This window comes from Chlamydotis macqueenii, unplaced genomic scaffold (assembly GCF_036417535.1).
Source record: "Chlamydotis macqueenii isolate bChlMac1 unplaced genomic scaffold, bChlMac1.mat HAP1_SCAFFOLD_172, whole genome shotgun sequence".
NCBI classification, from domain to species: Eukaryota; Metazoa; Chordata; class Aves; order Otidiformes; family Otididae; genus Chlamydotis; species Chlamydotis macqueenii.
In genome coordinates, this window is record NW_028239067.1 from 36,399 (window position 1) to 104,615 (window position 68,217).

Consider the following 68,217-nt stretch of genomic DNA (forward strand, 5'->3'; position numbering starts at 1 on the left):
TAAATGTCGAAGCCCTGTTGGTCAGGGAAAGCCCGGAGCCCCGATGTCTGTGGTGCTGTAGATGCGCCTCCAATGTCCGGTGAGGAGCAGCAAGAGCTTGAGTTGCTGGCACTTTCGGTGTGGGAGCAATCGTCCGACGTTTGTGATTTTTCGTTTATTTTTTTCAGTGGGCGCCCAGGTGCAGCGGGTGGTAAACGTCGAAGCCCTGTTGGTCAGGGAAAGCCCGGAGCCCCGATGTCTGTGGTGCTGTAGATGCGTTCGGAATGGGCGGTGAGGAGCAGCAAGAGCTTGACTGGCTGGCACTTTCAGTGTGGGAGCAATAGTCCGACGTTTGTGTTTTTTGGGGGTTTTATTTCAGTGGGCGCCCAGGTTCAGCTGGTGGTAAACGTCGAAGCCCAGTTGGTCAGGGAAAGCCCGGAGCCCCGATGTCTGTGGTGTTGTAGATGCGCTGGGAATGGGAAGTGAGTAGCAGCAAGAGCTTGAGTTGCTGGCACTTTCAGTGTGGGAGCAATCGTCCGACGTTCGTGATTTTTCGGGGTTTTATTTCAGTGGGCGCCCAGGTGCAGCTGGTGGTAAACGTTGAAGCCCTGTTGGTCAGGGAAAGCTCGGAGCCCCGATGTCTGTGGTGCTGTAGATTCCCTGCCAATGGCCGGTGAGTAGCAGCAAGAGCTTGACAGGCTGGCACTTTTGGTGTGGGAGCAATCGTCCGATGTTCGTGATTTTTCGTTTATTTTTTTCAGTGGGCGCCCAGGTGCAGCTGGTGGTAAACGTCGAAGCCCAGTTGGTCAGGGAAAGCCCGGAGTCCCGATGTCTGTGGTGCTGTAGATGCGCTGCCAATGCCCGGTGAGGAGCAGCAAGAGCTTGACTGGCTGGCACTTTCAATGTGGGAACAATCGTCCGACGTTCGTGATTTTTTGGGTTTTTTTTCCAGTGGGCGCCCAGGTTCAGCTGGTGGTAAACGTCGAAGCCCTGTTGGTCAGGGAAAGCCCGGAGCCGCGATGTCTGTGGTGCTGTAGATGCGCTGGGAATGGCCGGTGAGGAGCAGCAAGAGATTGTGTTGCTGGCAATTTCGGTTTGGGTGCAATCGTCCGACGTTCGTGATTTTTCGGGGTTTTTTTCAGTGGGAGCCCAGGTGCAGCGAGTGGTAAACGTCGAAGCCCTGTTGGTCAGGGAAAGCCCGGAGCTCCGATGTCTGTGGTGCTGTAGATGAGCTGCCAGTGGCCGGTGAGGAACTGCAAGAGCTTGACTGGCTGGCACTTTCGGTGTGGGATCAATTGTCCGACGTTTTTGATTTTTCAGGGTTTTTTTTCAGTAACCAACTAGGTGCAGCTGGTGGTAAATGTCGAAGGCCTGTTGGTCAGGGAAAGCCCAGAGCCGCGATGTCTGTGGTGCTGTAGATGCACTGGGAATGGCCGGTGAGGAGCAGCAAGAGCTTGAGTTGCTGGCACTTTCAGTGTGGGACGAATCGTCTGACGTTTTTGATTTTTCAGGGTTTTTTTTCAGTGGGTAACCAGGTGCAGCTGGTGGTAAATGTCGAAGCCCTGTTGGTGAGGGAAAGCCCGGAGCCGCGATGTCTGTGGTGCTGTAGATGCGCTGGGAATGGGCGGTGAGGAGCAGCAAGAGCTTGAGTTGCTCGCAGTTTCGGTGTGGGAGCAATCGTCCGATATTCATGATTTTTCGTTTATTTTTTTCAGTGGGCGCCCACGTGCAGCTGGTGGTAAACGTCGAAGCCCTGTTGGTCAGGGAAAGCCCGGAGCCCCGATGTCTGTGGTGCTGTAGATGCGCTGCCACTCTCCGGTGAGGAGCAGCAAGAGCTTGAGTTGCTGGCACTTTCGTTGTGGGAGCAATCGTCCGACGTTTGTGATTTTTCGGGGTTTTATTTCAGTGGGCGCCCAGGTGCAGCTGGTGGTAAACGTTGAAGCCCTGTTGGTCAGGGAAAGCTCGGAGCCCCGATGTCTGTGGTGCTGTAGATTCCCTGCCAATGGCCGGTGAGTAGCAGCAAGAGCTTGACAGGCTGGCACTTTTGGTGTGGGAGCAATCGTCCGATGTTCGTGATTTTTCGTTTATTTTTTTCAGTGGGCGCCCAGGTGCAGCTGGTGGTAAACGTCGAAGCCCAGTTGGTCAGGGAAAGCCCGGAGTCCCGATGTCTGTGGTGCTGTAGATGCGCTGCCAATGCCCAGTGAGGAGCAGCAAGAGCTTGACTGGCTGGCACTTTCAATGTGGGAACAATCGTCCGACGTTCGTGATTTTTTGGGTTTTTTTTCCAGTGGGCGCCCAGGTTCAGCTGGTGGTAAACGTCGAAGCCCTGTTGGTCAGGGAAAGCTCGGAGCCCCGATACCTGTGGTGCTGTAGATGCGCTGCCAATGGGCGGTGAGTAGCAGCAAGAGCTTGGCTGGCTGGCACTTTTGGTGTGGGAGCAATCGTCCGACGTTCGTGATTTTTCAGGGTTTTTTTTCAGTGGGTAACCAGGTGCAGCTGGTGGTAAACGTCGAAGCCCTGTTCGTCAGGGAAAGTCCAGAGCCCTGATGTCTGTGGTGCTGTAGATGCGCTGGGAATGGCCGGTAAGTAGCAGCAAGAGCTTGACAGGCTGGCATTTAAGGTGTGGCAGGAATCGTCTGACATTTGTGATTTTTTGGGTTTTTTTTTCAGGGGGCACCCAGGTGCAGCTGGTGGTAAATGTCGAAGCCCTGTTGTTCAGGGAAAGCGCAGAACCCCGATGTCTGTGGTGCTGTAGATGCACTGGGAATGGCCGGTGAGTAGCAGCAAGAGCTTGAGTTGCTGGCACTTTCGGTGTGGGAGGAATCGTCCGACGTTCGTGATTTTTCGGGGTTTTATTTCAGTGGGCGCCCAGGTGCAGCTGGTGGTAAACGTTGAAGCCCTGTCGGTCAGGGAAAGCTCGGAGCCCCGATATCTGTGGTGCTGTAGATGCGCTGCCAATGGCCGGTGAGGAGCAGCAAGAGCTTGACTGGCTGGCACTTTGGGTGTGGGAGCAATCGTCGGACGTTCGTGATTTTTCGGGGTTTTACTTTCAGTGGGCGCCCAGGTGCAGCTGGTGGTAAACGTCGAAGCCCTGTTGGTCAGGGAAAGCCCGGAGCCCCGATGTCTGTGGTGCTGTAGATGCGCTGGGAATGGCCGGTGTTCAGCAGCTAGAGCTTGACTGTCTGGCACTTTTGGTGTGGGAGCAATCGTCCGACGTTCGTGATTTTTTGGGGTTCTTTTCAGTGGGAGCCCAGGTTCAGCGAGTGGTAAACGTCGAAGCCCTGTTGGTCAGGGAAAGCCCGGAGCCCCGATGTCTGTGGTGCTGTAGATGCACTGCCACTCTCCGGTGAGGAGCAGCAAGAGCTTGACTGGCTGGCACTTTTGGTGTGGGAGCAATCGTCCGACGTTCGTGATTTTTCGGGGTTTTACTTTCAGTGGGCGCACAGGTGCAGCTGGTGGTAAATGTCGAAGCCGTGTTGGTCAGGGAAAGCCCGGAGCCCCGATGTCTGTGGTGCTGTAGATGCGCTGGGAATGGCCGGTGAGGAGCAGCAAGAGCTTGACAGGCTGGCATTTAAGGTGTGGCAGGAATCGTCCGACGTTCGTGATTTTTGGGGTTTTTTTTTCAGGGGGCACCCAGGTGCAGCTGGTGGTAAATGTCGAAGCCCTGTTGGTCAGGGAAAGCCCGGAGCCCCGATGTCTGTGGTGCTGTAGATGCACTGCCAAAGTCCGGTGAGGAGCAGCAAGAGCTTGACAGGCTGGCACTTTCGGTGTGGGAGCAATCGTCCGACGTTCGTGATTTTTTGGGGTTCTTTTCAGTGGGAGCCCAGCTGCAGCGAGTGGTAAACGTCGAAGCCCTGTTGGTCAGGGAAAGCCCGGAGCCCCGATGTCTGTGGTGCTGTAGATGCGCTGGGAATGGGCGGTGAGGAGCAGCAAGAGCTTGACAGGCTGGCACTTTCGGTGTGGGAGCAATCGTCCGACGTTTTTGATTTTTCAGGGTTTTTTTTCAGTGGGAGCCCAGGTGCAGCTGGTGGTAAATGTCGAAGCCCTGTTGGTCAGGGAAAGTCCAGAGCCCTGATGTCTGTGGTGCTGTAGATGCGCTGGGAATGGCCGGTGATGAGCAGCAAGAGCTTGACTGGCTGGCATTTAAGGTGTGGCAGGAATCGTCCGACATTTGTGTTTTTTGGGGTTTTTTTTTCAGGGGGCACCCAGGTGCAGCTGGTGGTAAATGTCGAAGCCCGGTTCGTCAGGGAAAGCCCGGAGCCCCGATGTCTGTGGTGCTGTAGATGCGCTGCCAATGGGCGATGAGGAGCAGCAAGAGCTTGACTTGCTGGCACTTTCGGTGTGGGAGCAATCGTCCGACGTTCGTGATTTTTCGTTTATTTTTTTCAGTGGGCGCCCAGGTTCAACTGGTGGTAAACGTCGAAGGCCTGTTGGTCAGGGAAAGCGCAGAGCCCCGATGTCTGTGGTGTTGTAGATGCGCTGCCAATAGCCGGTGAGGAGCAGCAAGAGGCTCACATGCTGGCACTTTCGTTGTGGGTGCAATCGTCCGACGTTCGTGATTTTTGCGGTTTTTTTTTCAGTGGGCGCCCAGGTGCAGCTGGTGGTAAACGTCGAAGCCCTGTTCGTCAGGGAAATTCCAGAGCCCTGATGTCTGTGGTGCTATAGATGCGCTGGGAATGTCCGGTGAGTAGCAGCAAGAGCTTGACAGGCTGGCATTTAAGGTGTGGTAGGAATCGTCCGACATTTGTGATTTTTGGAGTTTTTTTTTCAGGCGGCACCCAGGTGCAGCTGGTGGTAAACGTCGAAGCCCTGTTGGTCAGGGAAAGCCCGGAGCCCCGATGTCTGTGGTGCTGTAGATGCACTGCCACTGTCCGGTGAGGAGCAGCAAGAGCTTGACTGGCTGGCACTTTTGGTGTGGGAGCAATCGTGCGATGTTCGTGATTTTTCGTTTATTTTTTTCAGTGGGCGCCCAGGTGCAGCTGGTGGTAAACGTTGAAGCCCTGTTGGTCAGGGAAAGCCCGGAGCCGGGATGTCTGTGGTGCTGTAGATGCACTGCCACTGTCCGGTGAGGAGCAGCAAGAGCTTGACTGGCTGGCACTTTTGGTGTGGGAGTAATCGTCCGACGTTCGAGATTTTTCGGGGTTTTATTTCAGTGGGCGCCCAGGTGCAGCTGGTGGTAAATGTCGAAGCCCTGTTGGTCAGGGAAAGCCCGGAGCCCCGATGTCTGTGGTGCTGTAGATGCGCTGGGAATGGCCGGTGATGAGCAGCAAGAGCTTGACTGGCTGGCACTTTCGGTGTGGGAGCAATCGTGCGATGTTCGTGATTTTTCGTTTATTTTTTTCAGTGGGCGCCCAGGTGCAGCTGGTGGTAAATGTCGAAGCCCTGTTGGTCAGGGAAAGCCCGGAGCCCCGATGTCTGTGGTGCTGTAGATGCGTTCGGAATGGGCGGTGAGGAGCAGCAAGAGCTTGACTGGCTGGCACTTTCAGTGTGGGAGCAATAGTCCGACGTTTGTGTTTTTTGGGGGTTTTATTTCAGTGGGCGCCCAGGTTCAGCTGGTGGTAAACGTCGAAGCCCAGTTGGTCAGGGAAAGCCCGGAGCCCCGATGTCTGTGGTGCTGTAGATGCACTGCCAAAGTCTGGTGAGTAGCAGCAAGAGCTTGAGTTGCTGGCACTTTCAGTGTGGGAGCAATCGTCCGACGTTCGTGATTTTTCGGGGTTTTATTTCAGTGGGCGCCCAGGTGCAGCTGGTGGTAAACGTTGAAGCCCTGTTGGTCAGGGAAAGCTCGGAGCCCCGATGTCTGTGGTGCTGTAGATTCCCTGCCAATGGCCGGTGAGTAGCAGCAAGAGCTTGACAGGCTGGCACTTTTGGTGTGGGAGCAATCGTCCGATGTTCGTGATTTTTCGTTTATTTTTTTCAGTGGGCGCCCAGGTGCAGCTGGTGGTAAACGTCGAAGCCCAGTTGGTCAGGGAAAGCCCGGAGTCCCGATGTCTGTGGTGCTGTAGATGCGCTGCCAATGCCCGGTGAGGAGCAGCAAGAGCTTGACTGGCTGGCACTTTCAATGTGGGAACAATCGTCCGACGTTCGTGATTTTTTGGGTTTTTTTTCCAGTGGGCGCCCAGGTTCAGCTGGTGGTAAACGTCGAAGCCCTGTTGGTCAGGGAAAGCCCGGAGCCCCGATGTCTGTGGTGCTGTAGATGCGCTGGGAATGGGCGGTGAGGAGCAGCAAGAGATTGTGTTGCTGGCAATTTCGGTTTGGGTGCAATCGTCCGACGTTCGTGATTTTTCGGGGTTTTTTTCAGTGGGAGCCCAGGTGCAGCGAGTGGTAAACGTCGATGCCCTGTTGGTCAGGGAAAGCCCGGAGCTCCGATGTCTGTGGTGCTGTAGATGAGCTGCCAGTGGCCGGTGAGGAACTGCAAGAGCTTGACTGGCTGGCACTTTCGGTGTGGGATCAATTGTCCGACGTTTTTGATTTTTCAGGGTTTTTTTTCAGTAACCAACTAGGTGCAGCTGGTGGTAAATGTCGAAGGCCTGTTGGTCAGGGAAAGCCCAGAGCCGCGATGTCTGTGGTGCTGTAGATGCGCTGGGAATGGCCGGTGAGGAGCAGCAAGAGCTTGAGTTGCTGGCACTTTCAGTGTGGGACGAATCGTCTGACGTTTTTGATTTTTCAGGGTTTTTTTTCAGTGGGTAACCAGGTGCAGCTGGTGGTAAATGTCGAAGCCCTGTTGGTGAGGGAAAGCCCGGAGCCGCGATGTCTGTGGTGCTGTAGATGCGCTGGGAATGGGCGGTGAGGAGCAGCAAGAGCTTGAGTTGCTCGCAGTTTCGGTGTGGGAGCAATCGTCCGATATTCATGATTTTTCGTTTATTTTTTTCAGTGGGCGCCCACGTGCAGCTGGTGGTAAACGTCGAAGCCCTGTTGGTCAGGGAAAGCCCGGAGCCCCGATGTCTGTGGTGCTGTAGATGCGCTGCCACTCTCCGGTGAGGAGCAGCAAGAGCTTGAGTTGCTGGCACTTTCGTTGTGGGAGCAATCGTCCGACGTTTGTGATTTTTCGGGGTTTTATTTCAGTGGGCGCCCAGGTGCAGCTGGTGGTAAATGTCGAAGCCCTGATGGTCAGGGAAAGCCCGGAGCCGCGATGTCTGTGGTGCTGTAGATGCGCTGCCAATGGCCGGTGAGGAGCAGCAAGAGCTTGACTGGCTGGCACTTTCAATGTGGGAACAATCGTCCGACGTTCGTGATTTTTCGGGTTTTTTTTCCAGTGGGCGCCCAGGTTCAGCTGGTGGTAAACGTCGAAGCCCTGTTCGTCAGGGAAAGCCCGGAGCCCCGATGTCTGTGGTGCTGTAGATGCACTGCCAAAGTCCGGTGAGCAGCAGCAAGAGCTTGACTGGCTGACACTTTGGGTGTGGTCGCAATCGTCGGACGTTCGTGATTTTTCGGGGTTTTATTTCAGTGGGCGCCCAGGTTCAGCTGGTGGTAAACTTCTAAGACCTGTTGGTCAGGGAAAGCCCGGAGCCCCGATGTCTGTGGTGATGTAGATGCGCTGGGAATGGCCGGTGTTCAGCAGCAAGAGCTTGACTGGCTGGCACTTTTGGTGTGGGAGCAATCGTCCGACGTTCGTGATTTTTCGGGGTTCTTTTCAGTGGGAGCCCAGGTTCAGCGAGTGGTAAACGTCGAAGGCCTGTTGGTCAGGGAAAGCCCGGAGCCCCAATGTCTGTGGTGCTGTAGATGCACTGCCACTGTCCGGTGAGGAGCAGCAAGAGCTTGACTGGCTGGCACTTTTGGTGTGGGAGCAATCGTCCGACGTTCGTCATTTTTCAGGGTTTTTTTTCAGTGGGCGCCCAGGTGCAGCTGGTGGTAAATGTCGAAGGCCTGTTGGTCAGGGAAAGCCCGGAGCCACGATGTCTGTGGTGCTGTAGATGCGGTGCCAATGGCCGTTGAGGAGCAGCAAGAGCTTGGCTGGCTGGCACTTTCGTTGTGGGAGCAATCGTCCAACGTTCGTGATTTTTCGGGGTTTTACTTTCAGTGGGCGCACAGGTGCAGCTGGTGGTAAACGTCGAAGCCCTGTTGGTCACGGAAAGCCCGGAGCCCCGATATCTGTGATGCTGTAGATGCGCTGGGAATGGCCGGTGAGGAGCAGCAAGAGCTTGACTGTCTGGCACTTTCGGTGTGGGAGCAATCGTCCGATGTTCGTGATTTTTAGTTTATTTTTTTCAGTGGGCGCCCAGGTTCAGCTGGTGGTAAACGTCGAAGCCCTGTTGGTCAGGGAAAGCGCAGAACCCCAATGTATGTGGTGCTGTAGATGCACTGCCAAAGTCTGGTGAGTAGCAGCAAGAGCTTGAGTTGCTGGCACTTTCGTTGTGGGAGCAATCGTCCGACGTTCGTGATTTTTCGGAGTTTTATTTCAGTGGGCGCCCAGGTGCAGCTGGTGGTAAATGTCGAAGCCCTGTTGGTCAGGGAAAGCCCGGAGCCCCGATGTCTGTGGTGCTGTAGATGCGCTGCCAATGGTCGGTGAGGAGCAGCAAGAGGCTGACATGCTGGCACTTTCGGTGTGGGAGCAATCGTCCGACGTTCGTGATTTTTCGTTTATTTTTTTCAGTGGGCGCCCAGGTGCAGCTGGTGGTAAACGTCGAAGCCCTGTTGGTCAGGGAAAGCCCGGAGCCCCGATGTCTGTGGTGCTGTAGATGCGCTGCCAAAGTCCGGTGAGGAGCAGCAAGAGCTTGAGTTGCTGGCACTTTCGGTGTGGGAGCAATCGTCTGACGTTCGTGATTTTTCGGGTTTTTTTTCCAGTGGGCGCCCAGGTGCAGCTGGTGGTAAACGTCGAAGCCCTGTTTGTCAGGGAAAGCCCGGAGCCCCGATGTCTGTGGTGCTGTAGATGCCCTGCCAATGGGCGGTGAGGAACAGCAGGAGCTTGTGTTGCTGGCACTTTCGGTGTGGGTGCAATCGTCCGACGTTCGTGATTTTTCGGGGTTCTTTTCAGTGGGAGCCCAGGTGCAGCGAGTGGTAAACGTCGAAGCCCTGTTGGTCAGGGAAAGCCCACAGCCCCGATACCTGTGGTGCTGTAGATGCGCTGCCAATGGGCGGTGAGTAGCAGCAAGAGCTTGGCTGGCTGGCACTTTTGGTGTGGGAGCAATCGTCCGACGTTCGTGATTTTTCAGGGTTTTTTTTCAGTGGGTAACCAGGTGCAGCTGGTGGTAAACGTCGAAGCCCTGTTCGTCAGGGAAAGTCCAGAGCCCTGATGTCTGTGGTGCTGTAGATGCGCTGGGAATGGCCGGTGAGGAGCAGCAAGAGCTTGACTGGCTGGCACTTTTGGTGTGGGAGCAATTGTCCGATGTTCGTGATTTTTCTTTTATTTTTTTCAGTGGGCGCCCAGGTTCAGCTGGTGGTAAACGTCGAAGCCCTGTTGGTCAGGGAACGCGCAGAACCCCGATGTCTGTGGTGCTGTAGATGCACTGCCAAAGTCCGGTGAGTAGCAGCAAGAGCTTGACTGGCTGGCACTTTCGGTGTGGGAGGAATCGTCCGACGTTCGTGATTTTTCAGGGTTTTATTTCAGTGGGCGCCCAGGTGCAGCTGGTGGTAAACATCGAAGCCCTGTTGGTCAGGGAAAGCCCGGAGCCCCGATGTCTGTGGTGCTGTAGATGCGCTGGGAATGGCCGGTGAGGAGCAGCAAGAGCTTGTGTTGCTGGCACTTTCGGTGTGGGTGCAATCGTCCGACGTTCGTGATATTTCGGGGTTCTTTTCAGTGGGAGCCTAGGTGCAGCGAGTGGTAAACGTCGAAGCCCTGTTGGTCAGGGAAAGCCCGGAGCTCCGATGTCTGTAGTGCTGTACATGAGCTACCAGTGGCCGGTGAGGAACTGCAAGAGCTTGACTGGCTGGCACTTTGGGTGTGGGATCAATTGTCCGACGTTTTCGATTTTTCAGGGTTTTTTTTCAGTGGCCAACTAGGTGCAGCTGGTGGTAAATGTCGAAGGCCTGTTGGTCAGGGAAAGCCCAGAGCCGTGATGTCTGTGGTGCTGTAGATGCGCTGCCAATGGCCGGTGAGGAGCAGCAAGAGCTTGACTGGCTGGCACTTTCAGTGTGGGAGCAATAGTCCGACGTTTGTGATTTTTCGCGGTTTTTTTCAGTGGGCACCCAGGTGCAGCTGGTGGTAAACGTCGAAGCCCTGTTGTTCAGGGAAAGCGCAGAACCCCGATGTCTGTGGTGCTGTAGATGCACTGCCAAAGTCCGGTGTGTAGCAGCAAGAGCTTGAGTTGCTGGCACTTTCAGTGTGGGAGGAATCGTCCGACGTTCGTGATTTTTCGGGGTTTTATTTCAGTTGGCGCCCAGTTGCAGCTGGTGGTAAACGTCGAAGCCCTGTTGGTCAGGGAAAGCCCGGAGCCCCGATGTCTGTGGTGCTGTAGATGCGCTGGGAATGGCCGGTGAGAAGCAGCAAGAACTTGTGTTGCTGGCACTTTCGGTGTGTGAGCAATCGACCGATGTTCGTGATTTTTTGGGGGTTCTTTTCAGTGGGCGCCCAGGTGCAGCTGGTGGTAAACGTCGAAGCCCTGTTCGTCAAGGAAAGTCCAGAGCCCCGATGTCAGTGGTGCTGTAGATGCGCTGGCAATGGCTGGTGAGGAGTAGCTACAGCTTGACAGGCTGGCACTTTCGGTGTTGGAGCAATCGTCCGACGTTCGTGATTTTTCGGGGTTTTTTTTCAGTGGGCGCCCAGGTTCAGCTGGTGGTAAACGTCGAAGCCCTGTTGGTCAGGGAAAGCCCGGAGCCCCGATGTCTGTGGTGCTGTAGATGCGCTGCCAAAGTCCGGTGTGTAGCAGCAAGAGCTTGAGTTGCTGGCACTTTCAGTGTGGGAGGAATCGTCCGACGTTCGTGATTTTTCGGGGTTTTATTTCAGTTGGCGCCCAGTTGCAGCTGGTGGTAAACGTCGAAGCCCTGTTGGTCAGGGAAAGCCCGGAGCCCCGATGTCTGTGGTGCTGTAGATGCGCTGGGAATGGCCGGTGAGAAGCAGCAAGAACTTGTGTTGCTGGCACTTTCGGTGTGTGAGCAATCGACCGATGTTCGTGATTTTTTGGGGGTTCTTTTCAGTGGGCGCCCAGGTGCAGCTGGTGGTAAACGTCGAAGCCCTGTTCGTCAAGGAAAGTCCAGAGCCCCGATGTCAGTGGTGCTGTAGATGCGCTGGGAATGGCTGGTGAGGAGTAGCTACAGCTTGACAGGCTGGCACTTTCGGTGTTGGAGCAATCGTCCGACGTTCGTGATTTTTCGGGGTTTTTTTTCAGTGGGCGCCCAGGTTCAGCTGGTGGTAAACGTCGAAGCCCTGTTGGTCAGGGAAAGCCCGGAGCCCCGATGTCTGTGGTGCTGTAGATGCGCTGCCAATGGCCGGTGAGGAGCAGCAAGAGGCTGACATGCTGGCACTTTCGGTGTGGGAGGAATCGTCCGACGTTCGTGAGTTTTCGGGGTTTTTTTCAGTGGGCGCCCAGGTGCAGCTGGTGGTAAACGTCGAAGCCCTGTTGGTCAGGGAAAGCCCGGAGCCCCGATGTCTGTGGTGCTGTAGATGCGCTGCCAATGGGCGGTGAGTAGCAGCAAGAGCTTGAGTTCCTGGCACTTTCGTTGTGGGAGCAATCGTCCGACGTTCGTGATTTTTCGGGGTTTTATTTCAGTGTGCGCCCAGGTGCAGCTGGTGGTAAATGTCGAAGCCCTGTTGGTCAGGGAAAGCCCGGAGCCCCGATGTCTGTGGTGCTGTAGATGCGCTGGGAATGGGCGGTGAGGAGCAGCAAGAGCTTGACTGGCTGGCACTTTCGTTGTGGGATCAATCGTCTGATCTTCGTGATTTTTCGTTTATTTTTTTCAGTGGGCGCCCAGGTTCAGCTGGTGGTAAACGTCGAATCCCTGTTGGTCAGGGAAAGCCCGGAGCCCCGATGTCTGTGGTGCTGTAGATGTGCTGGGAACGGCCGGTGAGGAGCAGCAAGAGCTTGTGTTGCTGGCACTTTCGGTGTGGGAGCAATCGTCCGATGTTCGTGATTTTTCGGGGGTTCTTTTCAGTGGGAGCCCAGGTGCAGCTGGTGGTAAATGTCGAAGCCTGGTTCGTCATGGAAAGCCCGGAGCTCCGATGTCTGTGGTGCTGTAGATGCGCTGCCAATGGGCGGTGAGGAGCAGCAAGAGCTTGACTGGCTGGCACTTTCGGTGTGCGAGCAATCGTCCGACGTTTGTGATTTTTCGGTGTTCTTTTCAGTGGGAGCCCAGGTGCAGCGGGTGGTAAACGTCGAAGCCCTGTTGGTCAGGGAAAGCCCGGAGCCCCGATGTCTGTGGTGCTGTAGATGCGCTGCCAATGGCCGGTGAATAGCAGCAAGAGCTTGACTGGCTGGCACTTTCAATGTGGGAACAATCGTCCGACGTTCGTGATTTTTCGGGTTTTTTTTCCAGTGCGCGCCCAGGTTCAGCTGGTGGTAAACGTCGAAGCCCTGTTCGTCAGGGAAAGTCCAGAACCCCGATGTCAGTGGTGCTGTAGATGCGCTGGCAATGGCTGGTGAGGAGTAGCTACAGCTTGACAGGCTGGCACTTTCGGTGTTGGAGCAATCGTCCGACGTTCGTGATTTTTCGGGGTTTTTTTTCAGTGGGCGCCCAGGTTCAGCTGGTGGTAAACGTCGAAGCCCTGTTGGTCAGGGAAAGCCCGGAGCCCCGATGTCTGTGGTGCTGTAGATGCGCTGCCAATGGCCGGTGAGGAGCAGCAAGAGGCTGACATGCTGGCACTTTCGGTGTGGGAGGAATCGTCCGACGTTCGTGAGTTTTCGGGGTTTTTTTCAGTGGGCGCCCAGGTGCAGCTGGTGGTAAACGTCGAAGCCCTGTTGGTCAGGGAAAGCCCGGAGCCCCGATGTCTGTGGTGCTGTAGATGCGCTGCCAATGGGCGGTGAGTAGCAGCAAGAGCTTGAGTTCCTGGCACTTTCGTTGTGGGAGCAATCGTCCGACGTTCGTGATTTTTCGGGGTTTTATTTCAGTGTGCGCCCAGGTGCAGCTGGTGGTAAATGTCGAAGCCCTGTTGGTCAGGGAAAGCCCGGAGCCCCGATGTCTGTGGTGCTGTAGATGCGCTGGGAATGGGCGGTGAGTAGCAGCAAGAGCTTGACTGGCTGGCACTTTCGTTGTGGGATCAATCGTCTGATCTTCGTGATTTTTCGTTTATTTTTTTCAGTGGGCGCCCAGGTTCAGCTGGTGGTAAACGTCGAAGCCCTGTTGGTCAGGGAAAGCCCGGAGCCCCGATGTCTGTGGTGCTGTAGATGTGCTGGGAACGGCCGGTGAGGAGCAGCAAGAGCTTGTGTTGCTGGCACTTTCGGTGTGGGAGCAATCGTCCGATGTTCGTGATTTTTCGGGGGTTCTTTTCAGTGGGAGCCCAGGTGCAGCTGGTGGTAAATGTCGAAGCCTGGTTCGTCATGGAAAGCCCGGAGCTCCGATGTCTGTGGTGCTGTAGATGCGCTGCCAATGGGCGGTGAGGAGCAGCAAGAGCTTGACTGGCTGGCACTTTCGGTGTGCGAGCAATCGTCCGACGTTTGTGATTTTTCGGTGTTCTTTTCAGTGGGAGCCCAGGTGCAGCGGGTGGTAAACGTCGAAGCCCTGTTGGTCAGGGAAAGCCCGGAGCCCCGATGTCTGTGGTGCTGTAGATGCGCTGCCAATGGCCGGTGAATAGCAGCAAGAGCTTGACTGGCTGGCACTTTCAATGTGGGAACAATCGTCCGACGTTCGTGATTTTTCGGGTTTTTTTTCCAGTGCGCGCCCAGGTTCAGCTGGTGGTAAACGTCGAAGCCCTGTTCGTCAGGGAAAGCCCGGAGCCCCGATGTCTGTGGTGCTGTAGATGCGCTGGGAATGGGAGGTGAGTAGCAGCAAGAGCTTGAGTTGCTGGCACTTTCGGTGTGGGAGCAATCGTGCGATGTTCGTGATTTTTCGTTTATTTTTTTCAGTGGGCGCCCAGGTGCAGCTGGTGGTAAACGTTGAAGCCCTGTTGGTCAGGGAAAGCCCGGAGCCCCGATGTCTGTGGTGCTGTAGATGCGCCTCCAATGGCGGGTGAGGAGCAGCAAGAGCTTGACAGGCTGGCATTTAAGGTGTGACAGGAATCGTCCGACATTTGTGATTTTTGGGGTTTTTTTTTCAGGGGGCACCCAGGTGCAGCTGGTGGTAAATGTCGAAGCCCTGTTGGTCAGGGAAAGCCCGGAGCCACGATGTCTGTGGTGCTGTAGATGCGCTGCCCATGGCCCGTGAGTAGCAGCAAGAGCTTGACTGACTGGGACTTTTGGTGTGGGAGCAATCGTCCGACGTTCGTGATTTTTCGTGGTTTTAATTTCAGTGGGCGCCCAGGTGCAGCTGGTGGTAAATGTCGAAGCCCTGTTGGTCTGGGAAAGCCCGGAGCCCCGATGTCTGTGGTGCTGTAGATGCGCTGCCAATGTCCGGTGAGGAGCAGCAAGAGCTTGACAGGCTGGCATTTAAGGTGTGGCAGAAATCGTCCGATATTTGTGATTTTTGGGGTTTTTTTTTTCAGGGGGCACCCAGGTGCAGCTGGTGGTAAATGTCGAAGCCCGGTTGGTCAGGGAAAGCCCGGAGCCCCGATGTCTGTGGTGCTGTAGATGCACTGCCCATGGCCGGTGAGGAGCAGCAAGAGCTTGACTGGCTGGCACTTTCGGTGTGGGAGCAATCGTGCGATGTTCGTGATTTTTCGTTTACTTTTTTCAGTGGGCGCCCAGGTGCAGCTGGTGGTAAACGTTGAAGCCCTGTTGGTCAGGGAAAGCGCAGGACCCCGATGTCTGTGGTGCTGTAGATGCACTGCCAAAGTCCGGTGAGTAGCAGCAAGAGCTTGAGTTGCTTGCACTTTCGGTGTGGGAGGAATCGTCCGACGTTTGTGATTTTTCGGGGTTTTTTTCAGCGGGCTCCGAGGTGCAGCTGGTGGTAAACGTCGAAGCCCTGTTGGTCAGGGAAAGCCCGGAGCCCCGATGTCTGTGGTGCTGTAGATGCGCTGCCAATGGCCGGTGAGGAGCAGCAAGAGCTTGACTGGCTGGCACTTCAGGTGTGGGAGCAATCGTCCGACGTTTGTGATTTTTCCTTTATTTATTTCAGTGGGCGCCCAGGTGCAGCTGGTGGTAAATGTCGAAGCCCTGTTCGTCAGGGAAAGCCCGGAGCCGGGATGTCTGTGGTGCTGTAGATTCACTGCCCATGGCCGGTGAGGAGCAGCAAGAGCTTGACTGGCTGGCACTTTTGGTGTGGGAGCAATCGTCCGACGTTTTTGATTTTTCAGGGTTTTTTTTCAGTGGGTAACCAGGTGCAGCTGGTGGTAAATGTCGAAGGCCTGTTGGTCAGGGAAAGCCCGGAGCCGTGATGTCTGTGGTGCTGTAGATGCGGTGCCAATGGCCGGTGAGGAGCAGCAAGAGCTTGACTGGCTGGCACTTTCGGTGTGGGAGCAATCGTCCGACGTTTGTGATATTTGGGGATTTTTTTTCCAGTGGGCGCCCAAGTTCAGCTGGTAGTAAACTTCTAAGCCCTGTTGGTCAGGGAAAGCCCGGAGCCCCGATGTCTGTGGTGCTGTAGATGCGCTGCCAATGGGCGGTGAGGAGCAGCAAGAGCTTGTGTTGCTGGCACTTTTGGTGTGGGAGCAATCGTCGGACGTTTGTGATTTTTGGGGATTTTTATTCACTGGGCGCCCAGGTTCAGCTGGTGGTAAACGTCGAAGCCCTGTTGGTCAGGGAAAGCCCGGAGCCCCGATGTCTGTGGTGCTGTAGATGCGCTGGGAACGGCCGGTGAGGAGCAGCAAGAGCTTGTGTTGCTGGCACTTTCGGTGTGGGAGCAATCGACCGATGTTCGTGATTTTTCGGGGGTTCTTTTCAGTGGGAGCCCAGGTTCAGCTGGTGGTAAACGTCGAAGCCCTGTTGGTCAGGGAAAGCCCGGAGCCCCGATGTCTGTGGTGCTGTAGATGCGCTGGGAATGGGCGGTGAGGGGCAGCCAGAGCTTGACAGGCTGGCATTTAAGGTGTGGCAGGAATCGTCCGACATTTGTGATTTTTGGGTTTTCTTTTTCAGTCGGCGCCCAGGTGCAGCTGGTGGTAAACGTCGAAGCCCTGTTGGTCAGGGAATGCCAGGAGGCCAAATGTCTGTGGTGCTGTAGATGCGCTGCCAAAGTCCGGTGAGGAGCAGCAAGAGCTTGAGTTGCTGGCACTTTCGGTGTGGGAGCAATCGTCCGACGTTTGTGATTTTTCGTTTATTTTTTTCAGTGGGCGCCCAGGTGCAGCTGGTGGTAAACGTCGAAGGCCTGTTGGTCAGGGAAAGCCCAGAGCCCCGATGTCTGTGGTGCTGTAGATGCGCTGGGAATGGCCGGTGAGGAGCAGCAAGAGCTTGAGTTGCTGGCACTTTTGGTGTGGGAGCATTCGTCCGACGTTTTTGATTTTTCAGGGTTTTTTTTCAGTGGGTAACCAGGTGCAGCTGGTGGTAAATGTCGAAGCCCTGTTGGTCAGGGAAAGCCCGGAGCCGCGATGTCTGTGGTGCTGTAGATGCGCTGGGAATGGCCGGTGAGGAGCAGCAAGAGCTTGACTGGCTGGCACTTGCGGTGTGGGAGCAATCGTCCGACGTTCGTGATTTTTTAGGGTCTTACTTTCAGTGGGCGCCCAGGTTAAGCTGGTGGTAAACGTCGAAGCCCTGTTGGTCACGGAAAGCCCGCAGCCCCGATATCTGTGATGCTGTAGATGCGCTGCCAATGGCCGGTGAGGAGCAGCAAGAGCTTGACTGTCTGGCACTTTCGGTGTGGGAGCAATCGTCCGACGTTCGTGATTTTTCGGGGTTTTTTTTCAGTGGGCGCCCAGGTTCAGCTGGTGGTAAACGTCGAAGCCCTGTTGTTCAGGGAAAGCGCAGAACCCCAATGTCTGTGGTGCTGTAGATGCACTGCCAAAGTCTGGTGAGGAGCAGCAAGAGCTTGACTGTCTGGCACTTTCGGTGTGGGAGCAATCGTCCGACGTTCGTGATTTTTCGGGGTTTTATTTCAGTGGGCGCCCAGGTTAAGCTGGTGGTAAACGTCGAAGCCCTGTTGTTCAGGGAAAGCGCAGAACCCCAATCTCTGTGGTGCTGTAGATGCACTGCCAAAGTCTGGTGAGGAGCAGCAAGAGCTTGACTGGCTGGCACTTTCGGTGTGGGAGCAATCGTCCGACGTTTGTGATTTTTCATTTATTTTTTTCAGTGGGCGCCCAGGTTCAGCGGGTGGTAAACGTCGAAGCCCTGTTGGTCAGGGAAAGCCCGGAGCCGCGATGTCTGTGGTGCTGTAGATGTGCTGGGAATGGGCGGTGAGGCGCAGCAAGAGCTTGACAGGCTGGCATTTAAGGTGTGGCAGGAATCGTCCGACATTTGTGATTTTTCGGGATTTTTTTTCAGTGGGCGCCCAGGTGCAGCTGGTGGTAAATGTCGAAGCCCTGTTGGTCAGGGAAAGCCCGGAGCCCCGATGTCTGTGGTGCTGTAGATGCGCTGGGAATGGCCGGTGAGGAGCAGCAAGAGCTTGACTGGCTGGCACTTTCGGTGTGGGAGCAATCGTCCGACGTTTTTGATTTTTCAGGGTTTTTTTTCAGTGCGTAACCAGGTGCAGCTGGTGGTAAATGTCGAAGCCCTGTTGGTCAGGGAAATCCCGGAGCCCCGATGTCTGTGGTGCTGTAGATGCACTGCCAATAGCCGGTGAGGAGCAGCAAGAGGCTGACATGCTGGCACTTTCGATGTGGGAGCAATCGTCTGACGTTCGTGATTTTTCGGGTTTTTTTTTCACTGGGCGCCCAGGTGCAGCTGGTGGTAAATGTCGAAGCCCTGTTGGTCAGGGAAAGCCCGGAGCCCCGATGTCTGTGGTGCTGTAGATGCGCTGGGAATGGCCGGTGAGGAGCAGCAAGAGCTTGACTGGCTGGCACTTTCAGTGTGGGAGCAATAGTCCGACGTTTGTGATTTTTGGGGGTTTTATTTCAGTGGGCGCCCAGGTTCAGCTGGTGGTAAACGTCGAAGCCCAGTTGGTCAGGGAAAGCCCGGAGCCCCGATGTCTGTGGTGCTGTAGATGCGCTGGGAATGGGAGGTGAGTAGCAGCAAGAGCTTGAGTTGCTGGCACTTTCACTGTGGGAGCAATCGTCCGACGTTCGTGATTTTTCAGGGTTTTATTTCAGTGGGCGCCCAGGTGCAGCTGGTGGTAAACGTCGAAGCCCTGTTGGTCAGGGAAAGCCCGGAGCCCCGATGTCTGTGGTGCTGTAGATGCCCTGCCAATGGGCGGTGAGGAGCAGCAAGAGCTTGAGTTGCTGGCACTTTCAGTGTGGGAATAATCGTCCGATGTTCGTGATTTTTAGTTTATTTTTTTCAGTGGGCGCCCAGGTTCAGCTGGTGGTAAATGTCGAAGCCCTGTTGGTCAGGGAAAGCGCAGAAACCCAATGTCTGTGGTGCTGTAGATGCACTGCCAAAGTCTGGTGAGTAGCAGCAAGAGCTTGAGTTGCTGGCACTTTCGTTGTGGGAGCAATCGTCTGACGTTCGTGATTTTTCGGAGTTTTATTTCAGTGGGCGCCCAGGTGCAGCTGGTGGTAAACGTTGAAGCCCTGTTGGTCAGGGAAAGCTCGGAGCCCTGATGTCTGTGGTGCTGTAGATGCACTGCCAAAGTCCGGTGAGTAGCAGCAAGAGCTTGAGTTGCTGGCACTTTCGTTGTGGGAGCAATCGTCTGACGTTCGTGATTTTTCGGAGATTTATTTCAGTGGGCGCCCAGGTGCAGCTTGTGGTAAACGTTGAAGCCCTGTTGGTCAGGGAAAGCCCGGAGCCGCGATGTCTGTGGTGCTGTAGATGCCGTGCCAATGGGCGGTGAGTAGCAGCAAGAGCTTGAGTTGCTGGCAGTTTCGGTGTGGGAGCAATCGTCCGATATTCATGATTTTTCGTTTATTTTTTTCAGTGGGCGCCCAGGTGCAGCTGGTGGTAAACGTCGAAGCCCTGTTGGTCAGGGAAAGCCCGGAGCCGCGATGTCTGTGGTGCTGTAGATGCACTGCCAAAGTCCGGTGAGTAGCAGCAAGAGCTTGAGTTGCTGGCACTTTCGTTGTGGGAGCAATCGTCCGACGTTCGTGATTTTTCGGGGTTCTTTTCAGTGGGAGCCCAGGTGCAGCTGGTGGTAAACGTCGAAGGCCTGTTGGTCAGGGAAAGCCCGGAGCTCCGATGTCTGTGGTGCTGTAGATGAGCTGCCAGTGGCCGGTGAGGAACTGCAAGAGCTTGACTGGCTGGCACTTTCGGTGTGGGATCAATTGTCCGACGTTTTTGATTTTTCAGGGTTTTTTTTCAGTGGCCAACTAGGTGCAGCTGGTGGTTAATGTCGAAGGCCTGTTGGTCAGGGAAAGCCCAGAGCCGCGATGTCTGTGGTGCTGTAGATGCGCTGCCAATGGCCGGTGAGGAGCAGCAAGAGCTTGAGTTGCTGGCACTTTCAGTGTGGGAGCAATCGTCTGACGTTTTTGATTTTTCAGGGTTTTTTTTCAGTGGGTAACCAGGTGCAGCTGGTGGTAAATGTCGAAGCCCTGTTGGTGAGGGAAAGCCCGGAGCCGCGATGTCTGTGGTGCTGTAGATGCGCTGGGAATGGCCGGTGAGGAGCAGCAAGAGCTTGAGTGGCTGGGACTTTCGGTGTGGGAGCAATCGTCCGACGTTTGTGATTTTTCGGGGTTTTTTTGCAGTGGGCGCCCAGGTTCAGCTGGTAGTAAACGTCGAAGCCCTGTTGGTCAGGGAAAGCCCGGAGCCCCGATGTCTGTGGTGCTGTAGATGCGCTGGGAATGGGCGGTGAGGAGCAGCAAGAGCTTGTGTTGCTGGCACTTTCGGTGTGGGAGCAATCGTCCGATGTTCGTGATTTTTAGTTTATTTTTTTCAGTGGGCGCCCAGGTTCAGCTGGTGGTAAACGTCGAAGCCCTGTTGGTCAGGGAAAGCCCGGAGCCCCGATGTCTGTGGTGCTGTAGATGCACTGCCAAAGTCTGGTGAGTAGCAGCAAGAGCTTGAGTTGCTGGCACTTTCGTTGTGGGAGCAATCGTCTGACGTTCGTGATTTTTCGGAGTTTTATTTCAGTGGGCGCCCAGGTTCAGCTGGTGGTAATCGTCGAAGCCCAGTTGGTCAGGGAAAGCCCGGAGCCCCGATGTCTGTGGTGCTGTAGATGCGCTGGGAATGGCCGGTGTTCAGCAGCTAGAGCTTGACTGGCTGGCACTTTTGGTGTGGGAGCAATCGTCCGACGTTCGTGATTTTTCGGGGTTCTTTTCAGTGGGAGCCCAGGTGCAGCTGGTGGTAAACGTCGAAGGCCTGTTGGTCAGGGAAAGCCCAGAGCCCCGATGTCTGTGGTGCTGTAGATGCGCTGGGAATGGCCGGTGAGGAGCAGCAAGAGCTTGAGTTGCTGGCACTTTCGGTGTGGGAGGAATCGTCCGATGTTCGTGATTTTTCGGGGTTTTATTTCACTGGGCTCCCAGGTTCAGCTGGTGGTAAACGTCGAAGCCCTGTTGGTCAGGGAAAGCCCGGAGCCCCGATGTCTGTGGTGCTGTAGATGCGCTGCCAATGGCCGGTGAGGAGCAGCAAGAGGTTGACTGGCTGGCACTTTTGGTGTGGGAGCAATCGTCCGACGTTCGTGATTTTTCGGGGTTCTTTTCAGTGGGAGCCGAGGTGCAGCTGGTGGTAAATGTCGAAGCCCTGATGGTCAGGGAAAGCCCGGAGCCCCGATGTCTGTGGTGCTGTAGATGCGCTGGGAATGGCCGGTGTTCAGCAGCTAGAGCTTGACTGGCTGGCACTTTCGGTGTGGGAGCAATCGTCCGACGTTCGTGATTTTTCAGGGTTTTACTTTCAGTGGGCGCACAGGTGCAGCTGGTGGTAAACGTCGAAGCCCTGTTGGTCAGGGAAAGCCCACAGCCCCGATGTCTGTGGTGCTGTAGATGCGCTGGGAATGGGCGGTGAGGAGCAGCAAGAGCTTGAGTTGCTGGCACTTTCAGTGTAGGAGCAATCGTCCGACGTTCGTGATTTTTGGGGATTTTTATTCACTGGGCGCCCAGGTTCAGCTGGTGGTAAACGTCGAAGCCCTGTTCGTCAGGGAAAGCCCGGAGCCCCGATGTCTGTGGTGCTGTAGATGCGCTGGGAATGGCCGGGGAGGAGCAGCAAGAGCTTGACTGGCTGGCACTTTCAGTGTGGGAGCAATTGTCTGATGTTCGTGATTTTTCAGGGTTTTACTTTCAGTGGGCGCACAGGTGCAGCTGGTGGTAAACGTCGAAGCCCTGTTGGTCAGGGAAAGCCCGGAGCCGCGATGTCTGTGGTGCTGTAGATGCGCTGCCAATAGCCGGTGAGGAGCAGCAAGAGCTTGAGTTGCCCGCACTTTCAGTGTGGGAGCAATCGTCCGACGTTTTTGATTTTTCAGGGTTTTTTTTCAGTGGGTAACCAGGTGCAGCTGGTGGTAAATGTCGAAGCCCTGTTGGTCAGGGAAAGCTCGGAGCCCCGATGTCTGTGGTGCTGTAGATGCCCTGCCAATGGGCGGTGAGTAGCAGCAAGAGCTTGAGTTGCTGGCACTTTCGGTGTGGGAGCAATCGTCCGATGTTCATGATTTTTCGTTTATTTTTTTCAGTGGGCGCCCAGGTGCAGCTGGTGGTAAATGTCGAAGCCCTGTTGGTCAGGGAAAGCCCGGAGCCCCGATGTCTGTGGTGCTGTAGATGCGCTGGGAATGGGCGGTGAGGAGCAGCAAGAGCTTGTGTTGCTGGCACTTTCGGTGTGGGAGCAATCGTCCGATGTTCGTGATTTTTCGGGGTTCTTTTCAGTGGGAGCCCAGGTGCAGCGAGTGGTAAACGTCGAAGCCCTGTTGGTCAGGGAAAGCCCGGAGCTCCGATGTCTGTGGTGCTGTAGATGCGCTGCCAATGGCCGGTGAGGAGCAGCAAGACCTTGACAGGCTGGCACTTTCGTTGTGGGAGCAATCGTCCGACGTTCGTGATTTTTCGGGGTTTTATTTCAGTGGGCTCCCAGGTGCAGCTGGTGGTAAATGTCGAAGCCCTGTTGGTCAGGGAAAGCCCGGAGCCGCGATGTCTGTGGTGCTGTAGATGAGCTGGGAATGGCCGGTGAGTAGCAGCAAGAGCTTGACAGGCTGGCATTTAAGGTGTGGCAGGAATCGTCCGACATTTGTGATTTTTCAGGGTTTTTTTTCAGTGGGTAACCAGGTGCAGCTGGTGGTAAATGTCCAAGCCCCGTTCGTCAGGGAAAGCCCAGAGCCGCGATGTCTGTGGTGCTGTAGATGCGCTGGGAATGGCCGGTGAGGAGCAGCAAGAGCTTGACTGGCTGGCACTTTCGGTGTGGGAGCAATCGTCCGATGTTCGTGATTTTTCGGGGTTTTTTTTCAGTGGGCGCCCAGGTGCAGCTGGTGGTAAACGTCGAAGCCCTGTTGGTCAGGGAAAGCCCGGAGCCCCGATGTCTGTGGTGCTGTAGATGCGCTGCCAAAGTCCGGTGAGGAGCAGCAAGAGCTTGACTGGCTGGCACTTTTGGTGTGGGAGCAATCGTCCGACGTTCGTGATTTTTGGGGGTTTTATTTCAGTGGGCGCCCAGGTTCAGCTGGTTGTAAACGTCGAAGCCCAGTTGGTCAGGGAAAGCCCGGAGCCCCGATGTCTGTGGTGCTGTAGATGCACTGGGAATGGCCGGTGAGTAGCAGCAAGAGCTTGAGTTGCTGGCACTTTCAGTGTGGGAGCAATCGTCCGACGTTCGTGATTTTTCGGGGTTTTATTTCAGTGGGCGCCCAGGTGCAGCTGGTGGTAAATGTCGAAGGCCTGTTGGTCAGGGAAATCCCGGAGCCCCGATGTCTGTGGTGCTGTAGATGCGCTGCCAGTGGCCGGTGAGGAGCAGCAAGAGCTTGAGTTGCTGGCACTTTCGGTGTGGGAGCAATCGTCCGACGTTTTTGATTTTTCAGGGTTTTTTTTCAGTGGGTAACCAGGTGCAGCTGGTGGTAAATGTCGAAGGCCTGTTGGTCAGGGAAAGCCCGGAGCCCCGATGTCTGTGGTGCTGTAGATGCGCTGGGAATGGCCGGTGAGGAGCAGCAAGAGCTTGTGTTGCTGGCACTTTCGGTGTGGGAACAATCGTCCGACGTTCGTGATTTTTCGGGGTTTTTTTTCAGTGGGCGCCCAGGTGCAGCTGGTGGTAAACGTCGAAGCCCTGTTGGTCAGGGAAAGCCCAGAGCCCCGATGTCTGTGGTGCTGTAGATGCGCTGCCAAAGTCCGGTGAGTAGGAGCAAGAGCTTGAGTTGCTGGCACTTTCGTTGTGGGAGCAATCGTCCGACGTTCGTGATTTTTCGGGGTTTTATTTCAGTGGGCGCCCAGGTGCAGCTGGTGGTAAATGTCGAAGCCCTGTTGGTCAGGGAAAGCCCGGAGCCCCGATGTCTGTGGTGCTGTAGATGCACTGCCAAAGTCCGGTGAGGAGCAGCAAGAGCTTGACTGGCTGGCACTTTCGGTGTGGGAGCAATCGTCCGACGTTCGTGATTTTTGGGGGTTTTATTTCAGTGGGAGCCCAGGTTCAGCTGGTGGTAAACGTCGAAGCCCTGTTGGTCAGGGAAAGCGCAGAACCCCGATGTCTGTGGTGCTGTAGATGCGCTGGGAATGGCCGGTGAGGAGCAGCAAGAGCTTGAGTTGCTGGCACTTTCGGTGTGGGAGCAATCGTCCGACGTTTTTGCTTTTTCAGGGTTTTTTTTCAGTGGGTAACCAGGTTCAGCTGGTGGTAAATGTCGAAGCCCTGTTGGTCAGGGAAAGCCCACAGCCCCGATGTCTGTGGTGTTGTAGATGCGCTGGGAATGGCCGGTGAGGAGCAGCAAGAGCTTGACTGGCTGGCACTTTCGGTGTGGGAGCAATCGTCCGATGTTCGTGATTTTTCTTTTATTTTTTTCAGCGGGCGCCCAGGTTCAGCTGGTGGTAAACGTCGAAGCCCTGTTGGTCAGGGAAAGCGCAGAACCCCGATATCTGTGGTGCTGTAGATGCGCTGGGAATGGCCGGTGAGGAGCAGCAAGAGCTTGACTGGCTGGCACTTTCGGTGTGGGAGCAATCGTCCGACGTTCGTGATTTTTCAGGGTTTTTTTTCAGTGGGTAACCAGGTGCAGCTGGTGGTAAACGTCGAAGCCCTGTTGGTCAGGGAAAGCCCAGAGCCCCGATGTCTGTGGTGCTGTAGATGCGCTGGGAATGGGCGGTGAGGAGCAGCAAGAGCTTGAGTTGCTGGCACTTTCGGTGTGGGAGCAATCGTCCGACGTTCGTGATTTTTCGGGGTTTTACTTTCAGTGGGCGCCCAGGTTCAGCTGGTGGTAAACGTCGAAGCCCTGTTGGTCAGGGAAAGCCCGGAGCCCCGATGTCTGTGGTGCTGTAGATGAGCTGCCAATGGCCGGTGAGGAGCAGCAAGAGCTTGACTGTGTGGCACTTTCGGTGTGGGAGCAATCGTCCGATGTTCGTGATTTTTCTTTTATTTTTTTCAGCGGGCGCCCAGGTGCAGCTGGTGGTAAACGTCGAAGCCCTGTTGGTCAGGGAAAGCGCAGAACCCCGATATCTGTGGTGCTGTAGATGCGCTGGGAATGGCCGGTGAGTAGCAGCAGGAGCTTGACTGGCTGGCACTTTGGGTGTTGGAGCAATCGTCCGACGTTCGTGATTTTTCGGGTTTTTTTTCCAGTGGGCGCCCAGGTTCAGCTGGTGGTAAACGTCGAAGCCCTGTTGGTCAGGGAAAGCCCGGAGCCCCGATGTCTGTGGTGCTGTAGATGCGCTGGGAATGGCCGGTGAGGAGCAGAAAGAGCTTGTGTTGCTGGCACTTTCGGTGTGGGAGCAATCGTCCGACGTTCGCGATTTTTCGGGGTTCTTTTCAGTGGGAGCCCAGGTGCAGCGAGTGGTAAACGTCGAAGCCCTGTTGGTCAGGGAAAGCCCGGAGCTCCGATGTCTGTGGTGCTGTAGATGCACTGCCAATGGCCGGTGAGGAGCAGCAAGGGCTTGACTGGCTGGCACTTCTGGTGTGGGAGCAATCGTCCGACGTTCGTGATTTTTCGGGGTTTTATTTCAGTGGGCTCCCAGGTGCAGCTGGTGGTAAATGTCGAAGCCCTGTTGGTCAGGGAAAGCCCGGAGCCGCGATGTCTGTGGTGCTGTAGATGAGCTGGGAATGGCCGGTGAGTAGCAGCAAGAGCTTGACAGGCTGGCATTTAAGGTGTGGCAGGAATCGTCCGACATTTGTGATTTTTCAGGGTTTTTTTTCAGTGGGTAACCAGGTGCAGCTGGTGGTAAATGTCCAAGCCCCGTTCGTCAGGGAAAGCCCAGAGCCGCGATGTCTGTGGTGCTGTAGATGCGCTGGGAATGGGCGGTGAGGAGCAGCAAGAGCTTGAGTTGCTTGCACTTTTGGTGTGGGAGCAATCGTCCGACGTTTTTGATTTTTCAGGGTTTTTTTTCAGTGGGTAACCAGGTGCAGCTGGTGGTAAATGTCGAAGCCCACTTGGTCAGGGAAAGCCCAGAGACCCGATGTCTGTGGTGCTGTAGATGCGCTGGGAATGGCCGGTGAGGAGCAGCAAGAGCTTGACTGGCTGGCACTTTCGGTGTGGGAGCATTCGTCCGACGTTCGTGATTTTTCGGGGTTTTTTTTCAGTGGGCGCCCAGGTTCAGCTGGTGGTAAACGTCGAAGCCCTGTTGGTCAGGGAAAGCCCGGAGCCCCGATGTCTGTGGTGCTGTAGATGCGCTGCCAATGGCCGGTGAGGAGCAGCAAGAGGTTGACTGTCTGGCACTTTTGGTGTGGGAGCAATAGTCCGATGTTTGTGATTATTCGGGGTGTTTTTTCAGTGGGAGCCCAGGTGCAGCTGGTGGTAAACGTCGAAGCCCTGTTGGTCAGGGAAAGCCCGGAGCCCCGATGTCTGTGGTGCTGTAGATGCGCTGCCAAAGTCCGGTGAGGAGCAGCAAGAGCTTGACTGGCTGGCACTTTTGGTGTGGGAGCAATCGTCCGACGTTCGTGATTTTTGGGGGTTTTATTTCAGTGGGCGCCCAGGTTCAGCTGGTTGTAAACGTCGAAGCCCAGTTGGTCAGGGAAAGCCCGGAGCCCCGATGTCTGTGGTGCTGTAGATGCGCTGGGAATGGGCGGTGAGGAGCAGCAAGAGCTTGAGTTGCTGGCACTTTCAGTGTAGGAGCAATCGTCCGACGTTCGTGATTTTTGGGGATTTTTATTCACTGGGCGCCCAGGTTCAGCTGGTGGTAAACGTCGAAGCCCTGTTGGTCAGGGAAAGCCCGGAGCCGCGATGTCTGTGGTGCTGTAGATGCGCTGCCAATAGCCGGTGAGGAGCAGCAAGAGCTTGAGTTGCCCGCACTTTCAGTGTGGGAGCAATCGTCCGACGTTTTTGATTTTTCAGGGTTTTTTTTCAGTGGGTAACCAGGTGCAGCTGGTGGTAAATGTCGAAGCCCTGTTGGTCAGGGAAAGCTCGGAGCCCCGATGTCTGTGGTGCTGTAGATGCCCTGCCAATGGGCGGTGAGTAGCAGCAAGAGCTTGAGTTGCTGGCACTTTCGGTGTGGGAGCAATCGTCCGATGTTCATGATTTTTCGTTTATTTTTTTCAGTGGGCGCCCAGGTGCAGCTGGTGGTAAATGTCGAAGCCCTGTTGGTCAGGGAAAGCCCGGAGCCCCGATGTCTGTGGTGCTGTAGATGCGCTGGGAATGGGCGGTGAGGAGCAGCAAGAGCTTGTGTTGCTGGCACTTTCGGTGTGGGAGCAATCGTCCGATGTTCGTGATTTTTCGGGGTTCTTTTCAGTGGGAGCCCAGGTGCAGCGAGTGGTAAACGTCGAAGCCCTGTTGGTCAGGGAAAGCCCGGAGCTCCGATGTCTGTGGTGCTGTAGATGCGCTGCCAATGGCCGGTGAGGAGCAGCAAGACCTTGACAGGCTGGCACTTTCGTTGTGGGAGCAATCGTCCGACGTTCGTGATTTTTCGGGGTTTTATTTCAGTGGGCTCCCAGGTGCAGCTGGTGGTAAATGTCGAAGCCCTGTTGGTCAGGGAAAGCCCGGAGCCGCGATGTCTGTGGTGCTGTAGATGAGCTGGGAATGGCCGGTGAGTAGCAGCAAGAGCTTGACAGGCTGGCATTTAAGGTGTGGCAGGAGTCGTCCGACATTTGTGATTTTTCAGGGTTTTTTTTCAGTGGGTAACCAGGTGCAGCTGGTGGTAAATGTCCAAGCCCCGTTCGTCAGGGAAAGCCCAGAGCCGCGATGTCTGTGGTGCTGTAGATGCGCTGGGAATGGCCGGTGAGGAGCAGCAAGAGCTTGACTGGCTGGCACTTTCGGTGTGGGAGCAATCGTCCGATGTTCGTGATTTTTCGGGGTTTTTTTTCAGTGGGCGCCCAGGTTCAGCTGGTGGTAAACGTCGAAGCCCTGTTGGTCAGGGAAAGCCCGGAGCCCCGATGTCTGTGGTGCTGTAGATGCGCTGCCAATGGCCGGTGAGGAGCAGCAAGAGGTTGACTGTCTGGCACTTTTGGTGTGGGAGCAATAGTCCGATGTTTGTGATTATTCGGGGTGTTTTTTCAGTGGGAGCCCAGGTGCAGCTGGTGGTAAACGTCGAAGCCCTGTTGGTCAGGGAAAGCCCGGAGCCCCGATGTCTGTGGTGCTGTAGATGCGCTGCCAAAGTCCGGTGAGGAGCAGCAAGAGCTTGACTGGCTGGCACTTTTGGTGTGGGAGCAATCGTCCGACGTTCGTGATTTTTGGGGGTTTTATTTCAGTGGGCGCCCAGGTTCAGCTGGTTGTAAACGTCGAAGCCCAGTTGGTCAGGGAAAGCCCGGAGCCCCGATGTCTGTGGTGCTGTAGATGCGCTGGGAATGGCCGGTGAGTAGCAGCAAGAGCTTGAGTTGCTGGCACTTTCAGTGTGGGAGCAATCGTCCGACGTTCGTGATTTTTCGGGGTTTTATTTCAGTGGGCGCCCAGGTGCAGCTGGTGGTAAATGTCGAAGGCCTGTTGGTCAGGGAAATCCCGGAGCCCCGATGTCTGTGGTGCTGTAGATGCGCTGCCAGTGGCCGGTGAGGAGCAGCAAGAGCTTGAGTTGCTGGCACTTTCGGTGTGGGAGCAATCGTCCGACGTTTTTGATTTTTCAGGGTTTTTTTTCAGTGGGTAACCAGGTGCAGCTGGTGGTAAATGTCGAAGGCCTGTTGGTCAGGGAAAGCCCGGAGCCCCGATGTCTGTGGTGCTGTAGATGCGCTGGGAATGGCCGGTGAGGAGCAGCAAGAGCTTGTGTTGCTGGCACTTTCGGTGTGGGAACAATCGTCCGACGTTCGTGATTTTTCGGGGTTTTTTTTCAGTGGGCGCCCAGGTGCAGCTGGTGGTAAACGTCGAAGCCCTGTTGGTCAGGGAAAGCCCAGAGCCCCGATGTCTGTGGTGCTGTAGATGCGCTGCCAAAGTCCGGTGAGTAGGAGCAAGAGCTTGAGTTGCTGGCACTTTCGTTGTGGGAGCAATCGTCCGACGTTCGTGATTTTTCGGGGTTTTATTTCAGTGGGCGCCCAGGTGCAGCTGGTGGTAAATGTCGAAGCCCTGTTGGTCAGGGAAAGCCCGGAGCCCCGATGTCTGTGGTGCTGTAGATGCACTGCCAAAGTCCGGTGAGGAGCAGCAAGAGCTTGACTGGCTGGCACTTTCGGTGTGGGAGCAATCGTCCGACGTTCGTGATTTTTGGGGGTTTTATTTCAGTGGGAGCCCAGGTTCAGCTGGTGGTAAATGTCGAAGCCCTGTTGGTCAGGGAAAGCCCGGAGCCCCGATGTCTGTGGTGCTGTAGATGCGCTGGGAATGGCCGGTGAGGAGCAGCAAGAGCTTGACTGGCTGGCACTTTCAGTGTGGGAGCAATCGTCCGACGTTCGTGATTTTTCGGGGTTTTATTTCAGTGGGCGCCCAGGTGCAGCTGGTGGTAAACGTCGAAGCCCTGTTGGTCAGGGAAAGCCCGGAGCCCCGATGTCTGTGGTGCTGTAGATGCGCTGCCAAAGTCCGGTGAGGAGCAGCAAGAGCTTGAGTTGCTGGCACTTTTGGTGTGGGAGCAATCGTCCGATGTTCGTGATTTTTCGGGGTATTTTTTTCAGTGGGCGCCCAGGTGCAGCTGGTGGTAAACGTCGAAGCCCTGTTGGTCAGGGAAAGCGCAGAACCCCGATGTCTGTGGTGCTGTAGATGCGCTGGGAATGGCCGGTGAGGAGCAGCAAGAGCTTGAGTTGCTGGCACTTTCGGTGTGGGAGCAATCGTCCGACGTTTTTGCTTTTTCAGGGTTTTTTTTCAGTGGGTAACCAGGTTCAGCTGGTGGTAAATGTCGAAGCCCTGTTGGTCAGGGAAAGCCCACAGCCCCGATGTCTGTGGTGTTGTAGATGCGCTGGGAATGGCCGGTGAGGAGCAGCAAGAGCTTGACTGGCTGGCACTTTCGGTGTGGGAGCAATCGTCCGATGTTCGTGATTTTTCTTTTATTTTTTTCAGCGGGCGCCCAGGTGCAGCTGGTGGTAAACGTCGAAGCCCTGTTGGTCAGGGAAAGCGCAGAACCCCGATATCTGTGGTGCTGTAGATGCGCTGGGAATGGCCGGTGAGTAGCAGCAGGAGCTTGACTGGCTGGCACTTTGGGTGTTGGAGCAATCGTCCGACGTTCGTGATTTTTCGGGTTTTTTTTCCAGTGGGCGCCCAGGTTCAGCTGGTGGTAAACGTCGAAGCCCTGTTGGTCAGGGAAAGCCCGGAGCCCCGATGTCTGTGGTGCTGTAGATGCGCTGGGAATGGCCGGTGAGGAGCAGAAAGAGCTTGTGTTGCTGGCACTTTCGGTGTGGGAGCAATCGTCCGACGTTCGCGATTTTTCGGGGTTCTTTTCAGTGGGAGCCCAGGTGCAGCGAGTGGTAAACGTCGAAGCCCTGTTGGTCAGGGAAAGCCCGGAGCTCCGATGTCTGTGGTGCTGTAGATGCACTGCCAATGGCCGGTGAGGAGCAGCAAGAGCTTGACTGGCTGGCACTTCTGGTGTGGGAGCAATCGTCCGACGTTCGTGATTTTTCGGGGTTTTATTTCAGTGGGCGCCCAGGTGCAGCTGGTGGTAAATGTCGAAGCCCTGTTGGTCAGGGAAAGCCCGGAGCCGCGATGTCTGTGGTGCTGTAGATGAGCTGGGAATGGCCGGTGAGTAGCAGCAAGAGCTTGACAGGCTGGCATTTAAGGTGTGGCAGGAATCGTCCGACATTTGTGATTTTTCAGGGTTTTTTTTCAGTGGGTAACCAGGTGCAGCTGGTGGTAAATGTCCAAGCCCCGTTCGTCAGGGAAAGCCCAGAGCCGCGATGTCTGTGGTGCTGTAGATGCGCTGGGAATGGGCGGTGAGGAGCAGCAAGAGCTTGAGTTGCTGGCACTTTTGGTGTGGGAGCAATCGTCCGACGTTTTTGATTTTTCAGGGTTTTTTTTCAGTGGGTAACCAGGTGCAGCTGGTGGTAAATGTCGAAGCCCACTTGGTCAGGGAAAGCCCAGAGACCCGATGTCTGTGGTGCTGTAGATGCGCTGGGAATGGCCGGTGAGGAGCAGCAAGAGCTTGACTGGCTGGCACTTTCGGTGTGGGAGCAATCGTCCGATGTTCGTGATTTTTCGGGGTTTTTTTTCAGTGGGCGCCCAGGTTCAGCTGGTGGTAAACGTCGAAGGCCTGTTGGTCAGGGAAAGCCCGGAGCCCCGATGTCTGTGGTGCTGTAGATGCGCTGCCAATGGCCGGTGAGGAGCAGCAAGAGGTTGACTGTCTGGCACTTTTGGTGTGGGAGCAATAGTCCGATGTTTGTGATTATTCGGGGTGTTTTTTCAGTGGGAGCCCAGGTGCAGCGGGTGGTAAACGTCGAAGCCCTGTTGGTCAGGGAAAGCCCGGAGCCCCGATGTCTGTGGTGCTGTAGATGCGCTGCCAAAGTCCGGTGAGGAGCAGCAAGAGCTTGACTGGCTGGCACTTTTGGTGTGGGAGCAATCGTCCGACGTTCGTGATTTTTGGGGGTTTTATTTCAGTGGGCGCCCAGGTTCAGCTGGTTGTAAACGTCGAAGCCCAGTTGGTCAGGGAAAGCCCGGAGCCCCGATGTCTGTGGTGCTGTAGATGCACTGGGAATGGCCGGTGAGTAGCAGCAAGAGCTTGAGTTGCTGGCACTTTCAGTGTGGGAGCAATCGTCCGACGTTCGTGATTTTTCGGGGTTTTATTTCAGTGGGCGCCCAGGTGCAGCTGGTGGTAAATGTCGAAGGCCTGTTGGTCAGGGAAATCCCGGAGCCCCGATGTCTGTGGTGCTGTAGATGCGCTGCCAGTGGCCGGTGAGGAGCAGCAAGAGCTTGAGTTGCTGGCACTTTCGGTGTGGGAGCAATCGTCCGACGTTTTTGATTTTTCAGGGTTTTTTTTCAGTGGGTAACCAGGTGCAGCTGGTGGTAAATGTCGAAGCCCTGTTGGTCAGGGAAAGCCCGGAGCCCCGATGTCTGTGGTGCTGTAGATGCGCTGGGAATGGCCGGTGAGGAGCAGCAAGAGCTTGTGTTGCTGGCACTTTCGGTGTGGGAACAATCGTCCGACGTTCGTGATTTTTCGGGGTTTTTTTTCAGTGGGCGCCCAGGTGCAGCTGGTGGTAAACGTCGAAGCCCTGTTGGTCAGGGAAAGCCCAGAGCCCCGATGTCTGTGGTGCTGTAGATGCGCTGCCAAAGTCCGGTGAGTAGGAGCAAGAGCTTGAGTTGCTGGCACTTTCGTTGTGGGAGCAATCGTCCGACGTTCGTGATTTTTCGGGGTTTTATTTCAGTGGGCGCCCAGGTGCAGCTGGTGGTAAATGTCGAAGCCCTGTTGGTCAGGGAAAGCCCGGAGCCCCGATGTCTGTGGTGCTGTAGATGCACTGCCAAAGTCCGGTGAGGAGCAGCAAGAGCTTGACTGGCTGGCACTTTCGGTGTGGGAGCAATCGTCCGACGTTCGTGATTTTTGGGGGTTTTATTTCAGTGGGAGCCCAGGTTCAGCTGGTGGTAAATGTCGAAGCCCTGTTGGTCAGGGAAAGCCCGGAGCGCCGATGTCTGTGGTGCTGTAGATGCGCTGGGAATGGCCGGTGAGGAGCAGCAAGAGCTTGACTGGCTGGCACTTTCAGTGTGGGAGCAATCGTCCGACGTTCGTGATTTTTCGGGGTTTTATTTCAGTGGGCGCCCAGGTGCAGCTGGTGGTAAACGTCGAAGCCCTGTTGGTCAGGGAAAGCCCGGAGCCCCGATGTCTGTGGTGCTGTAGATGCGCTGCCAAAGTCCGGTGAGGAGCAGCAAGAGCTTGAGTTGCTGGCACTTTTGGTGTGGGAGCAATCGTCCGATGTTCGTGATTTTTCGGGGTATTTTTTTCAGTGGGCGCCCAGGTGCAGCTGGTGGTAAACGTCGAAGCCCTGTTGGTCAGGGAAAGCGCAGAACCCCGATGTCTGTGGTGCTGTAGATGCGCTGGGAATGGGCGGTGAGGAGCAGCAAGAGATTGAGTTGCTGGCACTTTCGGTGTGGGAGCAATCGTCCGACGTTTTTGCTTTTTCAGGGTTTTTTTTTTTGGGTAACCAGGTTCAGCTGGTGGTAAATGTCGAAGCCCTGTTGGTCAGGGAAAGCCCACAGCCCCGATGTCTGTGGTGTTGTAGATGCGCTGGGAATGGCCGGTGAGGAGCAGCAAGAGCTTGACTGGCTGGCACTTTCGGTGTGGGAGCAATCGTCCGATGTTCGTGATTTTTCTTTTATTTTTTTCAGCGGGCGCCCAGGTTCACCTGGTGGTAAACGTCGAAGCCCTGTTGGTCAGGGAAAGCGCAGAACCCCGATATCTGTGGTGCTGTAGATGCGCTGGGAATGGCCGGTGAGGAGCAGCAAGAGCTTGACTGGCTGGCACTTTCGGTGTGGGAGCAATCGTCCGACGTTCGTGATTTTTCAGGGTTTTTTTTCAGTGGGTAACCAGGTGCAGCTGGTGGTAAACGTCGAAGCCCTGTTGGTCAGGGAAAGCCCAGAGCCCCGATGTCTGTGGTGCTGTAGATGCGCTGGGAATGGGCGGTGAGGAGCAGCAAGATCTTGAGTTGCTGGCACTTTCGGTGTGGGAGCAATCGTCCGACGTTCGTGATTTTTCGGGGTTTTACTTTCAGTGGGCGCCCAGGTTCAGCTGGTGGTAAACGTCGAAGCCCTGTTGGTCAGGGAAAGCCCGGAGCCCCGATGTCTGTGGTGCTGTAGATGAGCTGCCAATGGCCGGTGAGGAGCAGCAAGAGCTTGACTGTCTGGCACTTTCGGTGTGGGAGCAATCGTCCGATGTTCGTGATTTTTCTTTTATTTTTTTCAGCGGGCGCCCAGGTGCAGCTGGTGGTAAACGTCGAAGCCCTGTTGGTCAGGGAAAGCGCAGAACTCCGATATCTGTGGTGCTGTAGATGCGCTGGGAATGGCCGGTGAGTAGCAGCAGGAGCTTGACTGGCTGGCACTTTGGGTGTTGGAGCAATCGTCCGACGTTCGTGATTTTTCGGGTTTTTTTTCCAGTGGGCGCCCAGGTTCAGCTGGTGGTAAACGTCGAAGCCCTGTTGGTCAGGGAAAGCCCGGAGCCCCGATGTCTGTGGTGCTGTAGATGCGCTGGGAATGGCCGGTGAGGAGCAGAAAGAGCTTGTGTTGCTGGCACTTTCGGTGTGGGAGCAATCGTCCGACGTTCGCGATTTTTCGGGGTTCTTTTCAGTGGGAGCCCAGGTGCAGCGAGTGGTAAACGTCGAAGCCCTGTTGGTCAGGGAAAGCCCGGAGCTCCGATGTCTGTGGTGCTGTAGATGCACTGCCAATGGCCGGTGAGGAGCAGCAAGAGCTTGACTGGCTGGCACTTCTGGTGTGGGAGCAATTGTCCGACGTTCGTGATTTTTCGGGGTTTTTTTCAGTGGGCACCCAGGTGCAGCTGGTGGTAAACGTCGAAGCCCTGTTGGTCAGGGAACGCCCGGAGCCCCGATGTCTGTGGTGCTGTAGATGCGCTGCCAATGGCCGGTGAGGAGCAGCAAGAGGTTGACTGTCTGGCACTTTTGGTGTGGGAGCAATTGTCCGACGTTCGTGATTTTTCGGGGTTTTTTTCAGTGGGCACCCAGGTGCAGCTGGTGGTAAACGTCGAAGCCCTGTTGGTCAGGGAAAGCGCAGAACCCCGATATCTGTGGTGCTGTAGATGCGCTGGGAATGGCTGGTGAGGAGCAGCTAGAGCTTGACAGGCTGGCACTTTCGGTGTTGGAGCAATCGTCCGTCGTTTTTGATTTTTCAGGGTTTTTTTTCAGTGGGGGCCCAGGTTCAGCTGGTGGTAAACTTCTGAGCCCTGTTGGTCAGGGAAAGCCCGGAGCCCCGATGTCTGTGGTGCTGTAGATGCACTGCCAAAGTCCGGTGAGGAGCAGCAAGAGCTTGACTGGCTGGCACTTTCGGTGTGGGAGGAATCGTCCGACGTTCGTGATTTTTGGGGGTTTTATTTCAGTGGGCGCCCAGGTGCAGCTGGTGGTAAATGTCGAAGCCCTGTTGGTCAGGGAAAGCCCGGAGCCCCGATGTCTGTGGTGCTGTAGATGCGCTGGGAATGGCCGGTGTTCAGCAGCTAGAGCTTGACTGTCTGGCACTTTTGGTGTGGGAGCAATCGTCCGACGTTCGTCATTTTTCAGGGTTTTTTTTCAGTGGGCGCCCAGGTTCAGCTGGTGGTAAACGTCGAAGGCCTGTTGGTCAGGGAAAGCCCGGAGCCCCGATGTCTGTGGTGCTGTAGATGTGCTGCCAATGGCCGGTGAGGAGCAGCAACAGCTTGAGTTGCTGGCACTTTCGGTGTGGGAGCAATCGTCCGACGTTCGTGATTTTTCGGGGTTTTATTTCAGTGGGCGCCCAGGTGCCGCTGGTGGTAAACGTTGAAGCCCTGTTGGTCAGGGAAAGCTCGGAGCCCCGATGTCTGTGGTGCTGTAGATGCCCTGCCAATGGGCGGTGAGTAGCAGCAAGAGCTTGACTGTCTGGCACTTTCGGTGTGGGAGCAATCGTCCGATGTTCGTGATTTTTGGGGGTTTTATTTCAGTGGGCGCCCAGGTTCAGCTGGTGGTAAACGTCGAAGCCCTGTTGGTCAGGGAAAGCCCGGAGCCCCGATGTCTGTGGTCCTGTAGATGCGCTGGGAATGGCCGGTGAGGAGCAGCAAGAGCTTGACTGGCTGGCACTTTCGGTGTGGGAGCAATCGTCCGATGTTCATGATTTTTCGTTTATTTTTTTCAGTGGGCGCCCAGGTGCAGCTGATGGTAAATGTCGAAGCCCTCTTGGTCAGGGAAAGCGTAGAACCCCGATGTCTGTGGTGCTGTAGATGCACTCCCAAAGTCCGGTGAGTAGCAGCAAGATCTTGAGTTGCTGGCACTTTCGGTGTAGGAGCAATCGTCCGACGTTCGTGATTTTTCGGGGTTTTATTTCAGTGGGCGCCCAGCTGCAGCTGGTGGTAAATGTCGAAGCCCTGTTGGTCAGGGAAAGCCCGGAGCCCCGATGTCTGTGGTGCTGTAGATGCACTGCCAAAGTCCGGTGAGTAGCAGCAAGAGCTTGAGTTGCTGGCACTTTGGGTGTGGGAGGAATCGTCGGACGTTCGTGATTTTTCGGGGTTTTATTTCAGTGGGCGCCCAGGTGCAGCGGGTGGTAAACGTTGAAGCCCTGTTGGTCAGGGAAAGCGCAGAACCCCGATGTCTGTGGTGCTGTAGATGCACTGCCAAAGTCCGGTGAGTAGCAGCAAGAGCTTGAGTTGCTGGCACTTTCGGTGTGGGAGGAATCGTCCGACGTTCGTGATTTTTCGGGGTTTTTTTTCCGTGGGCGCCCAGGTGCAGCGGGTGGTAAACGTCGAAGCCCTGTTGGTCAGGGAAAGCCCGGAGCCCCGATGTCTGTGGTGCTGTAGATGCACTGCCAAAGTCCGGTGAGGAGCAGCAAGAGCTTGACTGGCTGGCACTTTGGGTGTGGGAGCAATCGTCCGACGTTCGTGATTTTTGGGGGTTTTATTTCAGTGGGTGACCAGGTGCAGCTGGTGGTAAACGTCGAAGACCTGTTGGTCAGGGAAAGCCCGGAGCCCCGATGTCTGTGGTGCTGTAGATGCGCCTCCAATGGCCGGTGAGGAGCAGCAAGAGCTTGACTGGCTGGCACTTTCGCTGTGGGAGCAATCGTCCGACTTTTGTTATTTTTCGTTTATTTTTTTCAGTGGGCGCCCAGGTGCACCTGGTGGTAAATGTCGAAGCCCTGTTGGTCAGGGAAAGCCCAGAGCCGCGATGTCTGTGGTGCTGTAGATGCGCTGCCAATGGCCGGTGAGGAGCACAAAGAGGTTGAGTTGCTGGCACTTTCGGTGTGGGAGGAATCGTCCGACGTTTGTTATTTTTCGGGGTTTTATTTCAGTGGGCGCCCAGGTGCAGCTGGTGGTAAACGTCGAAGCCCTGTTGGTCAGGGAAAGCCCGGAGCCCCGGTATCTGTGGTGCTGTAGATGCGCTGGGAATGGCCGGTGAGGAGCAGCAAGAGCTTGACTGGCTGGCACTTTTGGTGTGGGAGCAATCGTCCGACGTTCGTGATTTTTCATTTATTTTTTTCAGTGGGCGCCCAGGTTCAGCTGGTGGTAAACGTCGAAGCCCTGTTGGTCAGGGAAAGCGGAGAACGCCGATGTCTGTGGTGCTGTAGATGCGCTGCCAATGGCCGGTGAGGAGCAGCAAGAGCTTGACTGGCTGGCACTTTTGGTGTGGGAACAATCGTCCGACGTTTGTGATTATTCGGGGTTTTTTTTCAGTGGGAGCCAGGTGCAGCTGGTGGTAACAGTCAAAGCCCTGTTGGTCAGGGAAAGCCCGGAGCCCTGATGTCTGTGGTGCTGTAGATGCGCTGCCAATGGCCGGTGAGGAGCAGCAAGAGCTTGACAGGCTGGCATTTAAGGTGTGGCAGGAATCGTCCAACATTTGTGATTTTTCGGGGTTTTTTTTCAGTGGGCGCCCATGTGCAGCTGGTGGTAAACGTCGAACCCCTGTTTGTCAGCGAAAGCCCGGAGCCCCGATGTCTGTGGTGCTGTAGATGCGCTGCCAATGGCCGGTGAGGAGCAGCAAGAGCTTGACAGGCTGGCCTTTAAGGTGTGGCAGGAATCGTCCGACATTTGTGATTTTTCGGGGTTTTTTTTCAGTGGGCGCCCAGGTGCCGCTGGTGGTAAACGTCGAAGCCCTGTTGGTCAGGGAAAGCCCGGAGCCCTGATATCTGTGGTGCTGTAGATGCACTGCCAATGCCCGGTGAGGAGCAGGAAGAGCTTGACTGGGTGGCACTTTTGGTGTGGGAGCAATCGTCCGACGTTTTTGATGTTTCAGGGTTTTTTTTCAGTGTGCGCCCAGCTGCAGCTGGTGGTAAACGTCGAAGCCCTGTTGGTCAGCGAAAGCCCGGAGCCCCGATGTCTGTGGTGCTGTAGATGCGCTGGGAATGGCTGGTGAGGAGCAGCAAGAGCTTGACAGGCTGGCACTTTCGGTGTGGGAGCAATCGTCCGACGTTTTTGATGTTTCAGGGTTTTATTTCAGCGGGCGCCCAGGTGCAGCTGGTGGTAAACGTCGAAGCCCTGTTGGTCAGCGAAAGCCCGGAGCCCCGATGTCTGTGGTGCTGTAGATGCGCTGGGAATGGCTGGTGAGGAGCAGCAAGAGCTTGACAGGCTGGCACTTTCGGTGTGGGAGCAATCGTCCGACGTTTTTGATGTTTCAGGGTTTTTTTTCAGTGTGCGCCCAGCTGCAGCTGGTGGTAAACGTCGAAGCCCTGTTGGTCAGCGAAAGCCCGGAGCCCCGATGTCTGTGGTGCTGTAGATGCGCTGGGAATGGCTGGTGAGGAGCAGCAAGAGCTTGACAGGCTGGCACTTTCGGTGTGGGAGCAATCGTCCGACGTTTTTAATGTTTCAGGGTTTTTTTTCAGTGTGCGCCCAGCTGCAGCTGGTGGTAAACGTCGAAGCCCTGTTGGTCAGGGAAAGCCCGGAGCCCCGATGTCTGTGGTGCTGTAGATGCGCTGGGAATGGCCGGTGAGTAGGAGCAAGAGCTTGAGTTGCTGGCACTTTCGGTGTGGGAGTAATCGTCCGATGTTCGTGATTTTTCGGGGTTCTTTTCAGTGGGAGCCCAGGTGCAGCGGGTGGTAAGCGTCGAATCCCTGTTGGTCAGGGAAAGCCCGGAGCCCCGGTATCTGTGGTGCTGTAGATGCGCTGGGAATGGCCGGTGAGGAGCAGCAAGAGCTTGATTTGCTGTCACTTTCGGTGTGGGAGCAATCGTGCGATGTTCGTGATTTTTCGTTTATTTTTTTCAGTGGGCGCCCAGGTGCAGCTGGTGGTAAACGTTGAAGCCCTGTTGGTCAGGGAAAGCCCGGAGCCCCGGTATCTCTGGTGCTGTAGATGCGCTGGGAATGGCCGGTGAGGAGCAGCAAGAGCTTGACTGGCTGGCACTTTTGGTGTGGGAGCAATCGTCCGACGTTCGTGATTTTTCTTTTTTTTTTTTCAGTGGGCGCCCAGGTTCAGCTGGTGGTAAACGTTGAAGCCCTGTTGTTCAGGGAAAGCCCGGAGCCCCGATGTCTGTGGTGCTGTAGATGCGCTGCCAATGGCCGGTGAGGAGCAGCAAGAGCTTGACTGGCTGGCACTTTTGGTGTGGGAGCAATCGTCCGACGTTCGTGATTTTTCATTTATTTTTTTCAGTGGGCGCCCAGGTTCAGCTGGTGGTAAACGTTGAAGCCCTGTTGTTCAGGGAAAGCCCGGAGCCCCGATGTCTGTGGTGCTGTAGATGCACTGCCAAAGTCCGGTGAGTACCAGCAAGAGCTTGAGTTGCTGGCACTTTCGGTGTGGGAGCAATCGTCCGACGTTCGTGATTTTTCGGGGTTTTACTTTCAGTGGGCGCCCAGGTGCAGCTGATGGTAAACGTCGAAGCCCTGTTGGTCAGGGAAAGCCCGGAGCCCCGATGTCTGTGGTGCTGTAGATGGGCTGGCAATGGCCGGTAAGGAGCAGCAAGAGCTTGACTGGCTGGCACTTTTGGTGTGGGAGCAATCGTCCGACGTTCGTGATTCTTCGGGGTTTTACTTTCAGTGGGCGCCCAGGTGCAGCTGGTGGTAAATGTCGAAGCCCTGTTGGTCAGGGAAAGCCCGGAGCCCCGATGTCTGTGGTGCTGTAGATGCGCTGCCAATGGCCGGTGAGGAGCAGCAAGAGCTTGACTGGCTGGCACTTTCGTTGTGGGAGCAATCGTCCGACGTTCGTGATTTTTCGGGGTTTTATTTCAGTGGGCGCCCAGGTGCAGCTGGTGGTAAATGTCGAAGCCCTGTTGGTCAGGGAAAGCCCGGAGCCCCGATGTCTGTGGTGCTGTAGATGCACTGGGAATGGCCGGTGAGGAGCAGCAGGAGCTTGAGTTGCTGGCACTTTCGGTGTGGGAGCAATCGTCCGACGTTCGTGATTCTTTGGGGTTTTACTTTCAGTGGGCGCCCAGGTGCAGCTGGTGGTAAACGTCCCTGTTGGTCAGGGAAAGCCCGGAGCCCCGATGTCTGTGGTGCTGTAGATGCGCCTCCAATGGCCGGTGAGGAGCAGCAAGAGCTTGACTGGCTGGCACTTTCAGTGTGGGATCAATCGTCCGACGCTTTTGATTTTTCAGGGTTTTTTTTTCAGTGGCCAACTAGGTGCAGCTGGTGGTAAACGTCGAAGCCCTGTTGGTCAGGGAAAGCCCGGAGCCCCGATGTCTGTGGTGCTGTAGATGCGCTGGGAATGGCTGGTGAGGAGCAGCAAGAGCTTGACTGGCTGGCACTTTCAGTGTGGGATCAGTAGTCCGACGTTTGTGATTTTTCGGAGTTTTTTTCAGTGGGCGCCCAGGTGCAGCTGGTGGTAAACGTCGAAGCCCTGTTGGTCAGGGAAAGCCCGGAGCCCCGATGTCTGTGGTGCTGTAGATGCACTGCCACTGTCCGGTGAGGAGCAGCAAGAGCTTGACAGGCTGGCACTTTTGGTGTGGGAGCAATAGTCCGACGTTAGTCATTTTTCAGGGTTTTTTTTCAGTGGGCAACTAGGTGCAGCTGGTGGTAAATGTCGAAGCCCTGTTGGTCAGGGAAAGCCCGGAGCCCCGGTGTCTGTGGTGCTGTAGATGCGCTGGGAATGGCCGGTGAGTAGCAGCAAGAGCTTGACAGGCTGGCATTTAAGGTGTGGCAGGAATCGTCCGACATTTGTGATTTCTGGGTTTTTTTTTTCAGGGGGCACCCAGGTGCAGCTGGTGGTAAATGTCGAAGCCCGGTTCGTCAGGGAAAGCTCGGAGCCCCGATACCTGTGGTGCTGTAGATGCGCTGGGAATGGACGGTGAGGAGCAGCAAGAGCTTGACAGGCTGGCATTTAAGGTGTGGCAGGAATCGTCTGACATTTGTGATTTTTGGGGTTTTTTTTTCAGGGGGCACCCAGGTGCAGCTGGTGGTAAACGTCGAAGCCCTGTTGTTCAGGGAAAGCGCAGAACCCCGATGTCTGTGGTGCTGTAGATGCGCTGCCAATGGCCGGTGAGGAGCAGCAAGAGCTTGAGTTGCTGGCACTTTCGGTGTGGGAGGAATCGTCCGACGTTCGTGATTTTTCGGGGTTTTATTTCAGTGGGCGCCCAGGTGCAGCTGGTGGTAAACGTCGAAGCCCTGTTGGTCAGGGAAAGCCCGGAGCCCCGATGTCTGTGGTGCTGTAGATGCGCTGGGAATGGGCGGTGAGGAGCAGCAAGAGCTTGACAGGCTGGCACTTTCGGTGTGGGAGCAATCGTCCGACGTTCGTGATTTTTGCGGTTTTTTTTTCAGTGGGCGCCAAGGTGCAGCTGGTGGTAAACGTCGAAGCCCTGTTCGTCAGGGAAATTCCAGAGCCCTGATGTCTGTGGTGCTATTGATGCGCTGGGAATGTCCGGTGAGTAGCAGCAAGAGCTTGACTGGCTGGCATTTAAGGTGTGGCAGGAATCGTCCGACATTTGTGATTGTTGGAGTTTTTTTTTCAGGCGGCACCCAGGTTCAGCTGGTGGTAAACGTCGAAGCCCTGTTGGTCAGGGAAATCCCGGAGCCCCGATGTCTGTGGTGCTGTAGATGCACTGCCAAAGTCCGGTGAGTAGCAGCAAGAGCTTGAGTTGCTGGCACTTTCGGTGTGGCAGCAATCGTCCGACGTTTTTGATTTTTCAGGGTTTTTTTTCAGTGGGTAACCAGGTGCAGCTGGTGGTAAATGTCGAAGCCCTGTTGGTCAGGGAAAGCCCGGAGCCCCGATGTCTGTGGTGCTGTAGATGCACTGCCACTGTCCGGTGAGGAGCAGCAAGAGCTTGACTGGCTGGCACTTTTGGTGTGGGAGCAATCGTCCGACGTTCGTGATTTTTCGGGGTTTTATTTCAGTGGGCGCCCAGGTGCAGCTGGTGGTAAATGTCGAAGGCCTGTTGGTCAGGGAAAGCCCGGAGCCCCGATGTCTGTGGTGCTGTAGATGCACTGCCAATGGCCGGTGAGGAGCAGCAAGAGCTTGACTGGCTGGCACTTTCGGTGTGGGAGCAATCGTGCGATGTTCGTGATTTTTCGTTTATTTTTTTCAGTGGGCGCCCAGTTGCAGCTGGTGGTAAACGTTGAAGCTCTGTTGGTCAGGGAAAGCCCGGAGCCCCGATGTCTGTGGTGCTGTAGATGCACTGCCACTGTCCGGTGAGGAGCAGCAAGAGCTTGACTGGCTGGCACTTTTGGTGTGGGAGCAATCGTCCGACGTTCGTGATTTTTCGGGGTTTTATTTCAGTGGGCGCCCAGGTGCAGCTGGTGGTAAACGTCGAAGCCCTGTTGGTCAGGGAAAGCCCGGAGCCCCGATGTCTGTGGTGCTGTAGATGCGCTGGGAATGGGCGGTGAGGAGCAGCAAGAGGTTGACAGGCTGGCATTTAAGGTGTGGCAGGAATCGTCCGACATTTGTGATTGTTGGGGTTTTTTTTTCAGGGTGCAACCATGTGCAGCTGGTGGTAAATGTCGAAAGCCTGTTGGTCAGGGAAAGCCCGGAGCCCCGATGTCTGTGGTGCTGTAGATGCGCTGCCAATGGCCGGTGAGGAGCAGCAAGAGCTTGACTGGCTGGCACTTTCGGTGTGGGAGCAATCGTCCGACGTTTGTGATTTTCGTTTATTTTTTTCAGTGGGCGCCCAGGTGCAGCGGGTGGTAAACGTCGAAGCCCTGTTGGTCAGGGAAAGCCCGGAGCCCCGATGTCTGTGGTGCTGTAGATGCGCTGGGAATGGCCGGTGAGGAGCAGCAAGAGCTTGACTGGCTGGCACTTTCAGTGTGGGAGCAATCGTCCGACGTTCGTGATTTTTTGGGGTTTTATTTCAGTGGGCGCCCAGGTGCAGCTGGTGGTAAACGTTGAAGCCCTGTTGGTCAGGGAAAGCTCGGAGCCCCGATGTCTGTGGTGCTGTAGATGCCCTGCCAATGGGCGGTGAGTAGCAGCAAGAGCTTGAGTTGCTGGCACTTTCAGTGTGGGAGCAATCGTCCGACGTTCGTGATTTTTCGGGGTTTTATTTCAGTGGGCGCCCAAGTGCAGCTGGTGGTAAATGTCGAAGCCCTGTTGGTCAGGGAAAGCCCGGAGCCCCGATGTCTGTGGTGCTGTAGATGCGCTGGGAATGGCCGGTGAGGAGCAGCAAGAGCTTGACTGGCTGGCACTTTCAATGTGGGAACAATCGTCCGACGTTCGTGATTTTTTGGGTTTTTTTTCCAGTGGGCGCCCAGGTTCAGCTGGTGGTAAACGTCGAAGCCCTCTTCGTCAGGGAATGCCCGGAGCCCCGATGTCTGTGGTGCTGTAGATGCGCTGGGAATGGCCGGTGAGGAGCAGCAAGAGATTGTGTTGCTGGCAATTTCGGTTTGGGTGCAATCGTCCGACGTTCGTGATTTTTCGGGGTTTTTTTCAGTGGGAGCCCAGGTGCAGCGAGTGGTAAACGTCGAAGCCCTGATGGTCAGGGAAAGCCCGGAGCCCCAATGTCTGTGGTGCTGTAGATGAGCTGCCAGTGGCCGGTGAGGAACTGCAAGAGCTTGACTGGCTGGCACTTTCGGTGTGGGATCAATTGTCCGACGTTTTTGATTTTTCAGGGTTTTTTTTCAGTGGCCAACTAGGTGCAGCTGGTGGTAAATGTCGAAGTCCTGTTGGTCAGGGAAAGCCCAGAGCCGCGATGTCTGTGGTGCTGTAGATGCGCTGCCAATGGCCGGTGAGGAGCAGCAAGAGCTTCAGTTGCTGGCACTTTCAGTGTGGGAGCAATCGTCTGACGTTTTTGATTTTTCAGGGTTTTTTTTCAGGGGGTAACCAGGTGCAGCTGGTGGTAAATGTCGAAGCCCTGTTGGTGAGGGAAAGCCCGGAGCCGCGATGTCTGTGGTGCTGTAGATGCGCTGGGAATGGGCGGTGAGGAGCAGCAAGAGCTTGAGTTGCTGGCACTTTCGGTGTGGGAGCAATCGTCCGATGTTCGTGATTTTTCGGGGTTTTACTTTCAGTGGGCGCCCAGGTTCAGCTGGTGGTAAACGTCGAAGCCCTGTTGGTCACGGAAAGCCCGGAGCCCCGATATCTGTGATGCTGTAGATGAGCTGCCAATGGCCGGTGAGGAGCAGCAAGAGCTTGACTGTCTGGCACTTTCGGTGTGGGAGGAATCGTCCGATGTTCGTGATTTTTAGTTTATTTTTTTCAGTGTGCGCCCAGGTTCAGCTGGTGGTAAACGTCGAAGCCCTGTTGGTCAGGGAAAGCCCAGAGCCCCGATGTCTGTGGTGCTGTAGATGCCCTGCCAATGGGCGGTGAGTAGCAGCAAGAGCTTGACTGGCTGGCACTTTCGGTGTGGGAGCAATCGTCCGATATTCATGATTTTTCGTTTATTTTTTTCAGTGGGCGCCCAGGTGCAGCTGGTGGTAAACGTCGAAGCCCTGTTCGTCAGGGAAAGCCCGGAGCCCCGATGTCTGTGGTGCTGTAGATGCACTGCCAAAGTCCGGTGAGGAGCAGCAAGAGCTTGAGTTGCTGGCACTTTCGTTGTGGGAGCAATCGTCCGACGTTCGTGATTTTTCGGGGTTTTATTTCAGTGGGAGCCCAGGTGCAGCTGGTGGTAAATGTCGAAGCCCTGATGGTCAGGGAAAGCCCGGAGCCCCGATGTCTGTGGTGCTGTAGATGCGCTGCCAAAGTCCGGTGAGGAGCAGCAAGAGCTTGAGTTGCTGGCACTTTCGTTGTGGGAGCAATCGTCCGACGTTCGTGATTTTTGCGGTTTTTTTTTCAGTGGGCGCCCAGGTGCAGCTGGTGGTAAACGTCGAAGCCCTGTTCGTCAGGGAAATTCCAGAGCCCTGATGTCTGTGGTGCTATAGATGCGCTGGGAATGTCCGGTGAGTAGCAGCAAGAGCTTGACAGGCTGGCATTTAAGGTGTGGCAGGAATCGTCCGACATTTGTGATTGTTGGAGTTTTTTTTTCAGGCGGCACCCAGGTGCAGCTGGTGGTAAACGTCGAAGCCCTGTTGGTCAGGGAAAGCCCGGAGCCCCGATGTCTGTGGTGCTGTAGATGCGCTGGGAATGGCCGGTGAGGAGCAGCAAGAGATTGTGTTGCTGGCAATTTCGGTTTGGGTGCAATCGTCCGACGTTCGTGATTTTTCGGGGTTTTATTTCAGTGGGCGCCCAGGTGCAGCGGGTGGTAAATGTCGAAGCCCTGTTGGTCAGGGAAAGCCCGGAGCCCCGATGTCTGTGGTGCTGTAGATGCGCTGCCAATGGGCGGTGAGTAGCAGCAAGAGCTTGACTGGCTGGCACTTTCGCTGTGGGACCAATCGTCCGACGTTTGTTATTTTTCGTTTATTTTTTTCAGTGGGCGCCCAGGTTCAGCTGGTGGTAAACGTCGAAGCCCAGTTGGTCAGGGAAAGCCCGGAGCCCCGATGTCTGTGGTGCTGTAGATGCACTGCCAAAGTCCGGTGAGTAGCAGCAGGAACTTGAGTTGCTGGCACTTTCGCTGTGGGAATAATCGTCCGACGTTCGTGATTCTTCGGGGTTTTACTTTCAGTGGGCGCCCAGGTTCTGCTGGTGGTAAACTTCTAAGCCCTGTTGGTCAGGGAAAGCCCGGAGCCCCGATGTCTGTGGGGCTGTAGATGCGCTGGCAATGGCCCATGAGGAGTATCAGTAGCGTGACCCGATGACAATTAAGGTGTGGGAGCAATCGTCCGACATTTGTGATTTTTGGGGATTTTTTTTAGGTGGGCGCCCAGGTGCAGCTGGTGGTAAACGTCGAAGCCCTGTTGGTCAGGGAAAGCCCGGAGCCCCGGTGTCGGTGGTGCTGTAGATGCGCTGGGAATGGCCGGTGAGGAGCAGCAAGAGCTTGACTGGCTGGCACTTTTGGTGTGGGAGCAATCGTCCGACGTTCGTGATTTTTCATTTATTTTTTTCAGTGGGCGCCCAGGTGCAGCTGGTGGTAAACGTCGAAGCCCTGTTGTTCAGGGAAAGCGGAGAACCCCGATGTCTGTGGTGCTGTAGATGCACTGCCAAAGTCCGGTGAGAAGCAGCATGAGCTTGAGTTGCTGGCACTTTCGTTGTGGGAGTAATCGTCCGACGTTCGTGATTTTTCGGGGTTTTTTTTCAGTGGGAGCGCAGGTGCACCTGGTGGTAAACGTCGAAGCCCTGTTGGTCAGGGAAAGCCCGGAGCCGCGATGTCTGTGGTGCTGTAGATGCACTGCCAAAGTCCGGTGAGAAGCAGCATGAGCTTGAGTTGCTGGCACTTTCGGTGTGGGAGCAATCGTCTGATGTTCGTGATATTTCGTTATTTTTTTCAGTGGGCGCCCAGGTGCAGCTGATGGTAAATGTCGAAGGCCTGTTGGTCAGGGAAAGCCCGGAGCCCCGATGTCTGTGGTGCTGTACATGCGCTGCCAATGGCCTGTGAGCAGCAGCAAGAGCTTGACTGGCTGGCACTTTCGGTGTGGGAGCAATCGTCCGTCGTTTTTAATTTTTCAGGGTTTTTTTTCAGTGGGCGCCCAGGTTCAGCTGGTGGTAAACTTCTGAGCCCTGTTGGTCAGGGAAAGCCCGGAGCCCCGATGTCTGTCGTGCTGTAGATGCGCGGCCAATGGCCGGTGAGGAGCAGCAAGAGCTTGACAGGCTGGCACTTTCGGTGTGGGAGCAATCGTCCGACGTTCGTGATTTTTCGGGGTTTTACTTTCAGTGGGTGCCCAGGTTCAGCGAGTGGTAAACGTCGAAGCCCTGTTGGTCAGGGAAAGCTCGGAGCCCCGATGTCTGTGGTGCTGTAGATGTGCTACCAATGGCCGGTGAGGAGCAGCAAGAGCTTGACTGGCTGGCACTTTTGGTGTGGGAGCAATCGTCCGATGTTTGTGATTATTCGGGGTTTTTTTTTAGTGGGAGCCCAGGTGCAGCTGGTGGTAAACGTCGAAGCCCTGTTGGTCAGGGAAAGCTCGGAGCCCCGATGTCTGTGGTGCTGTAGATGCGCTGCCAATGGCCGGTGAGGAGCAGCAAGAGCTTGACTGGCTGGCACTTTCGGTGTGGGAGCAATCGTCCGACGTTTGTTATTTTTCGGGGTTTTATTTCAGTGGGCGCCCAGGTGCAGCTGGTGGTAAATGTCGAAGCCCTGTTGGTCAGGGAAAGCCCGGAGCCCCGATGTCTGTGGTGCTGTAGATGCACTGCCAAAGTCCGGTGAGGAGCAGCAAGAGCTTGACTGGCTGGCACTTTCGGTGTGGGAGCAATTGTCCGACGTTTGTGATTTTTCGTTTATTTTTTTCAGTCGGCGCCCAGGTGCAGTGGGTGGTAAACGTCGAAGCCCTGTTCATCAGGGAAAGCCCGGAGCCCCGATGTCTGTGGGGCTGTAGATGGGCTGGCAATGGCCGGTGAGGAGCAGCAAGAGCTTGACTGGCTGGCACTTTCGGTGTGCGATCAATCGTCCGACGTTCATGATTTTTGGGGGTTTTATTTCAGTGGGGGCCCAGGTTCAGCTGGTGGTAAACGTCGAAGCCCAGTTGGTCAGGGAAAGCCCGGAGCCCCGATGTCTGTGGTGCTGTAGATGCGCTGGGAATGGGAGGTGAGTAGCAGCAAGAGCTTGAGTTGCTGGAACTTTCAGTGTGGGAGCAATCGTCCGACGTTCGTGATTTTTCAGGGTTTTTTTTCAGTGGGCGCCCAGGTGCAGCTGGTGGTAAATGTCGAAGCCCTGTTGGTCAGGGAAAGCCCGGAGCCCCGATGTCTGTGGTGCTGTAGATGCGCTGCCAATGGACGGTGAGGAACAGCAAGAGCTTGACTGTCTGGCACTTTCGGTGTGGGAGCAATCTTAGGACGTTTGTGATTTTTGGGGATTTTTATTCACTGGGCGCCCAGGTTCAGCTGGTGGTAAACGTTGAAGCCCTGTTGGTCAGGGAAAGCCCGGAGCCCCGATGTCTGTGCTGCTGTAGATGTGCTGCCTATGGCCGGTGAGGAGCAGCAAGAGCTTGACTGGCTGGCACTTTCGGTGTGGGAGCAATCGTCCGACGTTTTTGATGTTTCAGGGTTTTTTTTCAGTGTGCGCCCAGCTGCAGCTGGTGGTAAACGTCGAAGCCCTGTTGGTCAGCGAAAGCCCGGAGCCCCGATGTCTGTGGTGCTGTAGATGCGCTGGGAATGGCTGGTGAGGAGCAGCAAGAGCTTGACAGGCTGGCACTTTCGGTGTGGGAGCAATCGTACGACGTTTTTGATGTTTCAGGGTTTTTTTTCAGTGTGCGCCCAGCTGCAGCTGGTGGTAAACGTCGAAGCCCTGTTGGTCAGGGAAAGCCCGGAGCCCCGATGTCTGTAGTGCTGTAGATGCGCTGGGAATGGCCGGTGAGGAGCAGCAAGAGCTTGACTGGCTGGCACTTTCGGTGTGGGAGCAATCGTCCGATGTTCGTGATTTTTCGGGGTTCTTTTCAGTGGGAGCCCAGGTGCAGCGGGTGGTAAACGTCGAATCCCTGTTAGTCAGGGAAAGCCCGGAGCCCCGGTGTCTGTGGTGCTGTAGATGCACTGCCAATGCCCGGTGAGGAGCAGGAAGAGCTTGACTGGCTGGCACTTTTGGTGTGGGAGCAATCGTCCAACGTTTGTGATTTTTCGGGGTTCTTTTCAGTGGGAGCCCAGGTGCAGCGGGTGATAAACGTCGAAGACCTGTTGGTCAGGGAAAGCCCGGAGCCCCGATGTCTGTGGTGCTGTAGATGCGCTGGGAATGGGCGGTGAGGAGCAGCAAGAGCTTGACTGGCTGGCACTTTCGCTGTGGGAGCAATCGTCCGACTTTTGTTATTTTTCGTTTATTTTTTTCAGTGGGCGCCCAGGTGCACCTGGTGGTAAATGTCGAAGCCCTGTTGGTCAGGGAAAGCCCAGAGCCGCGATGTCTGTGGTGCTGTAGATGCGCTGGGAATGGCCGGTGAGGAGCAGCAAGAGCTTGAGTTGCTGGCACTTTCGGTGTGGGAGCAATCGTCCGACGTTTCTGATTTTTCGGGGTTTTATTTCAGTGGGCGCCCAGGTGCAGCTGGTGGTAAACGTCGAAGCCCTGTTGGTCAGGGAAAGCCCGGAGCCCCGGTATCTGTGGTGCTGTAGATGCGCTGGGAATGGCCGGTGAGGAGCAGCAAGAGCTTGACTGGCTGGCACTTTTGGTGTCGGAGCAATCGTCCGACGTTTCTGATTTTTCGGGGTTCTTTTCAGTGGGCGCCCAGGTGCAGCTGGTGGTAAACGTCGAAGCCCTGTTGGTCAGGGAAAGCCCGGAGCCCCGATGTCTGTGATGCTGTAGATGCGCTGGGAATGGCCGGTGAGGAGCAGCAAGAGCTTGACAGGCTGGCACATTCTGTGTGGGAGCAATCGTCCGACGTTCGTGATTTTTCGGGGTATTTTTTCAGTGGGCGACCAGGTACACCTGGTGGTAAACGTCGAAGCCCTTTTGGTCAGGGAAAGCCCAGAGCCCCGATGTCTGTGGTGCTGTAGATGCGCTGCCAATGGCCGGTGAGGAGCAGCAAGAGCTTGACTGGCTGGCACTTTCGGTGTGGGAGCAATCGTCCGATGTTCGTGATTTTTCGGGGTTTTACTTTCAGTGGGCGCCCAGGTTCAGCTGGTGGTAAACGTCGAAGCCCTGTTGGTCACGGAAAGCCCGGAGCCCCGATATCTGTGATGCTGTAGATGAGCTGCCAATGGCCGGTGAGGAGCAGCAAGAGCTTGACTGTCTGGCACTTTCGGTGTGGGAGGAATCGTCCGATGTTCGTGATTTTTAGTTTATTTTTTTCAGTGTGCGCCCAGGTTCAGCTGGTGGTAAACGTCGAAGCCCTGTTGGTCAGGGAAAGCCCAGAGCCCCGATGTCTGTGGTGCTGTAGATGCCCTGCCAATGGGCGGTGAGTAGCAGCAAGAGCTTGACTGGCTGGCACTTTCGGTGTGGGAGCAATCGTCCGATATTCATGATTTTTCGTTTATTTTTTTCAGTGGGCGCCCAGGTGCAGCTGGTGGTAAACGTCGAAGCCCTGTTCGTCAGGGAAAGCCCGGAGCCCCGATGTCTGTGGTGCTGTAGATGCACTGCCAAAGTCCGGTGAGGAGCAGCAAGAGCTTGAGTTGCTGGCACTTTCGTTGTGGGAGCAATCGTCCGACGTTCGTGATTTTTCGGGGTTTTATTTCAGTGGGAGCCCAGGTGCAGCTGGTGGTAAATGTCGAAGCCCTGATGGTCAGGGAAAGCCCGGAGCCCCGATGTCTGTGGTGCTGTAGATGCGCTGCCAAAGTCCGGTGAGGAGCAGCAAGAGCTTGAGTTGCTGGCACTTTCGTTGTGGGAGCAATCGTCCGACGTTCGTGATTTTTGCGGTTTTTTTTTCAGTGGGCGCCCAGGTGCAGCTGGTGGTAAACGTCGAAGCCCTGTTCGTCAGGGAAATTCCAGAGCCCTGATGTCTGTGGTGCTATAGATGCGCTGGGAATGTCCGGTGAGTAGCAGCAAGAGCTTGACAGGCTGGCATTTAAGGTGTGGCAGGAATCGTCCGACATTTGTGATTGTTGGAGTTTTTTTTTCAGGCGGCACCCAGGTGCAGCTGGTGGTAAACGTCGAAGCCCTGTTGGTCAGGGAAAGCCCGGAGCCCCGATGTCTGTGGTGCTGTAGATGCGCTGGGAATGGCCGGTGAGGAGCAGCAAGAGATTGTGTTGCTGGCAATTTCGGTTTGGGTGCAATCGTCCGACGTTCGTGATTTTTCGGGGTTTTATTTCAGTGGGCGCCCAGGTGCAGCGGGTGGTAAATGTCGAAGCCCTGTTGGTCAGGGAAAGCCCGGAGCCCCGATGTCTGTGGTGCTGTAGATGCGCTGCCAATGGGCGGTGAGTAGCAGCAAGAGCTTGACTGGCTGGCACTTTCGCTGTGGGACCAATCGTCCGACGTTTGTTATTTTTCGTTTATTTTTTTCAGTGGGCGCCCAGGTTCAGCTGGTGGTAAACGTCGAAGCCCAGTTGGTCAGGGAAAGCCCGGAGCCCCGATGTCTGTGGTGCTGTAGATGCACTGCCAAAGTCCGGTGAGTAGCAGCAGGAACTTGAGTTGCTGGCACTTTCGCTGTGGGAATAATCGTCCGACGTTCGTGATTCTTCGGGGTTTTACTTTCAGTGGGCGCCCAGGTTCTGCTGGTGGTAAACTTCTAAGCCCTGTTGGTCAGGGAAAGCCCGGAGCCCCGATGTCTGTGGGGCTGTAGATGCGCTGGCAATGGCCCATGAGGAGTATCAGTAGCGTGACCCGATGACAATTAAGGTGTGGGAGCAATCGTCCGACATTTGTGATTTTTGGGGATTTTTTTTAGGTGGGCGCCCAGGTGCAGCTGGTGGTAAACGTCGAAGCCCTGTTGGTCAGGGAAAGCCCGGAGCCCCGGTGTCGGTGGTGCTGTAGATGCGCTGGGAATGGCCGGTGAGGAGCAGCAAGAGCTTGACTGGCTGGCACTTTTGGTGTGGGAGCAATCGTCCGACGTTCGTGATTTTTCATTTATTTTTTTCAGTGGGCGCCCAGGTGCAGCTGGTGGTAAACGTCGAAGCCCTGTTGTTCAGGGAAAGCGGAGAACCCCGATGTCTGTGGTGCTGTAGATGCACTGCCGAAGTCCGGTGAGAAGCAGCATGAGCTTGAGTTGCTGGCACTTTCGTTGTGGGAGTAATCGTCCGACGTTCGTGATTTTTCGGGGTTTTTTTTCAGTGGGAGCGCAGGTGCACCTGGTGGTAAACGTCGAAGCCCTGTTGGTCAGGGAAAGCCCGGAGCCGCGATGTCTGTGGTGCTGTAGATGCACTGCCAAAGTCCGGTGAGAAGCAGCATGAGCTTGAGTTGCTGGCACTTTCGGTGTGGGAGCAATCGTCTGATGTTCGTGATATTTCGTTATTTTTTTCAGTGGGCGCCCAGGTGCAGCTGATGGTAAATGTCGAAGGCCTGTTGGTCAGGGAAAGCCCGGAGCCCCGATGTCTGTGGTGCTGTACATGCGCTGCCAATGGCCTGTGAGCAGCAGCAAGAGCTTGACTGGCTGGCACTTTCGGTGTGGGAGCAATCGTCCGTCGTTTTTAATTTTTCAGGGTTTTTTTTCAGTGGGCGCCCAGGTTCAGCTGGTGGTAAACTTCTGAGCCCTGTTGGTCAGGGAAAGCCCGGAGCCCCGATGTCTGTCGTGCTGTAGATGCGCGGCCAATGGCCGGTGAGGAGCAGCAAGAGCTTGACAGGCTGGCACTTTCGGTGTGGGAGCAATCGTCCGACGTTCGTGATTTTTCGGGGTTTTACTTTCAGTGGGTGCCCAGGTTCAGCGAGTGGTAAACGTCGAAGCCCTGTTGGTCAGGGAAAGCTCGGAGCCCCGATGTCTGTGGTGCTGTAGATGTGCTACCAATGGCCGGTGAGGAGCAGCAAGAGCTTGACTGGCTGGCACTTTTGGTGTGGGAGCAATCGTCCGATGTTTGTGATTATTCGGGGTTTTTTTTTAGTGGGAGCCCAGGTGCAGCTGGTGGTAAACGTCGAAGCCCTGTTGGTCAGGGAAAGCTCGGAGCCCCGATGTCTGTGGTGCTGTAGATGCGCTGCCAATGGCCGGTGAGGAGCAGCAAGAGCTTGACTGGCTGGCACTTTCGGTGTGGGAGCAATCGTCCGACGTTTGTTATTTTTCGGGGTTTTATTTCAGTGGGCGCCCAGGTGCAGCTGGTGGTAAATGTCGAAGCCCTGTTGGTCAGGGAAAGCCCGGAGCCCCGATGTCTGTGGTGCTGTAGATGCACTGCCAAAGTCCGGTGAGGAGCAGCAAGAGCTTGACTGGCTGGCACTTTCGGTGTGGGAGCAATTGTCCGACGTTTGTGATTTTTCGTTTATTTTTTTCAGTCGGCGCCCAGGTGCAGTGGGTGGTAAACGTCGAAGCCCTGTTCATCAGGGAAAGCCCGGAGCCCCGATGTCTGTGGGGCTGTAGATGGGCTGGCAATGGCCGGTGAGGAGCAGCAAGAGCTTGACTGGCTGGCACTTTCGGTGTGCGATCAATCGTCCGACGTTCATGATTTTTGGGGGTTTTATTTCAGTGGGGGCCCAGGTTCAGCTGGTGGTAAACGTCGAAGCCCAGTTGGTCAGGGAAAGCCCGGAGCCCCGATGTCTGTGGTGCTGTAGATGCGCTGGGAATGGGAGGTGAGGAGCAGCAAGAGCTTGAGTTGCTGGAACTTTCAGTGTGGGAGCAATCGTCCGACGTTCGTGATTTTTCAGGGTTTTTTTTCAGTGGGCGCCCAGGTGCAGCTGGTGGTAAATGTCGAAGCCCTGTTGGTCAGGGAAAGCCCGGAGCCCCGATGTCTGTGGTGCTGTAGATGCGCTGCCAATGGACGGTGAGGAACAGCAAGAGCTTGACTGTCTGGCACTTTCGGTGTGGGAGCAATCTTAGGACGTTTGTGATTTTTGGGGATTTTTATTCACTGGGCGCCCAGGTTCAGCTGGTGGTAAACGTTGAAGCCCTGTTGGTCAGGGAAAGCCCGGAGCCCCGATGTCTGTGCTGCTGTAGATGTGCTGCCTATGGCCGGTGAGGAGCAGCAAGAGCTTGACTGGCTGGCACTTTCGGTGTGGGAGCAATCGTCCGACGTTTTTGATGTTTCAGGGTTTTTTTTCAGTGTGCGCCCAGATGCAGCTGGTGGTAAACGTCGAAGCCCTGTTGGTCAGCGAAAGCCCGGAGCCCCGATGTCTGTGGTGCTGTAGATGCGCTGGGAATGGCTGGTGAGGAGCAGCAAGAGCTTGACAGGCTGGCACTTTCGGTGTGGGAGCAATCGTACGACGTTTTTGATGTTTCAGGGTTTTTTTTCAGTGTGCGCCCAGCTGCAGCTGGTGGTAAACGTCGAAGCCCTGTTGGTCAGGGAAAGCCCGGAGCCCCGATGTCTGTAGTGCTGTAGATGCGCTGGGAATGGCCGGTGAGGAGCAGCAAGAGCTTGACTGGCTGGCACTTTCGGTGTGGGAGCAATCGTCCGATGTTCGTGATTTTTCGGGGTTCTTTTCAGTGGGAGCCCAGGTGCAGCGGGTGGTAAACGTCGAATCCCTGTTAGTCAGGGAAAGCCCGGAGCCCCGGTGTCTGTGGTGCTGTAGATGCACTGCCAATGCCCGGTGAGGAGCAGGAAGAGCTTGACTGGCTGGCACTTTTGGTGTGGGAGCAATCGTCCAACGTTTGTGATTTTTCGGGGTTCTTTTCAGTGGGAGCCCAGGTGCAGCGGGTGATAAACGTCGAAGACCTGTTGGTCAGGGAAAGCCCGGAGCCCCGATGTCTGTGGTGCTGTAGATGCGCTGGGAATGGGCGGTGAGGAGCAGCAAGAGCTTGACTGGCTGGCACTTTCGCTGTGGGAGCAATCGTCCGACTTTTGTTATTTTTCGTTTATTTTTTTCAGTGGGCGCCCAGGTGCACCTGGTGGTAAATGTCGAAGCCCTGTTGGTCAGGGAAAGCCCAGAGCCGCGATGTCTGTGGTGCTGTAGATGCGCTGGGAATGGCCGGTGAGGAGCAGCAAGAGCTTGAGTTGCTGGCACTTTCGGTGTGGGAGCAATCGTCCGACGTTTCTGATTTTTCGGGGTTTTATTTCAGTGGGCGCCCAGGTGCAGCTGGTGGTAAACGTCGAAGCCCTGTTGGTCAGGGAAAGCCCGGAGCCCCGGTATCTGTGGTGCTGTAGATGCGCTGGGAATGGCCGGTGAGGAGCAGCAAGAGCTTGACTGGCTGGCACTTTTGGTGTCGGAGCAATCGTCCGACGTTTCTGATTTTTCGGGGTTCTTTTCAGTGGGCGCCCAGGTGCAGCTGGTGGTAAACGTCGAAGCCCTGTTGGTCAGGGAAAGCCCGGAGCCCCGATGTCTGTGATGCTGTAGATGCGCTGGGAATGGCCGGTGAGGAGCAGCAAGAGCTTGACAGGCTGGCACATTCTGTGTGGGAGCAATCGTCCGACGTTCGTGATTTTTCGGGGTATTTTTTCAGTGGGCGACCAGGTACACCTGGTGGTAAACGTCGAAGCCCTTTTGGTCAGGGAAAGCCCAGAGCCCCGATGTCTGTGGTGCTGTAGATGCGCTGCCAATGGCCGGTGAGGAGCAGCAAGAGCTTGACTGGCTGGCACTTTTGGTGTGGGAGCAATCGTCCGACGTTCGTGATTTTTCGGGGTTTTTTTTCAGTGGGAGCCGAAGTGCAGCTGGTGGTAAACGTCGAAGCCCTGTTGGTCAGGGAAAGCCCGGAGCCCCGATGTCTGTGGTGCTGTAGATGCGCTGGGAATGGGCGGTGAGGAGCAGCAAGAGCTTGACTGTCTGGCACTTTGGGTGCGCGAGCAATCGTCGGACGTTTGTGATTTTTGGGGATTTTTATTCACTGGGCGCCCAGGTTCAGCTGGTGGTAAACGTCGAAGCCCTGTTGGTCAGGGAAAGCCCAGAGCCCCGATGTCTGTGGTGCTGTAGATGCGCTGCCAGTGGCCGGTGAGGAGCAGCAAGAGCTTGAGTTTCTGGCATTTTCGGTGTGGGAGCAATCGTCCGACGTTCGTGATTTTTCGGGGTTCTTTTTAGTGGGCGCCCTGGTGCAGCTAGTTGTAAACGTCGAAGGCCTGTTGGTCAGGGAAAGCCCAGAGCCCCGATGTCTGTGGTGCTGTAGATGCGCTGCCAATGGCCGGTGAGGAGCACAAAGAGGTTGAGTTGCTGGCACTTTCGGTGTGGGAGGAATCGTCCGACGTTTGTTATTTTTCGGGGTTTTATTTCAGTGGGCGCCAGGTGCAGCTGGTGGTAAACGTCGAAGCCCTGTTGGTCAGGGAAAGCCCGGAGCCCCGGTATCTGTGGTGCTGTAGATGCGCTGGGAATGGCCGGTGAGGAGCAGAAAGAGCTTGACAGGCTGGCCTTTAAGGTGTGGCAGGAATCGTCCGACATTTGTGATTTTTCGGGGTTTATTTTCAGTGGGCGCCCAGGTGCCGCTGGTGGTAAACGTCGAAGCCCTGTTGGTCAGGGAAAGCCCGGAGCCCCGATGTCTGTGGTGCTGTAGATGCGCTGCCAATGGCCGGTGAGGAGCAGCAAGAGCTTGACTGGCTGGCACTTTTCGTGTGGGAGCAATCGTCCGACGTTTGTGATTTTTCGGGGTTCTTTTCAGTGGGAGCCCAGGTGCAGCTGGTGGTAAATGTCGAAGCCCTCTTTGTCTGGGAAAGCCCAGAGCCCCGATGTCTGTGGTGCTGTAGATGCGCTGGGAATGGGAGGTGAGGAGCAGCAAGAGCTTGAGTTGCTGGCACTTTCGGTGTGGCAGGAATCGTCCGACATTTGTGATTTTTCGGGGTTTTATTTCAGTGGGCGCCCAGGTTCAGCTGGTGGTAAATGTCGAAGCCCTGTTGGTCAGGGAAAGCCCGGAGCCCCGATGTCTGTGGTGCTGTTAATGCGCTGCCAATGGCCGGTGAGGAGCAGCAAGAGCTTGACTGTCTGGCACTTTGGGTGTGGGAGCAATCGTCGGACGTTTGTGATTTTTGGGGATTTTTATTCACTGGGCGCCCAGGTTCAGCTGGTGGTAAACGTCGAAGCCCTGTTGGTCAGGGAAAGCCCGGAGCCCCGATGTCTGTGGTGCTGTAGATGCACTGGGAATGGCCGGGGAGGAGCAGCAAGAGCTTGACTGGCTGGCACTTTTGCTACGGGAGCAATCGTCCGATGTTCGTGATTTTTCTTTTATTTTTCTCAGCGGGTGCCCAGGTTCAGCTGGTGGTAAACGTCGAAGCCCTGTTGGTCAGGGAAAGCTCGGAGCCCCGATATCTGTGGTGCTGTAGATGCGCTGCCAATCGCCGGTGAGGAGCAGCAAGAGCTTGAGTTGCTGGCACTTTCGGTGTGGGAGCAATCGTCTGACGTTCGTGATTTTTCGGGGTTTTATTTCAGTGGGCGCCCAGGTGCAGCTGGTGGTAAACTTCGAAGCCCTGTTGGTCAGGGGAAGCCCGAAGCCCTGTTGGTCAGGGAAAGCTTGGAGCCCCGATATCTGTGATGCTGTACATGCGCTGCCAATGGCCGGGAAGGAGCAGCAAGAGCTTGACAGGCTGGCACTTTCGGTGTGGGAGTAAATGTCCGACGTTCGTGATTTTTCAGGATTTTTTTTTAGTGGGAGCCCAGGTTTAGCTAGTTGTAAACGTCGAAGCCCTGTTGGTCAGGGAAAGCCCGGAGCCGTGATGTCTGTGGTGCTGTAGATGCGCTGGGAATGGCCGGTGAGGAGCAGCAAGAGCTTGACTGTCTGGCACTTTTGGTGTGGGAGCAATCGTCCGACGTTCGTGATTTTTCGGGGTTCTTTTCAGTGGGAGCCCAGGTTCAGCGAGTGGTAAACGTCGAAGCCCTGTTGGTCAGGGAAAGCCCGGAGCCGCGATGTCTGTGGTGCTGTAGATGCGCTGGGAATGGGCGGTGAGGAGCAGCAAGAGCTTGACAGGCTGGCACTTTCGGTGTGGGAGCAATCGTCCGATGTTCGTGATTTTTCGTTTAGTTTTTTCAGTGGGCGCCCAGGTGCAGCTGGTGGTAAACGGCGAAGCCCTGTTGGTCAGGGAAAGCCCGGAGCCCCGATGTCTGTGGTGCTGTAGATGCGCCGCCAATGACCGGTGAGGAGCACAAAGAGCTTGACTGGCTGGCACTTTCGGTGTCGGAGCAATCGTCTGATGTTTGTGATTTTGGGGTTTTTTTTTTTTCAGTGGGTGCCCAGGTGCAACTGGTGGTAAACGTCGAAGCCCTGTTGGTCAGGGAAAGCCCGGAGCCCCGATGTCTGTGGTGCTGTAGATGCGCTGGGAATGGCCGGTGAGGGGTAGCAAGAGCTTGAGTTGCTGGCACTTTTGGTGTGGGAGCAATCGTCCGACGTTCGTGATTTTTCGGGGTTTTATTTCAGTGGGAGCCCAGGTGCAGCTGGTGGTAAACGTCGAAGCCCAGTTGGTCAGGGAAAGCCCGGAGCCGTGATGTCTGTGGTGCTGTAGATGCGCTGCCAATGGCCGGTGAGGAGCAGCAAGAGCTTGACTGGCTGGCACTTTCGGTGTGGGAGCAATCGTCCGACGTTCGTGATTATTCGGGGTTTTACTTTCAGTGGGCGCACAGGTGCAGCTGGTGGTAAACGTCGAAGCCCTGTTGGTCACGGAAAGCCCGGATCCCCGATGTCTGTGGTGCTGTAGATGCGCTGGGAATGGGCGGTGAGGAGCAGCAAGAGCTTGAGTTGCTGGCACTTTCAGTGTGGGAGCAATCGTCGGACGTTTGTGATTTTTGGGGATTTTTATTCACTGGGCACCCAGGTTCAGCTGGTGGTAAACGTCGAAGCCCTGTTGGTCAGGGAAAGCCCGGAGCCCCGATGTCTGTGGTGCTGTAGATGCGCTGGGAATGTGCGGTGAGGAGCAGCAAGAGCTTGACAGGCTGGCATTTAAGGTGTGGCAGGAATCGTCCGACATTTGTGATTTTTGGGGTTTTTTTTTCAGGGGGCGCCCAGGTTCAGCTCGTGTTAAAAGTCGAAGCCCTGTTGGTCAGGGAAAGCCCGGAGCCCCGATGTCTGTGGTGCTGTAGATACGCTGCCAATGGCCGGTGAGTAGCAGCAAGAGCTTGAGTTGCTGGCACTTTCGGTGTGAGATCAATCATCCGACGTTTTTGATTTTTCAGGGTTTTTTTTCAGTGGGCAATCAGGTGCAGCTGGTGGTAAACGTCGAAGCCCTGTTGGTCAGGGAAAGCCCGGAGCCCCGATGTCTGTGGTGCTGTAGATGGGCTGGGAATGGCCGGTGAGGAGCAGCAAGAGCTTGACTGGCTGGCACTTTTGCTATGGGAACAATCGTCCGATATTCGTGATTTTTCTTTTATTTTTCTCAGCGGGTGCCCAGGTTCAGCTGGTGGTAAACGTCGAAGCCCTGTTGGTCAAAGAAAGCGCAGAACCCCGATGTCTGTGGTGCTGTAGATGCACTGCCAAAGTCCGGTGGGTAGCAGCAAGAGCTTGAGTTGCTGGCACTTTCGGTGTGGGAGCACTCGTCCGACGTTCGTGATTTTTCGGGATTTTTTTTCAGTGGGCGCCCAGGTGCAGCTGGTGGTAAACGTCGAAGCCCTGTTGGTCAGGGAAAGCCCGGAGCCCCGATGTCTGTCGTGCTGTAGATGGGCTGGCAATGGCCGGTGAGCAGCAGCAAGAGCTTGACTGTCTGGCACTTTTGGTGTGAGAGCAATCGTCCGACGTTCGTGATTTTTCGGTGTTCTTTTCAGTGGGAGCCCAGGTGCAGCGAGTGGTAAACGTCGAAGCCCTGTTCGTCAGGGAATGCCCGGAGCCCCGATGTCTGTGGTGTTGTAGATGCACTGCCACTGTCCGGTGAGGAGCAGCATGAGCTTGACTGGCTGGCACTTTTGGTGTGGGAGCAATCGTCCGACGTTCGTCATTTTTCAGGGTTTATTTTCACTGGGCAACCAGGTGCAGCTGGTGGTAAATATCAAAGGCCTGTTGGTCAGGGAAAGCCCGGAGCCACGATGTCTGTGGTGCTGTAGATGCACTGCCAAAGTCCGGTGAGGAACAGCAAGAGCTTGAGTTGCTGGCACTTTCTGTGGGGGAGGAATCGTCCGACGTTTGTTATTTTTCGGGGTTTTATTTCAGTGGGCGCCCAGGTGCAGCTGGTGGTAAACGTCGAAGCCCTGTTGGTCAGGGAAAGCCCGGAGCCCCGATGTCTGTGGTGCTGTAGATGCGCTGCCAATGGCCGGGGAGGAGCAGCAAGAGCTTGACTGGCTGGCACTTTTGCTGTGGGAGCAATCGTCCGACGTTCGTGATTTTTCTTTTATTTTTTTCAGCGGGCGCCCAGGTTCAGCTGGTGGTAAACGTCGAAGCCCTGTTGGTCAGGGAAAGCGCAGAACCCCGATGTCTGTGGTGCTGTAGATGCACTGCCAAAGTCCGGTGAGGAGCAGCATGAGCTTGACTGGCTGGCACTTTCTGTGTGGGTGCAATCGTCCGACGTTCGTGATTTTTCGGGGTTTTATTTCAATGGGTGCCCAGGTGCAGCTGGTGGTAAATGTTGAAGCCCTGTTGGTCAGGGAAAGCCCGGAGCCCCGATGTCTGTGGTGCTGTAGATGCGCTGGGAATGGCTGGTGAGGAGCAGCAAGAGCTTGACTGTCTGGCACGTTGGGTGTGGGAGCAATCGTCGGACGTTTGTGATTTTTGGGGATTTTTATTCACTGGGCGCCCAGGTTCAGCTGGTGGTAAACGTCGAAGCCCTCTTGGTCAGGGAAAGCTCGGAGCCCCGATATCTGTGGTGCTGTAGATGCGCTGCCAATGGCCGGGGAGGAGCAGCAAGAGCTTGACTGGCTGGCACTTTTGGTGTGGGAGCAATCGTCCGATGTTCGTGATTTTTCGGGGGTTCTTTTCAGTGGGAGCCCAGGTGCAGCGGGTGGTAAACGTCGAAGCCCTGTTCGTCAGGGAAAGTCCAGAGCCCTGATGTCTGTGGTGCTGTAGATGCACTGGGAATGGCCGGTGAGGAGCAGCAAGAGCTTGACTGGCTGGCACTTTTGGTGTGGGAGCAATTGTCCGACGTTTTTGATTTTTTAGGGTTTTTTTTTCAGTGGATAACCAGGTGCAGCTGGTGGTCAATGTCGAAGCCCTGTTGGTCAGGGAAAGCCCGGAGCCCCGATGTCTGTGGTGCTGTAGATGCGCTGGGAATGCCCGGTGAGGAGCAGCTAGAGGTTGACTGTCTGGCACTTTCGGTGTGGGAGCAATTGTCCGACGTTCGTGATTTTTCGGGGTTTTATTTCAGTTGGCGCCCAGGTGCAGCTGGTGGTAAACTTCGAAGCCCTGTTGGTCAGGGAAAGCCCGGAGCCCCGATGTCTGTGGTGCTGTAGATGCGCTGGGAATGGCTGGTGAGAAGCAGCATGAGCTTGACTTGCTGGCATTTAAGGTGTGGCAGGAATACTCTGATGTTCGTGATATTTCGTTTATTTTTTTTAGTGGGCGCCCATGTGCAGCTGGTGGTAAACGTCGAAGCCCTGTTGGTCAGGGAAAGCCCGGAGCCCCGATGTCTGTGGTGCTGTAGATGGGCTGCCAAATTCCGGTGAGGAGCAGCAAGAGCTTGACTGGCTGGCACTTTTGGTGTGGGAGCAATCGTCCGACGTTCGTGATTTTTCGGGGTTTTTTTTTCCAGTGGGCACCCAGGTGCAGCTGGTGGTAAATGTCGAAGCCCGGTTCGTCTGGGAAAGCCCGGAGCCCCGATGTCTGTGGTGCTGTAGATGCACTGGGAGTGGCCGGGGAGGAGCAGCAAGAGCTTGACTGGCTGGCACTTTTGGTGTGGGAGCAATCGTCCGACGTTCGTGATTTTTCGGGGTTTTTTTTTCAGTGGGCACCCAGGTGCAGCTGGTGGTAAATGTCGAAGCCCGGTTCGTCAGGGAAAGCCCGGAGCCGCGATGTCTGTGGTGCTGTAGATGCGCTGGGAATGGCCGGTGAGGAGCAGCAAGAGCTTGACTGGCTGGCACTTGCGGTGTGGGAGCAATCGTCCGACGTTCGTGATTTTTTAGGGTCTTACTTTCAGTGGGCGCCCAGGTTAAGCTGGTGGTAAACGTCGAAGCCCTGTTGGTCACGGAAAGCCCGCAGCCCCGATATCTGTGATGCTGTAGATGCGCTGCCAATGGCCGGTGAGGAACAGCAAGAGCTTGACTGGCTGGCACTTTCGGTGTGGGATCAATCGTCCGACGTTTTTGATTTTTCAGGGTTTTTTTTTCAGTGGGCAACCAGGTGCAGCTGGTGGTAAACGTCGAAGCCCTGTTGGTCAGGGAAAGCCCGGAGCCGCGATGTCTGTGGCGCTGTAGATGCGCTGGGAATGGCTGGTGAGGAGCAGCAAGAGCTTGACTGGCTGGCACTTTTGCTGTGGGAGCAATCGTCCGACGTTCGTGATTTTTCTTTTATTTTTTTCAGCGGGCGCCCAGGTTCAGCTGGTGGTAAACGTCGAAGCCCTGTTGGTCAGGGAAAGCGCAGAACCCCGATGTCTGTGGTGCTGTAGATGCACTGCCAAAGTCCGGTGAGTAGCAGCAAGAGTTTAAGTTGCTGGCACTTTTGGTGTGGGAGCAATCGTCCGATCTTCGTGATTTTTCGGGGTTTTATTTCAGTGGGCGCCCAGGTGCAGCTGGTGGTAAATGTCGAAGCCCTGTTTGTCAGGGAAAGCCCAGAGCCCCGATGTCTGTGGTGCTGTAGATGCGCTGGGAATGGGAGGTGAGGAGCAGCAAGAGCTTGAGTTGCTGGCACTTTTGGTGTGGGAGCAATCGTCCGACGTTCGTGATTTTTCGGGGTTTTATTTCAGTGGGCGCCCAGGTGCAGCTGGTGGTAAACGTCGAAGCCCTGTTGGTCAGGGAAAGCCCGGAGCCCCGATGTCTGTGGTGCTGTAGATGCGCTTCCAATGGCCGGTGAGGAGCAGCAAGAGCTTGACTGGCTGGCACTTTCGGTGTGGGAGCAATCGTCCGACGTTTGTGTTTTTTTCGGGTTTTTTTTTTAATGGGCACCCATGTTCAGCTGGTGGTAAACGTCGAATTGCTGTTAGTCAGGGAAAGTCCGGAGCCCAAATGTCTGTGGTGCTGTAGATGCGCTGGGAATGGGCGGTGATTAGCAGCAAGAGCCTGACTGGCTGGCACTTTCGGTGTGGGAGAAATCGTCCGATCTTCGTGATTTTTCAAGGTTTTTTTTCAGTGGGTGCCCAGGTGCAGCTGCTGGTAAACGTCTAAGCCCTGTTGGTCATGGAAAGCCCGGAGCCCCGATGTCTGTGGTGCTGTAGATGCGCTGGGTATGGGCAGTGAGCAGCAGCAAGAGCTTGTGTTGCTGGCACTTTTGGTGTGGGAGCAGTCGTCCGACGTTCGTGATTTTTCGGGGTTTTATTTCAGTGGGCGCCCAGGTGCAGCTGGTGGTAAACGTCGAAGCCCTGTTGGTCAGGGAAAGCCCGGAGCCCCGATGTCTGTGGTGCTGTAGATGCGCTGCCAATGGCCGGTGAGGAGCAGCAAGAGCTTGACTGGCTGGCACTTTCGGTGTGGGAGCAATCGTCCGACGTTCGTGATTTTTCATTTATTTTTTTCAGTGGGCGCCCAGGTGCGGCTGGTGGTAAACGTCGAAGCCCTGTTGGTCAGGGAAAGCGCAGAACACCGATATCTGTGGTGCTGTAGATGCACTGCCAAAGTCCGGTGAGTAGCAGCAAGAGCTTGACTGTCTGGCACTTTTGGTGTGGGAGGAATCGTCCGACGTTTGTTATTTTTCGGGGTTTTATTTCAGTGGGCGCCCATTTGCAGCTGGTGGTAAACGTCGAAGCCCTGTTGGTCAGGGAAAGCCCGGAGCCGCGATGTCTTTAGTGCTGTAGATGTGCTGCCAATGGCCGGGGACAAGCAGCAAGAGCTTGATAGGCTGGCACTTTCGGTGTGGCAGGAATCGTCGGACGTTTTTGATTTTTCGGGATTTTTTTTTAGTGGGAGCCCAGGTTTAGCTAGTGGTAAACGTCGAAGCCCTGTTGGTCAGGGAAAGCCCGGAGCCGTGATGTCTGTGGTGCTGTACATGCGCTGCCAATGGGAGGTGAGGAGCAGCAAGAGCTTGACTGTCTGGCACTTTTGGTGTGGGAGCAATCGTCCGACGTTTTTGATTTTTCAGGGTTTTTTTTCAGTGGGCAACCAGGTGCAGCTGGTGCTAAATGTCAAAGGCCTGTTGGTCAGGGAAAGCCCGGAGCCGCGATGTCTGTGGTGCTGTAGATGCGCTGGGAATGGGCGGTCAGGAGCAGGAAGAGCTTGTGTTGCTGGCACTTTCGGTGTGGGAGCAATCGTCCGATGTTCATGATTTTTCGTTTATTTTTTTCAGTGGGTGCCGAGGTGCAGCGGGTGGTATAACGTCAAAGCCCTGTTGGTCAGGGAAAGCCCGGAGCCCCGATGTCTGTGGTGCTGTAGATGCGCCGCCAATGGCCGGTGAGGAGCACAAAGAGCTTGACTGGCTGGCACTTTCGGTGTGGGAGCAATCGTCTGATGTTTGTGATTTTGGGGGTTTTTTTTTTCAGTGGGTGCCCAGGTGCAACTGGTGGTAAACGTCGAAGCCCTGTTGGTCAGGGAAAGCCCGGAGCCCCGATGTCTGTGGTGCTGTAGATGCGCTGGGAATGGCCGGTGAGGGGTAGCAAGAGCTTGAGTTGCTGGCACTTTTGGTGTGGGAGCAATCGTCCGACGTTCGTGATTTTTCGGGGTTTTATTTCAGTGGGAGCCCAGGTGCAGCTGGTGGTAAACGTCGAAGCCCTGTTCGTCAGGGAAAGCCCGGAGCCCCGATGTCTGTGGTGCTGTAGATGCGCTGGGAATGGCCGGTGAGGGGTAGCAAGAGCTTGAGTGGCTGGCACTTTTGGTGTGAGAGCAATCGTCCGACGTTCGTGATATTTGGGGATTTTTTTTCCAGTGGGCGCCTAGGTTCAGCTGCTAATAAACTTCTAAGCCGTGTTGGTCAGGGAACGCCCGGAGCCCCGATGTCTGTGGTGCTGTAGATGCGCTGGGAATGGAAGGTGAGGGGCACCTACAGCTTGACTGGCTGGCAATTTCGGTGTGGGAGCAATCGTCCGACGTTCGTGATTTTTCGGGGTTCTTTTCAGTGGGCGCCCAGGTTCAGCTGGTGGTAAATGTCGAAGGCCTGTTGGTCAGGGAAAGCCCGGAGCCCCGATGTCTGTGGTGCTGTAGATGCACTGCCAAAGTCTGGTGAGTAGCAGCAAGAGCTTGTGTTGCTGGCACTTTTGGTGTGGGAGCAATTGTCCGACGTTCGTGATTTTTCGGGGTTTTATTTCAGTGGGCGCCCAGGTGCAGCTGGTGGTAAACGTCGAAGCCCTGTTGGTCAGGGAAAGCCCGGAGCCCCGATGTCTGTGGTGCTGTAGATGCGCTGGGAATGGCTGGTGAGAAGCAGCATGAGCTTGACTGGCTGGCATTTAAGGTGTGGCAGGAATCGTCTGATGTTCGTGATATTTCGTTTATTTTTTTTAGTGGGCGCCCATGTGCAGCGGGTGGTAAACGTCGAAGCCCTGTTGGTCAGGGAAAGCCCGGAGCCCCGATGTCTGTGGTGCTGTAGATGCGCTGGGAATGGCCGGTGAGGAGCAGCAAGAGCTTGACTGGCTGGCACTTTCGTTGTGGGAGCAATCGTCCGACGTTCGTGATTTTTCGGGCTTTTATTTCAGTGGGCGCCCAGGTGCAGCTGGTGGTAAACGTCGAAGCCCTGTTGGTCAGGGAAAGCCCGGAGCCCCGATGTCTGTGGCGCTGTAGATGCGCTGGGAATGGCTGGTTAGAAGCAGCATGAGCTTGACTGGCTGGCACTTTTGGTGTGGGAGCAATCGTCCGACGTTCGTGATTTTTCGGGGTTATTTTCAGTGGGAGCCCAGGTTCAGCGAGTGGTAAACGTCGAAGCCCTGTTGGTCAGGGAAAGCCCGGAGCCCCGATGTCTGTGGTGTTGTAGATGCACTGCCACTGTCCGGTGAGGAGCAGCAAGAGCTTGACTGGCTGGCACTTTCGGTGTGGGAGCAGTCGTCCGACGTTCGTGATTTTTCGGGGTTTTATTTCAGTGGGCGCCCAGGTGCAGCTGGTGGTAAATGTCGAAGGCCTGTTGGTCAGGGAAAGCCCGGAGCCACGATGTCTGTGGTGCTGTAGATGCGCTGCCAATGGCCGGTGAGGAGCAGCAAGAGCTTGACTGGCTGGCACTTTTGGTGTGGGAGCAATCGTCCAACGTTTGTGATTTTTCGGGGTTTTTTTCAGTGGGCGCACAGGTGCAGCTGGTGGTAAACGTCGAAGCCCTGTTGGTCAGGGAAAGCCCGGAGCCGTGATGTCTGTGGTGCTGTAGATGCACTGCCAAAGTCCGGTGAGGAACAGCAAGAGCTTGAGTTGCTGGCACTTTCTGTGTGGGAGGAATCGTCCGACGTTTGTGATTTTTCGGGGTTTTATTTCAGTGGGCGCCCAGGTTCAGCTGGTGGTAAACATCGAAGCCCTGTTGGTCAGGGAAAACCCAGAGCCCCGATGTCTGTGGTGCTGTAGATGCGCTGCCAGTGGCCGGTGAGGAGCAGCAAGAGCTTGACTGGCTGGAACTTTCGGTGTGGGAGCAATTGTCCTATGTTCGTGATTTTTCGGGGTTCTTTTCAGTGGGAGCCCAGGTTCAGCGCGTGGTAAACGTCGAAGCCCTGTTGGTCAGGGAAAGCCCGGAGCCCCGATGTCTGTGGTGCTGTAGATGCGCTGCCAAAGTCCGGTGAGGAGCAGCAAGAGCTTGAGTTGCTGGCACTTTCGGTGTGGGAGCAATCGTCCGACGTTTGTGATTTTTCGGGGTTCTTTTCAGTTGGCGCCCAGGCTCAGCTGGTGGTAAACGTCGAAGCCCTGTTGGTCCGGGAAAGCCCGGAGCCCCGATGTCTGTGGTGCTGTAGATGCGCTGCCAATGGCCGGTGAGGAACAGCAAGAGCTTGACAGGCTGGCACTTTCGGTGTGGGATCAATCGTCCGACGTTTTTGATTTTTCAGGGTTTTTTTTTCAGTGGGCAACCAGGTGCAGCTGGTGGTAAACGTCGAAGCCCTGTTGGTCAGGGAAAGCCCGGAGCCGCGATGTCTGTGGTGCTGTAGATGCGCTGGGAATGGCTGGTGAGGAGCAGCAAGAGCTTGACTGCCTGGCACTTTTGGTGTGGGAGCAATCGTCCGACGTTCGTGATTTTTCGGGGTTTTATTTCAGTGGGTGCCCAGGTGCAGCTGGTGGTAAACGTCGAAGCCCTGTTTGTGAGGGAAAGCCCGGAGCCCCGATGTCTGTGGTGCTGTAGATGCGCTGGGAATGGCCGGGGAGGAGCAGCAAGAGCTTGACTGGCTGGCACTTTCGGTGTGGGAGCAATCGTCCGACGTTCGTGATTTTTCGGGGTTCTTTTCAGTGGGGGCCCAGGTGCAGCTGGTGGTAAATGTCGAAGCCCTGTTGGTCAGGGAAAGCCCGGATCCCCGATGTCTGTCGTGCTGTAGATGCGCTGGGAATGGCTGGTGAGAAGCAGCATGAGCTTGACTGGCTGGCACTTTCGGTGTGGGAGCAATCGTCTGACGTTCGTGATTCTTCGGGGTTTTTTTTCAGTGGGTAACCAGGTGCAGCTGGTGGTAAATGTCGAAGCCCTGTTCGTCAGGGAAAGCCCGGAGCCCCGATGTCTGTGGTGCTGTACATGCGCTGCCAATGGCCGGGGAGGAGCAGCAAAAGCTTGACTGGCTGGCACTTTCGGTGTGGGAGCAATCGTCCGACGTTCGTGATATTTGGGGATTTTTTTTCCAGTGGGCGCCCAGGTTCAGCTGGTAGTAAACTTCTAAGCCCTGTTCGTCAGGGAAAGCCCAGAGCCCCGATGTCTGTGGTGCTGTAGATGCACTGGGAATGGCTGGTGAGGAGCAGCTAGAGCTTGACAGGCTGGCACTTTCGGTGTGGGAGCAATCGTCCGACGTTTGTGATTTTTTGTGTTTTTTTTCAGTGGGCACCCAGGTGCAGCTGGTGGTAAACGTCGAAGCCCTGTTGGTCAGGGAAAGCCCGGAGCCCCGATGTCTGTGGTGCTGTAGATGCACTGCCAAAGTCCGGTGAGTAGCAGCAAGAGCTTGAGTTGCTGGCACTTTTGGTGTGGGAGCAATCGTCCGACGTTTGTGATTTTTCGGGGTTCTTGTCAGTGGGAGCCCAGGTGCAGCTGGTGGTAAACGTCAAAGCCCTGTTGGTCAGGGAAAGCCCGGAGCCCCGATGTCTGTGGTGCTGTAGATGCGCTGCCAATGGCCGGTGAGGAGCAGCAAGAGCTTGACTGGCTGGCACTTTCGCTGTGGGAGCAATCGTCCGATGTTCGTGATTTTTCGTTTATTTTTTTCAGTGGGCGCCCAGGTTCAGCTGGTGGTAAACGTCGAAGCCCTGTTCGTCAGGGAAAGCCCAGAGCCCTGATGTCTGTGGTGCTGTAGATGCGCTGCCAATGGCCGGTGAGGAGCAGCAAGAGCTTGACTGGCTGGCACTTTTGGTGTGGGAGCAATCGTCCGATGTTCATGATTTTTCGTTTATTTTTTTCAGTGGGCGCCCAGGTGCAGCTGGTGGTAAATGTCGAAGCCCTGTTGGTCAGGGAAAGCCCGGAGCCGTGATGTCTGTGGTGCTGTAGATGCACTGCCAAAGTCCGGTGAGTAGCAGCAAGAGCTTGAGTTGCTGGCACTTTCTGTGTGGGAGGAATCGTCCGACGTTCGTGATTTTTCGGGGTTTTACTTTCAGTGGGCGCCCAGGTTCAGCTGGTGGTAAAGGTCGAAGCCCTGTTCGTCAGGGAAAGCCCGGAGCCCCGATGTCTGTGGTGCTGTAGATGCGCTGGGAATGGGCGGTGAGGAGCAGCAAGAGCTTGAGTTGCTGGCACTTGAGTTGCTGGCATTAAAAGTGGGTCCCCAGCGATAAGAAATAGAGTTCCTAGTGGACTCTGGAGCAGAAAGATCTACTGTTCAAAAATTGCCCCGGGGGTGTGGGACATCCTCGGAGAAAGTAGAAGTTATTGGAGCAAAAGGAGAGCCTTTTGGGGTTCCCGTAATAAAAAATGTGGTTTTGGAAAGTGATTCTAAATTTGGGGTGGGGTCCTTGCTGTTAGTGCCTGAGGCGGACTATAACTTATTGGGCAGAGATTTAATGATAGAATTAGGGATTGGCTTTGAAGTCATAAAAAATGAACTAAGAATTAAGTTGTGTCCTTTACGGACAGTTGATGAGGGGAAAATAAACCCTGAGGTATGGTACACTCCGGAGACCATTGGAAAATTGGATATTGAACCTTTTTCAGTGACAATAAGAAACCCAGAAATACCAGTGAGAATAAAACAATACCCCCTACCGATGGAGGGGAGACAGGGATTGAAACCTGAGATTCAAAGGTTAATTGAAAAAGGAATATTAGAACCTTGCATGTCCCCTTTTAACACCCCCATCTTACCTGTAAAGAAACCTGATGGGACATACAGATTAGTGCATGATTTACGAGAAATTAACAAACGAACGGTTACCAGATTCCCTGTAGTGGCAAACCCTCATACACTTTTAA